We start from the raw sequence: 72089 nt of genomic DNA on the forward strand, positions 1-72089 counted from the left end.
CTCAGCTCCTGCCTTCTTGTCCCTTAGTCTCTGGTACAGATGCCATTTTGATCACCCTCAGCTCAAAAAGGGAAAGATAGTGCTCTATTTTGGCAAACACATTGCAAGGCAATGCAGGTTTCTCAGGGCTGCCAGGATAGGTGGTTTTCCCTTCCACTCCTGGGAAATAATAGTACTGCATATCTTTCTGGTTTGCCCATTCCTTTTGAATGAGACCTTCCTTTGCTTCTTTGGGACACATGGCAGGGTAATATCCTCCAACATAAAGACAGTCTGCACATGCAGTTACTAACCTGCACACTACCACCCCCCGCCCCCCACTTAGCACTAGTACAGGGGCCCTACAGAAAGGAATCTCTAACATACCCCAGCCTGGGAAGAGCAGATGGCAATGGCATCCCAAAACTGAGGGGGTGTGGGGGTGAAGCAGCTTTTTATAATTATTGTCCCAGTAATGGTCTCCACCTCAACAGCTACTTGTGCTGTATCTCTCCCCCGCCCCCCAATGCTATGACCCTGATAATGTCCCTGTCTATCTGAAATATCTTCAAATGAAGCAAAAGAAGACATGGAAAATGTTCACTGACCTTGTCCATGCATGTTTTATTGTGGAAAAACTTGACTGAGAAGCTTCATTGAGGTTGAGCTTCCTTCCTGGTTATCCTAGTTCTGCATTGCTATCCTTTCTCCCCCACATCAGCACTCACTGGCTGAGCCCAGAAATGGCACTCCAGGAAAATGTCCTGCAGAAGTAACTGCAATTTCATCTCTCTCCATCCCGATTGCTGTGGCTGTCTCCTGACCCATCAAAAGACCATGTTACTGCTAATACAAGTGGAGCAACCTATTCATATTGATGACTGTCAGGATCACAGTGCTCAGGGCTGTTTTCTCCATGCTGCTTGACAGTAGTTTAAAAGCTATTTAAATATTCATTATGCCAGAGAGTGACTGAGTCTATTGCCAGGTAGGGCCCTCCCCTGGAATGCAGGAGACCTAAATTCAAGTCCCTGCTCCAATGACTTAACAGGAGAGAGAACCCCACAAGAATACCCTCTAGCCCAGCAATTAGGGCACACCTGGAAGGTGAGAGACCCAAAGTCCCTACTCTTCAGCAGCCAGAGTGGGGATTTGAACCCAGGTTTCCCACATCCTGAGTGTTCTAACCACTAGGCTACTGAGCATAAAAGAGGCTCTAGCAGCTGTTTTCTGTGGGGCTCCAGCCAGTAGAAGGGTGCTTAGGTGGCCTCTGAATACATCTGCAGGCCCAGTATGGAATACCTAGTCTGTGAATCCCACTGGGGCACAGGCATGAATTAGGCACTGAGGTGCTTGGTGTAGTGTCAGGAATGAGGTTGCTGTGTGCATGTCCACCTACAGAAGTTTAGGCTTCTTGGGGAACTTTTCCTGAGGAAGGTTAAGCAGTAGCTGAGCAGGAGTGTTGGAGGTCTAAATTTTGGGTTTAAGTACTTAAAGTGGCAGGTAAGTGCCTAAGTCTGCCTTGTGAATCCCATTCAAGGATCTTCTGTCATAGGAACAGTTCCTCAGCTGATGTAAATCAGTGTCATTTCATTGGAGTCAATGGAGCTATGCCAGCTGTCATCAGCTGAGGATTTGCCCACAGAAAGTGGAGGTGTTTGGGCACTGCAGAGGTGTCACAGCCTCCAAAACACCATATATGTCAGGTGGGTGGGGGGGGGTGAAGGAAGCAATAAGAGGCTGCCTCTTTCCAGCTTATGGCAGCAAGTCTCACTCTAGAATCATCCTGTTGATATTTCTACTGGTGTCAATCTCTCCCCTTCAAAAGGAGTGCAACTGGGGAGTGGGAATTAATGTTGCTTGGAGCATCATTAACTTCTATGCCGTTAAGAGAGGAGCCCCCCATCAAGTCAAGAAAGAAAAGGAGTGTGTGGAACTGCTCACCCAGTGATGCCCCTATCCAACACACCTGCTTCATACATACTCATGGGTTTGGCACCCTTCAGCTAATGTTAATTGAAGGGAGCACACAAGCCTATGAATTTAGCGTTCTTACATGGTTCATCCCTGGAACCCTTAAACAATAGCACCAATTAAAGCATGAAAAATATTGCTGTAAAATTAAAACATTTCCTTTACAAAACCAAACTGTCTGTGCTCTAGAGCGCAAAGAAAGTGTTTTTTCCTATTCCCATTTGTGTTTGAGCCACTTGACATCAACATTACCCCAGTATCACTGCAGAGCAATAGCAGAACATTTTATTCTTACAGAAGCAGAAGATTCTCAGCATCAAGAGTTGACCACAACTTTAAAAAAAAAAAATTGGTTCAGAATATGAGCCATAAAAACTTGATAGAGGAGAATCAAACCTATTTCTTTCTATTACAATTTTTATATTAAATAATCCATAATAAATTCTAATTATACTAGGTAACAGGTTTAATTTAGTAATTGAATTAAATGTAATTACTTGCTACATTACTACTAAGTTTTTGTTATTAAAATTACTACAAAATATTTGGCAAGTTGGCAATTTTTTTTTCTTTATACTATTAAGAGTTTCAGTGTAATTTACCAGGTGCAAAGATTAGTCAAACAAAATCAGACAATAGAATAAAGCTTAATCCTATGAAACACTTCAGCCTTAAACACTTAAAAGCCAACTGAAACCAAAGCATGGATAGATGATTGGTACCTGTATCCGAGTTTCCCTTATAGCAGCCTCTCTTTACATTTAAGATCACAGAACCTAATTTTCAGTCCTTAAAGTGAAGAGAATGTAAAGCCTTTCTATAGCCCCCAAATATTAACTTAACCTTTTATAACCAAAAAATTGGTTTTACAATGGTCTATAACTAAGCCTAAGGTAGTTCCCAACATTACTTCCTCAGTGAAGTTTACATGTCAATTTTTTTTTTCCAATTTTTAGTACCAGCAGTGATACCTATGGATAAGGTAACATGTTACCTGCAATTTCTGACTGAGGAGGAGAACCAGAACCAGAGGAAATACTGGTGTTATAAACCAGTGCTAGATTTTAGAGAAGGCAGTAGCCATCTGCTAAGCATCCATCTATGGTTCTACACATGCAAGGCCTCTTCTATCATAATTTTTAAGGCAAACATTGATTCCATTACTAGATAATAGTACGGCTTTCCTATAGTAAAAATCTATCACTATTGTAAAGAGACCACATACTGGCACAGACCCAATTAGCCACCAAAAAACCCCACAACAAAAAAAAAAACCATCTGCACATTTTAAAAATGGAAAAGCAAATTCATGTGTTCCTGTACACTGATAGCTAGCAGTTCCAGGAGTAACCTCCCTTCCCCTCCACCCCAACCTTCACTGCCAGTAAGACTATTCCTGCCAAAAAGCTCCAACAAACTTCCAGTCTGTGCCCCTTTTTCTGCGTATAGCTTTTCTGGTCAGTGCAACCAGAGCAAGACCCATACCACTTGTTTATCATTTAAAATAATCAGGGGGGGGGGGGAAATCTACTACTACTACTTACAGGCTAGAGCATCTTGTTCATGGAGAAGCTCAAAATGGGGGGACAGGAATTCCATGACAAAGTTTATTGAATTGCCAGAAAAGCATGCACTCAAATCAGATAAACCCTGCTAACCATGGAATGGGCAGGGAGTGTGGCTTTCCAATCTTGTTGGGGATCTGCAGAGAAGACCAGATGGGCAGAGACAGGAGACAACCTCATGGAGAGATGTCCCCCTCTCTACAAGCTTGCTATAACTTCCTTCCCCAGCATCATAAGTCCAGCAGCAACCATGTTGTCTTTGGCTGTATTCCCTCATGGCTACGCAGTAGCCTCTGTGGAGAGGAAGCCACATAAGTTAATGGTGCTTCCTTCTCCCCACAAAAAGCAAAAGAACATAGCTGGACTGTTGGCAACATGGACTAGGAACACCAGTCCAGGGAGAAGCTCTACTGTATTAGTGCTAGCAGCACTCCCAATTTTGCAAATACTGGGAAAAGAAAACATTTTGTAGGGGAATAGAGAAATGACTAATACTGGTGAATTTACCTTGTACATACTCCTATATGAAAGCTGCTAGAAGTTGCTTTCATGCATTGATCCCAAGATCCTCAAACACACAGCTCCATTGAACTAAATGTGAGTTTTGCCTGAGAAGAGACTGAGAAATCAGACCTATCACCAGCACCTTAGATGCTGAGGCTGTTCTGCATCAGGGTGATGAGGAGGACTTTGCTGTAGGAAGATCACCAGATTGGCTAATCTAGTCTGAATGATATTTAACACCAGGAGATCCTTATTTAGCTAGTAAGTTCTCTGGGGCAGGAACTGTTTCTTATGTTTTTACCTAGTGCCTAGCACAATAGAACCCCAACTGCCATAGGGGCCCATAGGTGCTACTGTAATACAACAATAATAAATAATAATAGTAATATATAGGAGAAAATCCTTTAAGAATGAGGGTTCATGGGAAAGCAGGTATGGTTTGTTAAAGCCCAACTCACCCAACCTTGAGCATTTGGACACCTGGGGTGAAATCCTGGCCCCACTGATTATATTAATGACAAAACTCCCATTGACTTCATTGGGGCCAGTATTTCACTCCTGGGTTTGAGGTATGTTGAGTAGTATAGAACTGCAGTGGGGACCTATAATTGAGCACTAGCTGAAGGCACCTGAGTCTGGGTTGTATTGCAGTAACTTTGTGCAGACTATTTTCTTGTGAGTGGACTCTCACATTCAGCACATCCTCATCCCATCGCAGTACCATATGCAAGGATTCAGCTGAAAGCCCTAAAAACATTTCTACATGCTCATGTCCAGCCTCTTTGAAATTAAAAAATTGTTATTAATTAGAAATTATATTGCTTAATTAAATGCCTGATTTCTAATCATCCATCCTAAGGATCTCAATAAAACAATATAAGAAAACTAAACCCATAATTTAGTCACATAAACCATTATTAGACAGCATACCCATGTGCATACCATAATTTAGGCTCTAGTCTGCAGATGGACGATGGGTTTCCATATAGACCAATTTGCAGGACCAAAGCTTTAATAAATCTCTTGGGCCAGCTCTGCACTAGAAACTTTTATCATAGTCATGCCATTTAGGAGCAGGGGTATTTTTGTGACATTTCTATATTGACAAAAGGCTTAGTGTCCAATGGAATAGAAGTGTTTTTGCTGGAATAACTTATTTCACTCACTGAACCAGTATAAGCTATACCAGCTAAAGAACTTTTTTGCTAATATACACTCCATCTACCCTAGCGAGGTTTGCTAGTATAGTTATACTGATATAACTATACTAACAAACCTTTTCTAACACAGACCTGGCCTTAATTGTTCTTTTCTTCAGCATGTCTGGAAGCCCTGCATCTTGGCAGGGGATTAGATGAGGTGACCCATGCAGCCCCTTCTAAACCTATAGTTCTATGAGTCTATGTCCTCCTTGGAATTGGGACTCCGAAGTACAGTACTCCAGCTAGCAGTACTGAAAGTAGCTGTACCTTCTCTCTGCTGATGTTTACTCTATCAAGATGTATGCTTTGACTGAGAAGCCTAGAAACTGACATTAGAAGCCTGAGCATTGTATATTGCAAGAGGCCAAGAAAAATCCATATCCCACCCACAGCACAGAACATTTCACAGATAATTGAAGAGGATTCTCTCCCTTGTCATGCAGCAGACCATTCTAGCCTATCTGAAAGCAGGGTTCAGTAGAGCACTCGCTATCTTTCCAAGTTCAGTCAGAGTACCAGCCTTCAGAATAACATGGGAAAAATTACTGCTCTTCACAGCAATATAATTTTTCAATTATTAAAGAGCTTCATGTTAAAAGATCACCAAAAGAATCCATCTCCCTAGTACAATGGGTGCTAACAGTATCACTCTTTAAACTACTAGAGTCCACATCATTTTTAGATACGTAACATCCCTATTTTAGACATTGAATGGGGGAATATAATAAACCAGTTGATATTTTATTTTCTCATTCCAGAATGTATGTATGATCTGCCTCTTTGCTGCAAATTCCCCTGACTAGGGAGTGATTCATCTCTAGGAGGCTAATTTCTTATAGCTGAGTGCAGGATTTAAATAAATAAACCAAAAAGTGAAGTACCCTTTTGAACAGCCCTCACATCAGCAGGAAGTATCAGTGATTTAGGAAACTTGAACCATTCGCTGTTTTCCCCAATCTATTGTTTTGAGCTGTACTGGAGTTTTAAAAAATAAATAATAAGTGATCTCTTTGTTTAATTTTAATTAAGAAATTACACTTCCACAGAGAAACATTAACCCTAAAAATGCCAAGCTAAATTATCTGAAAGAAAAGCTAAGTGGTCTGAACACTGAACGTGAGCATGTTTATGTGAATAAAAAGTCCAGAAATTTGTTTGCATCTGTGAGAATAAATTAAAAGCTTTCAACCCAATAGAACCAAATTACATTGGGCCAGATTATCCTCTCCCAAATGAAAACCCAGAGAGGAGGCTTTTGAAGAGAAAATCTCCACAAAGATCCTCTCACATCCTCCAACATTTCCCCAACAAGGGTATAGAGTGTATCATATGTGGAAAACCAGCTGTGTAGATTTAATTGACGTAGCAGTAGGGACATTGTTTGCACTAATGTTCCCACTGGTGCTACAGCGGGTGTGGCAAATCTGCATCTATAATTGGTGGGCAGGTAGTAGCACTACAAGTGTGGAAAATACTATGGGCAAATGCCAGATGTGCTGTCCTCAAGGAAGCATGTTCTAGCACAGGAGTCAAATTGCCTCACTTTCCTTGCAGTATCTAGTGTCCTGGAGAGAGACTACGGTACTAAGGTGGCTAGGTTGAAAAGTCCCTGCTGCAAGAGCAGTCCTACATGCTCCCATGTAATTCTGCCACTGCTGCCTACTATTTCTCCTATGGATAACAGGTGAAGAAGTGGCTCCTAAAGGAGCAAAGGGACTTGGATGTCCAACAACTTTGGCAAAGCCTCAGCTACCATTATCTACAGCAACAGCAGTATGGCCTCTCTGGGCTGGACCAGAGACTACACTGACTGATCAGCCCAAGCGCAGGGTGAGCCCTCATATCAGATGAAAACTGCAGCCTTGGCCATGAGCAGCAGGTTGGTCTCTTGCAGTGCAAAGCATTTTTGCAGAAGCAGGTTGCTGGTGGAGATCGGGAATGGCCGTATCCTGCCTCCACAACAGCCAATTTACCCCTAGCTAAAAAAGGGAAAAGTCCAAACCAACCGGAGGGATGCAAACCTGCCCTCCATGTAGATGTATTATCCTGCCTTGCTTTACTAGGTATGATATTTGAATTTTACTTCTCCTTACCGCCAGAGCCTACTTGATTTGCACTGTCGGAGAGAAGGGAGCATGCATTGTATTAAATAATCTGACAAGGAAAGAGAAAAATCACATTTAAACAATCACCTCTGTAGATCTTCAAATGGAACTATGCCTTGCCATGAACAAAACACTTACAGCAACAATGAAAAGAATAGGTATTGTTTAAAGCCTATTATTTAGAAATCATCTAATTTTTAAAGGTTAATTAGTGTAATTTACCCATCTTCAGTTATTAAAAAGGGTCATATATGAACAAAAAATGTAAGAGTTCAATCCATTTCATTTCTGCAGTTGATTCATCCACATCTGTTTAGCTTTTTATGACCATCTAATTGATTTGTAGAATTCTGTCCAGTGCAGATGGGCTACTGTTCATGACTACTTTCATACCATTTATATTACTGTTGTACTGATTTTTATTCAAGGCCAAATAGAGGGGAATATAAGAGGTGTGATGTACAACTTAACATAACAATGACATGAAAATTCTATTTGGCTGTGAGACTAAAATAGATTTGTGGAGAGAGTCCACAATAAATACAAGTAAGCTGTTTATACATATATAGATATATTTAATTATTCTACTGATTTATAGCCTATTTGATAAGTTTTGCAATATATTCTGTTATTATAGTGTTTTTGTAACAGCAGCCAGGCTAGAGTCGTTGTTACAAACTAATTCCGCTGAAAACTACTATTATGTCCCTCTGTGCATTTGTGAAATAAGGAGAATAAAAACTGTATCTCTATTAGTCCTGTTCTATATATAACATATGATATCATGTATACATGTAATTGTGATGCTGGTAAACCAAGTGCCAGTTCTGGCCAAGGCTGTTGGCTTTAGCTAAGAACTGACAAACTCATAGCTGTAAACCAAACTAGCTTACCTGTATGTTAGTTTTGTTCAAAGTAGATATTAGTCTTACAAGAATTTATTTAGTGTTTAGACTCTATGAAATGCTTGTAAGTTGGCGCATGCATTAATCTCACTTGTAATGTCCGTATTCCATGTAAGTTTTGCTTTATAACCTTGAAAATGTTTGCTCTGAATTTGTGAATCCAGGCACGGGAATCTTCCCCTGTCCTGTCCCACTTCTCCCCCCTCCCCAGCCCCCACACACACATCCAGGAGGACTATCAAAAATTAAGTTGGCCAGTGTAAGGCAAAAGCTTTGTTAATTGCCCCATCCATCCATAGAGAAGTATGTCCAGAAGGTCTTGACCCATCGGTTCGAATACTGGAAGAGGGAAATAAAAATAGTTTACATGAAGATTTTTCATCTCTTTGCTGTTTGAACTCTCCAAGGGCCAGAGACATTAAACGAAGGCAGAGATGCCCAGGGGTTGCCCCGGGTCTGCCCTGAAAGACATTTTGAATTGATAGATTGCCACATCTCCGTCATCTTTAGGAATCATAGGTGGTAACTCAGTTGTGTGTATATGTTTGCTTGCTTTAACCTGTAAATAACTCATTTCTTTTTTCTAGTTAATAATTCTTTAGATAGTTTATTATAGGAGTGACTACGACGTTGTCTTTGATATAAGAACTAGGGTACCAATTGACTGGTCTCTTAGGACTGGAAGCAACCTGAACATTCTGTGATTTTGGTATAAGTGACCATTTATCACTAAGTCCAGCTTGCCTAGATAGCAAGGTAGAGTGGAAAGTCTAAGAGGACTTTCTATGATTCCATGGTAAGACTGTCATAGTGATCCAGGAGTTCACATTTGTTACTGGTTTGGTGAAATCTAATTATAAGAACATATCACCAGTTTGGGGTGTGTGCCCTGTTTTTGATGGTCTGCGCTGAAATAGGCATGCATGGTCATGAATCACTTCACACAGCATGACAGTAATCGTATATATAAATACACTGTGGTGTGCACACACATGACCCTTCATATAGTGGGCCAGATTATCTCCCCTACTCCAGTTGGGTGGTGCAAAAAGAGTGGAAACTTGCCCGATCTCTTCTGTTCTGGCTGCCTTTAGTATGAGGGAGTCCCCAGTGAGCATAGAGCCAGCAGCTCTGCCCTCATCCCACTGCAGCCTCTGGTGTAGGAGGTGTGGCCATAATATGCTGAACTTTGGCTAACCCCCCTGGTGGAAGAACTAGAGTTTAGAGCAGTCCCCAGGGCTTGGTGCAGCACAGAATTATCCAGAAAATCAGGGACTTGCAACTAGCTATCTGATATCCCCCACCTCTGTTGTGCCAAGTAGAGCTCTGGTGCTGCAGATAAGGTGGCCTACATATATATGTATGTATACAGATTGGAGGTCCCCAAACTGTGGGGGCACACAGGAATGTTCAGGGAGGTGCGGTGGGACCCAGGCCAGCTGCCACAGCTCCAAATCTGGCCATGGGCCCAGCTGCCAGCCCCCATCACAGCCTGGCTGTGGCTCCACTCCTGCCCCCAGCTCCATTCCCGGTTCCCTTACTTACCCCTGTCCACCCTCCCCGCCATCCCAGGAGATGTGGCCCTGCTCCCAGCCAGGGGGAGTGGGGTGCAGAAAGTGGTACGGGGATGCAACCCTGAAAAGTTTGGGGACCACTGCATATAGATAGCATATACCAGTGGTTTTTAACCTGTGGTCCGCAGACCCCTGGGTGTCTGCAGACTAAGATTTCCAAAGGGGTCCGTACCTCCATTTGAAATTTTTTGGGGTCCACAAATGAAAAAAGACTGAAAACCACTGGTATATACTATCATTATGGTTTTTAGTAGTAAAAAAATCTAACATTTTGTTTAGGTAATTTCATACACTATGGTACACTCCAAATACTAATACTAAGTTACAGGGCACAGCTGTTTTACTGCGACATCTCACAGGGAATTCATTCTATGACCAATTGCAATTACTGCTACATAATTTGGACAGTATTAGCAAGAGTTCTGCTTAAAAGGGATACATTAAGAGGGATAGATGTTGTTGTAGGGGAGACATGGAAATTTACAATAGGATCATAGGAGCAACAAGAAGGAAATCAGTAGGGGAATCTGCTCAACATCTTAGATGTCTATACACCAATACAAGGAGTATGGGGAATAAACAAAAAATCCTGAAAGTATTAGTCCATATGCTATATTATGACACTTGGTGTAATAGAGACTTGGTGAGATAACTTTCATGACTAGAATATTAGTAGAGAGGGTATAACTTGTTCAAGAAGGATAAGAAGGGATATACACTCGTTCTGAGGTCCAGAAGTAGATGCGAAGCAGACCAGTTGAAAGTGTCTGGGTAAAAATAAAAGGGTAAAAATAGAGGCGATGTCATAGTAGGGCATCTACAATAGACCACCAAATCAGGAAGACGAGGTGGCTGAAGCATTTTTAGAATAAATAACAGAAATATCCAAAACTCAAGACCTTGTGGTAATGAGGGACTTTAATTACCCAGATATCTTTTGGAAAAGTAATTGGCAAAACACAAAATGTCCATTAAGTTCTTGGAATGTATTGGGGACAATTTTTGTTTCAGAAGATGGAGGAAGTAAGCAGAGAGACAGCCATTTTAGACTTATTTCTGACCAACAGGGAGAAATTTGTTGATCTGAAGGTGGAAGGCACTTTGGGTGAAATTGATCATGAAATGAAAAACACTTAGGAAAGGAAGGAGTGAGAGCAACAGAATAAGAACCAGGCCTTAAATTCTCAGATATTATTTCCCAGAGTCCTCCACCCCCATTCTGGGCTTCAGCTGTAGGGCGCATGGGTTCGGGCTTTAGCCCCACAGTGTGCGGGAGGGAGAGGGAAGAAGCGGGGAATGTTGCTCACTAGGCTCTGATGGGTTTGAAAATATTTACCAGAGCTCTGTCCCAGACAGCTCCAGCTGAATTTAAGACACGATAAGGGCAATGGACTATAATGGAATATAAAGGGCAATATACAAAAACCTGTAGGAGAACACTTCAACCTCCCTGGCCACACAATAGCAGATCTTAAGGTGGCCATCCTACAGCAAAAAAACTTTAGGACCAGACTTCAAAGAGAAACTGCTGAGCTCCAGTTCATCTGCAAATTTGACACCATCAGCTCAGGACTAAACAAAGACTGTGAATGGCTTGCCAATTACAGAACCAGTTTCTCCTCCCTTGGTTTTCACACCTCAACTGCTAGAACAAGGCCTCATCCACCCTGATTGATCTAACCTCGTTATCTCTAGCTTGCTTCTTGCTTGCTTATATATACCTGCCCCAGGAAATTTCCACCACTTGCATCCGAAGAAGTGGGTATTCACCCACGAAAGCTCATGCTGCAAAACGTCTGTTAGTCTATAAGGTGCCACAGGATTCTTTGCTGCTTCTACAGAACCAGACTAACACGGCTACCCCTCTGATACTTCTAACCATTTTTGTTGCTCTCCGCTGGACTCTTTCCAATTTTTCCACATCCTTCTTCTAGTGTGGGGCCCAAAACTGGACACAGTACTCCAAATGAGGCCTCACCAGTGCTGAGTAGAGGGGAATGATCACATCCCTTGATCTGCTGGAAATGCCCCTACTTATACAACCCAAAATGCCATTAGCCTTCTTGGCAAAAAGAGCACACTGTTGACTCATATTCAGCTTTTCGTCCACCGTAACGCCTAGGTCCTTTTCTGCAGAACTGCTGCCCAGCCATTCGGTGGACTCTGCACTTGTCCTTGTTGAACCTCATCAGATTTATTTTGGCCCAATCCTCTAATTTGTCTAGGTCCCTTTGTATCCTATCCCTACCCTCCAGCGTATCTACCACTCCTCCCGGTTTAGTGTCATCTAGAAACTTGCTCTGTCACTAGGTTACCTCCCCCAATCAGTAAGGGCCCGTGCTTTCCCTGACCTTCTTGTTGCTAACATACCCGTAGAAACCCTTCTTGCTACTCTTAATGTCCCTTGCTAGCTGCAACTCCCAAGTATGATTTGGCCTTCCTGATTTCACTCCTGCGTGCCTGAGCAATATTTTTATACTCCTCCCTGGTCATTTGTCCATTCTTCCACTTCTTGTAAGCTTCTTTTTTGTGTTTAAGAATACCAAGGATTTCACTGTCAAGCCAAGCTGGTCGCCTGCCATATTTACTATTCTTTCTACACATCGGGATGGTTTGTTCCTGCAACCTCAATAAGGATTCTTTAAAATACAGCCAGCTCTCCTGGACTCCTTTCCCGCTCATGTTATTCTCCCAGGGAATCCTGCCCATCAGTTCCCTGAGGGCGTCAAAGTCTGCTTTTCTGAAGTCCAGGATCCGTGTTCTGCTGCTCTCCTTTCTTCCTTGTGTCACGATCCTGAACTCGATCACGTCATGGTCACTGCCTCCCAGGTTCCCATCCACTTTTGCTTCCCCTACTAATTCTTCCCTGTTTGTGAGCAGCAGGTCAAGAAGTGCTCTGCCCCTAGCTGGTTCCTCCAGCACTTGCACCAGGAAACTGTCCCCTACACTTTCCAAAAATAAGATGTGGTTTTTTAAATACATTATGAGCAAGAGAAAGACAACGGAAAGTATAGGACCTTACTTAGAGAGGAAAAAGTGCTAAAAGCTGATGACATTAAGTTGCTTAATGCCTATTTTGCTTCGTTCTTTAGCAAAAAGGTTAATGGTGACCAGATACTTAACACAATTCATATTAACAAGGGGAAAGTAACACAAGCCAAAATAGGGGAAGAAAAGGTTAAAGAATATTTAGGTAAGTTGGATATATATAAATTGGCAGGGCCTCATGAAATTCATTTTAGGGTACTTAAGGAACTAGCTGAAGCAATCTTGGAACCGTTAGCAGTTATTTTTGAGAATTCGTGGAGGATGGGTGAGGTCCCAGAGGACTGGAGAAGGGCAAACATAGTACTTATCTTTAAAAATGGGAACAAGGCGGACCCAGTGTATTATTGAGCAGTCAGCCTGACTTTGATACCGGCAAAGATCCTAGAACAAATCATTAAACAACCAATTTGTAACTACTTGGAGGATAGTAGGATTATAAAGAATAGCCAGTGTGGATGTGTGAACAATAAATCATGCCAAACCAACCTAATTTCCTTCTCTGACAGAGCTATTGGCCCAGTGGATAGTGGGGAATCAATAGATATGATATACTTCATTTTAATAAGGCTTTTTAGAGACACACATTACATTCTCATAAGCAAATTAGGGAAATGCTGTCTAGATGAAATCCCTGTAAGGTGGGTGCACAACTGGTTGAAAGACCATGCTCAAAGAGTAGTTATCAATGTTTCACTATCAAACTGAGAGGGCATATCTAGTGAGGTTCCACAAGGATCAGTCCTGGGTCGAATACTATTCAATATTTTCATCAGTGACTTGGATATTGGAGTGGGATGGGTTGCAAACACTCTGGAAGACAGTGTTCGAATTCAAAACTACCTTGACAAATTGGAGAATTGGTCTGAAATCAGCAAGATGAAATACAGTAAAAGTCAAGTGCAAAGTACTTCACTTAGGAAGGGAAAAAAATCAAACGCACAGCTACAAACTGGGGAATGAGTGGCTAGATGCTTCTGAAAAGAAGATGGGGTTCTTGTGGATCACTAATTGAATACAAGTAAAAATGTTATATGGATGCAAAAAGGCTAACAACATTCTGGAGCATATTAACAGTAGTGTCATATGCAAGACACTCTATTCAGCACTGGTGAGTCCTCAGCTGGAATACTGTGTGCAATTCTAGGTGCCACATTTTAGGAAAGATGTGAACAAAATTTGAGAGAGTCCAAAGGAGCGCATCAAAAAAATGATAAAAGATTAAAAAAACCCTGACCTATGAGGAAAAGCTAAAAAAACTTGGCATGCTTAATCTTGAGAAAAGATGACTGAGGAGAGAACTGATAAGAGTCTTCAAATACATTAAGGGCTGTTATAAAGAGGACTGTGATCAATTGTTCTCCATGTCCACTTAAGTTAGGACAAGAAGTAAGGGGCTTAATCTGCAGCAAGGGAGATTTAGGTTACATACTAGGAGAAACTTTCTGACTATTAGGGTAGTCAAGCACTGGAAAAGGCTTCCAAGGGAGGTGGTGGAATCCCCATCACTGGAGATTTTAAAGGACAGGTTGGACAAACACCTGTCAGGGATGGTCTAGGTTTACTTGGTCCTGTGTTAGCACAGGGTGCTGGACTCAATGACTTCTGAAGGTCCCTTCCAGCCCTACATTTTCATGATTCTATGATTTATCCAGTTCCAAGGGGCAAATTTTTTTTAGTCTTGTTTGTTTGTTTGTTTGTTTGTTTGAAGGCCTGTTTGTTTTACTGCAACTGTGGTTTAACCTATAGAATAGACAGCTACTGTGATGTCACAATTAAGAGGATTCTACTGTGTGTAATATATTTCAGTTACAAGTGCAGCAGGAAAATCTCATGCTCAACTGAATATTTGCAGTAAAGCAACCTCATCAGTAGAGTCAGAGAAGGAGAAGAATATGAAAAAAAGGAATGAGAAATTGTAGGACTCAGAAAGAAGGCATCTGTTGGAGTGTTTAAGGGCACCGGCACAATTTATCAGTGCTGCATGATCCAGACAGCAAAGAGGGAAAAGACCACAGATGATCATAAGGTATCATTCTCTGAAATATTAAAAAAGCAATGCACCAAAACTCTCCCACTTACTTCCTTAATTTTGTTATCCCCACTCCACCACCCTTACTTTCTATTGCTATGAATGTTTGCTGCATGACCCCTTCTGAAAGCCAGATGAACTCTAAGGAAAGTCACTCCCTACCCCATCTGCTCCCAGCAGAGATGGGTTGGAGGGTGATAGACTGACCCTAATATCTGCAGCGAGGCACCTTGATTTTTTTAGCATTCATACTGGATCTTGTGACAAACTGAAATTTAGCAGAAGCTTGAAATGGATGGAAGAAAACATTTAAAAACAAAGGGTTTAATTAAATATCAAATGAATAAAACAATCGATATTGTTATGTATTGGGGAGAAAGGATGCTATGGCACTGAACTGGCACTTGGGATGCTGAGTCAGTGCCTAGGACTCCCACAGACCTCCTGTATGACTTCAGGCAAGTTACCTAATCTCTCTGTATCTCTGTTCACTCTCAGTAAAATGGGATAATACCACCTCACTCGCACAGGGTTGTTGTGAGGATAAATTCATCAACATTTGTGAGGCATTCAAGTACTATGGCGGTGATAGCCGTGTATGTAGATATGAATAAAAGCCATTTTCTGACAGTTTCTCTGTGTCTCATGCTGCCACAGGAAATCCAGTTTGACATAGAAATCAGTGTGTCTCCTCACAGAATGTCGTTCTTAGGTGTGCTTCAGAATAAAAAGGGCCCTAATTACAATGTATGTGCTGGTCCACTGCAAGTTATCACATAAGGGGCTGATCCTGCAGCTGATCCTCACAATTACTGAAATCAACAGGGCTCTGTATGGGAATTAGGTTCAGTCTTTGTGGATTTGACTGCAGGATCAAGGCCTAAGACTTGGATGCTCTTCAGAGCTGGAGCCATGTCTTCTTATATGATTGCACATCACCTAGCCCAATGGTACCCTGATCCTGAATGGGACCTTTGGGTGCTATTGCAGAACAAAAGATAACAACTTTGTCTACTTTTTCCTCAAGGACCAGTATGAATAAAAATATTTTCTAAACAGTTTAATTTCTTAAACCTATAAAAAAAATCATCTTTTACTAGCTAAGGTAAAGGAAATGCCATTTTTACCAGTGGTATTACTGCAGCAAATATACCTGATCAGAACACATAAGTCACGTCACTGTCAACTTAATATGACTGTGTAGAAATGGGAGAAATAGCAGGTGATATATATATATATATACACATAACTTGTATATCTATATTTATTTAACTGAAATGACTTTTTAAAATTACAAGCATTAAAAGAAGCAAGAAAGGACACTGCAGTACCAAAGGCTTGTGAATCATTTTTACCTTCAGTTTAAAGTGAAGTAGGTGTCATTTGTCCAGGAAATAAGCTGAAGCCACGGCAGCTTGGGAAGATCCAGATGATTGCAAAGAGGCCAATCCTAACAGACAGCCTTCACTTTATTTTTCTCTAACCAGAGCTGAGGTTTAATTCTTGAAAACTGGAGCCTGATTAGAAAAAAAAGTATCGTTTGTAAGAAAACTTTTCTGTTAAAAAAAGCCTAATTTTACTCAGTGTTTTGACATCTTCAGAGCACTGGCAGAGTGACAGCTCTATTCTCAAAGGTTTATTAAAGTACATTGTCCTAAAGACAATAGCATATTGTGCCGATTTAAAACAGAATAAGAATAGAAATAGTATCAAATACTTTCCCCTATCATTAAGGTCTATCTTTCTGTCAAAACTAAATTTTCTTGCTGCAAGCATATATATTTTGAGGTTAAAATATTATATTTTTATTTGTATTTAACAACATATACTTTTAATAAGGCATTTCAGGGCAGTCAATGTTTTCTACAAAAAATCGATTACTACAGGTATCAGATATTAAAGATTTTAACATTATTATGTTCTGCCTTTGGATCTAATTGCAAATCATCGCACCAAGCTCAGTGATTCCTTCAGCTCATGGAGTCTCATCTAAATCCCACTGAAGTCAGTGGGAGGATTTCCATGACTTCACTGGGTTTTGGTTGAGGCCCTTAGCCCTATTTACTGAAAATGAAGTGCACACGGAGTAAGTACTGTTCTCAGTCGTAGGTGGATCAGACCCTTTGACAGGAGAAAGTCCAGTAAACCGAGGAATCATCTGCTATATGTAGGAATACATTTTTAGAGTAAGGCACACTCATTTTACCTACTGCATCAGATCTTCAGTTGCAGCCTTAGAGTGCTAGGTACAGCTGTGGAGGACAGGTCAAGGGCAAGCTACCTCTGTGTCCCCTGATTACGGGGCTGCTCTACTTAGGGCCAGAGTTCTGTGAGAACAGCATGAACGCCTTACTAACTTGTGCCAATTACCAACAGCACCAAGGGGCTGTTTTGGCAACCAGAGTTCAACCAGACACAGGGATACCCAGCAGGTCACACCCTGTTTCCCTAGTTGCAGGAAAAGGGAGTGTATGAACCACTGGCATTTCCCCTTGCACACAGGACATCCTCTGTAGGACCAGCTAGAATGGTTTCAGGCCTGCTTTACACCTGCCAAGTGGCACAAAAGAAGAAGAGGATCTGACTCAGTACATTGAAACTTAAGAAGTTCACATTAAAATAACAGACTTATAACAATAATTTAGGCTTTGTTTTACATCTGCCTTAATGCAGACCTTGTAGCGTATGTATTTAGTCATAGACAGTTGTAAAACATGGACCCAATCCTGTGATCCCTTAGTGATGTACCTATTCCTTACTTGCGTGAGCAGTCCCATTGAACAGCGTTACATTGCTTCTACAAGTAGAGACTATATGCATCATTAAGAATTCAGAGGACTGGATCCATCTATTGTCATATATGTTGAGTCTGAGATCACTTGAACAGCTTTTGCCACTTTTAAAACACTGAGTAACAAATATTTTATCCTATTTCTCCCCCTAAAGTTCATAATTACTGGTTAAATAATAGCTACTTCCAAAGAAGGCTTGGTGAATGTTAATCCACAATGCAAAAGTATATTTTCAGACATTCAATAGCTCATCAATGTGACACACAATCTTCCAGGCAAATTCATTAGGCCAGAATTAAATACTTACTTTTGGGGAAAATATAGGAAGAGAAACTTCATCCTTTGTCAACGATACTTTTGTTAACCAAGACTTTGCCAGATTTGCAGCATGTCAAAACCAGTACTTTCCTCAGCCATTTAAGTACCAAGAATGCACACTCATTGTTAATAATGAGCTTCCGCTTGCATGTGACAAAACAGCTAGCTGGCTAGTCAGCCTCAGTCAGTGTCTATTTATGGCACAATGTCAAAAAAGAATGTCCTTCATTTGTGACTCAACAATAATGAACATGGCTAAATCTAAAAATTAACAAAAGAAAGTGAACAGCTTTTTAAATTCTGAAGAACATTAGATTCTGGTGTCCTTTTTGTTCTGATTGTTGTGGCTTAACACTATGAAAAGACCACCTGTTGGGCTGCCATTTTGTGATTCTATTAAATGCAGTGATTGCATAAAAGAACACTTTCCAAAATAACCTAGTATTATTATTCACTTATTTTATAGTAAATCTGCATTCAAGACCTGCAGAAAAGTATCAGGCTTTTTCCTAAGTGAAGTTTAAAGCTGTAAGTCCTCTATAAATGCACACTTACTGCAGATGCATGATTTTATAGTCACAATCATGATACTTTACAATGAGTTCAAGTAAACCTTTAATGTGGCAATTAGGGTTCATATAGTATAAAACTAACATATTATAAATGATATAAAACTGATATAGCTTGTGATAATTAGACTAATGAAGATTATACTGAAACTATACAGCAATATAAATTCATATTTTAATTACATGAACCTAATATTTGTAGGGACATACAAGCTATTTTTATAACATTTGTAATTTAATTTGTTTATGCTAATAAGAATGCATGGTGTATGTGCTAGAATCTCATATGGGCATTTTTTTGTGATAACAGTTTAATATGAGGAAAGTTTATAATAAAGAAAATTATTTCAGCTATCTAAAATCTACAGTAAAGTGAAAGAAGAAAAAAGCTTTCTTTAATGTTCATAAAGTGCTTTGGTGAAAGGGTCTATATAAATTCAAAGTATTATTATTAGAGGAAGAAAACTCAACACGAATGCTACCAAACGACAAAAATATAGGATATTAATAGCAATGTCTTGATTTTGAATAATTACATTTAACAGAATATTTTGTAAACATTGATTCAACCAAGTTATTAGTTCTTAAGTATCAAATATGTGAGTGATGAGAGTCCATTTACTCAGTTTAACATTTCTTAGCATACTACATAAAACTATCATCTTGTTTAGTATACATGTATATAATGTGAATTAATGAAGCAAAACTTTTCATCGGTGTTAAATTTTCCCTGTTGAGAACAATTGTCAGTAATAATGTCCAAACAACAGACAGTATAAGAAAACTTTAAAAATATGGTTTCCTCTTACTTACCTCCATGATGAATTATTTTCATATCCCTTTTTATACGCACCTAAAATTTTCTTAATGTATAGATTTAAATGTGGAATTTTAATTTTTTGCATCACAAAGAATTAATGACTGAATTCTGCAAATGCTTACTAATAGTGTATTTCATATTGCAATGAATAATGAGCCTACTCACTGTATTTTTTAAAAATATATCTATTTATTGCCTGGCAATCCCAATCAGGATCAGGGCCCCTTTGTGCTAGGTGCTGTACAAACATATAGGCCTTGTCTACACTGGCCATGGCATGTAGGGTATGTGTAGCTACACGCCACAGTGTAAAGCAGACTGTGACCACACTTTGGAGTGTAGCTATGTATGGCAGTGAAAGACTGTGGCAGGAAGAGGCAGTGGGGAAAGGCTAGATCAGTGGGGAGCTGCCTGCCTGAGCCTTTCCCAGCTTCCTCTCCCCTGCCAGAGCCCTTTCCTGCTGCCAAAGCCTTTCACTGCAGTGGGAGGAGTCTCTTGGCAGCTGGGAGGCAGAAAGACACTACACTGCTAAAAAGAGCAGTATAGACATGAGATGCACTGCTGGGGTGTGGAGAGAACAGTATAGGGTATATACCCTAGGGTTCTGGTGTGTCTTTACAGTGCCTTAATATCTACACTGCTGTTTATACCCATGCTTGCTGAGCATGCAGTATCTATACTCTATACGCCCCAGTAACTGTAGACATAGAGATAGTGTTAGCTCCTCAGCTGGTATAAATGGTATAAAAGTTCCATTGACATCCATGGGGATATACCAGTTTACACTAACAGAAGAAATGGCTCATAGTAAAAGACTGTCCCTGCCCAAACCACTTACAGTCTAGTAGTGATAATAATAAATAATACACCAGACTGACTGTGTTTGCAGGATCAGGCTATATGTCTGTAAGGTGGCAAATTTCAGTGGATTTCCTTAATTTTGGGTTTGTTCCCAAGAACATTTTAAAGTGAAACTAGTGTGTTAGAGTTGTCTTTAAGATTTTAATTTTGTTTTCCTTCTTAGCTTTCACCATCGATAGCAACCTGACGTGGCCTGCTTCAAAGGTTTTACTTTTTCACTTTGTATATTTTATCACAATAGATCCTTAAAGCCAGCACGGCAGGTTTTTGGTTTTTTTTAAATTTTTTCTTAAAATTGTCACTCTCTATTTTGTAAACAAGCTACAATGCCACAGATAATTATGACTTGTAAACATTAACAAGTGAAAGAAGGCAAGGAGCTGGATGAATTAACAAAAAGCTCCTATTCACAAAGAACTTGATCCTTCAGTCCTTAGGCAAAACTCCAAGGAAACAGTGTGAGTTTCACCTGAATAAGGACTGCAGGATTGGGCCCAGACATATAATCAGTTTTCAATGGTTAGTGAAGTGAGAAATATACAAAAGTAATTTGACATATTTCCACATCTGTTGATACACAAAGATTATACTAAAAAATTTGGATAAATGCTGCCCTTTCTTACATCTTATGCATCATCAGAGAAGTCAGTGTGGTTGCACATCTGTAAATGAGAACAGAAATGTACTGCTGTCATACACAGGATAAAATTTACTTCACCTCCTAAAAAACAGTGCTTGTTTTGTTCGTAGAAATCCAGTTTAACGTAACATTTATTATCTTGGAATTTTAAAATGAAAATGTGCTTTGTTTTCATCTTTAACGGTATGGTTTTTATATGTCAAGCACATTTGCGTGGTAAGCAAATTTCCGACATGTGGTTGAAATATATTTTATCTGGAGAAGAATGTGTTTTCTTATGAATATCAGCCTAGCAAAGAAAAGCAGTGCAAAATAGAATAGTGTACAATGCACCAGTATAAATTAATGTCTGGGTTTATTGTTCACTGTAATGTAAAGAGTATGTACTGCGCACTTAACTATTGTATTATGGACTTATGGAAACTGAGTCTAGCAAGCAGAAATGGCTTATGACTGAATAAAAATATGTATCTTTATGAGAGATACAATATGTTTGGAACCCTGAGGGTTAATGAGAGGTAAGCTTGTGAAGGAGGAGATGAGATGAAGGAAATAAAAGACGCTGAATAGATGAAAGAAGTGATTCAATGGGAGGCTTTGTTGGTCACAGCTAGGTGTCAGAAACAAACTAGAAAAATGGGAACTGCTTTAACACTGAGAGGAAAATAAAAAAAGAACTTATATCACATACTAAAAAGAGAAAGAAAATAAGAAATAATAAAAGGCTTTCACGCTTTCTCCAGGGTATGTCTATGGAAAAAATAAAGCAAGCAAGAGCAAAAGAAAGCCCTGAAATTGAATTCCTCTCTAAAGGTATCTTGTGGAGAAGGATTCATTGTCCCATCCTTTTCACATCAAGAATTTAATTTTACATTCCCTTTGTCTGTCTTGAGATACACTTCCAGTTACTCTACATTGGTTTCTCCCCCCTCTCCCCCGCCCCTTAAGTAACCTCTATTGGTGGAGGAACAGTTAGAATGGAGGGAACACAGTCCTGAATAAAAGCAGGCCCTTTCCCATTCTGATTTTTGCCTAAACTTTAGAGCTGCACTTGATGAGGGAACGAATTTTTATTCATGACCATTTGGGGAAACTGCCGTTCTCCAATTTCCCCCCCACCCCTCCATTTTTTAATACCTGATGTGCTGAGAAATCACTTCAGGATCATCCATCTCCCGAAATAGGTTATTTCTTATAAAACTGCATTACTAATTAACCTATAATTAACTTTAATAAACTCATAAAAGTATTCTGTATTTTCCCATTAGCTATTTCTCAAATGACACTAAAAATGCAGTTAACAAAAATTTTTTATAATAAAATGAGAAAATACCAGTTATTTTTAGTGTCAGGAACATTCCAGTTACCATATCAGATTTGTTATGTTTATCACCATCCCCCATGATTTCTTAAGATAGCTTCCCTGGTATTAAGCTTCCCTCTGGTGCCCATAGCAACATACTGAAATGTTATTGAAGGGTTTCCAGGATTCCTTATAAAATAAGCTGTTGATTCTGCAGACCTTGCACACACAGCCACTTATATCGGATTCACAACCTGAGTCCTCACATCCGAAATTCACTGACACGCAAGCTGATCACTGACTTTCATAAACATCATTACAGATTAAAGACATTACATAATAATGGATTTTTCCACCATAGCAATCAAGACATTTGCTTTTAATATTAACCTAAATTGTCAGAGTAACATGCAGTTTTAAAAAATTTGGTCTAACATTTCCTTTTTTTTTTTTTTAAACGAACTGCCATACTGGGTCAGACCAAAGGTCCATCTAGCCCTGAACAGAACAGGTAATCATCAATTGATCCATCCCCTGTTGCCCATTCCCATAATGCTCATTCTCGTAATACTCTACCATCTACAAGCATATTTGATGCATGTAGGTCTGTGCTGTGCAGTCTGTGGCCAAGAGGTCACTTTTGGCTCCTGAGGGCAACTGTGTGAAATAAAAAAAAGTATCTGATTATGAACAGAAAATGAGATTTTTACAATGGAGTGTCTGAATAAGCCCCATTTTTATGGATGTTGCTTCTCAACTGCCTCCAGCCACATCACCAGGAGCAGCTCCAGTACAAGCAGGAGTGCTTGTAGCAACTGTTGCCTCTGCCCTTCCATAGTTGCTCAGCAGCTCCCCTGCTGGTCACTTGCCATATTACATGGGAGAAAGGCAAGAGTAGCAAGAAAACTTGATTGGCTTTGTCTGAGCCTAAGGGAGGATTTAATGAATGGAGGCTCCCCGTGTCCCACACAGCCATCCAGGAGAGGAGGAGATGAATCTGTAAATCAACAGCCAATTACAGCTCCCAGAATTTTAATTGATCCAATAAATCATACACCAGCTTGGGATAGCTGGAGCTTGGTCACTCCAGCCACTCTCTGTTCTGATTTGTAACACATCACCTGTGCTATAGGAGATGGCTACTACCCTATGCCAAAGGCATCATCAACAGGGCACATGTGGATTGTTTCTGCTCCTTTTGTGCCACCTGAGGGATACAAAGGGAATGCAGAGGGCAAAGAATCTGCCCCAAAGTATGCGTGATGGCCCCTTTGCACCCTTTGAAAAAAATGTGTATGATTCACAGGCTGAACAAGGTAGAGACCTCTAATATACACAGTAGAACCCTTGCTAACTTGCAGTATTTGTTGGAGAGCCATTGACTTATACCTGGTTTTTGCAATCATTTTGCAAATTAAAAAAAAATAAGGATACTGCATCACAAAAGGTTCTTTATTTTGAACAAGAAGTTTCATTTGAATTCTGTATTATACTACATAGCAAACTAATAAATGGACCCTTTTTTTTTTAAACAGCTGTGAAAGTTCAGTAAATGGAGACCTCACTATAGCACTCTGCTATTCAATTTTAGCTGGGTAGTTAAGTGAGTGCACTTTTAAAATTATATTTTAGTGACATTAATCAAGATCTTGGATTAGGACTATGATAACTCAAACAAACAGCAATAGATTCTGCGATAACATTTGAATAAAGACTTGTAATCACATATATATTTGGCAGTTATATACTGCGAATACAGAGATTCGTCAGAGTTCAATAACTCTTTCTCTCTAAAGATATCCAGAAAACAGGATGGAAATATTTGGGCCATGTTAAGAATGAAGCCAGAGTATGGCTTTGGGCAAGCATGCCATTGGGCAACTGGAGGAACACATAAGAGGGGCCAGCTGAACATAATAATTCCACCATCAAATTCCTGAGAGGGAAAATTTAACAAAGGTACTTAATGTAGAGAAGATGCAAAGAGAGGCTCTGGGTAGTCAAGGATAGCGGAGCCATGTTGGTGCCCTAAGCAATGGTGTGGGAAGGATTGAGATTCAGACATGTTGTATTCTGATGTGGCTTGTATTCTGAACAGAAAAACTGAATGTGGAAAAATAGGCAGGAACTTGGAACTAAATTAAAAGAAGCTAGACCACATAGTGCTCTGACTTACATTGACTTTAACTGAGCCATTCTAGATTTATACTAATACAAATGAGAGCAGAATCTGGCCCACTATTTCTTGGAATATATCATGGTTCCTTCTTCTTCCAACACTCAAAAGAAGTCCATACCAAAGACTAACACTGATTATTATTCTGAAATTTAATTCCAATTTATAACATTTTCCAAAAACAAATTGCTCTCTAGATGTCCTTATTCTACCCTGTTACAGTTGTATGACAATATGAATGATTTCTTATACTACTGTTAGATAAAAAAAGATGATCTGCTGCCACTCTTCTTTCCTACACAATGTCAATGGGGAATTAATTTAATTAATAATTAGTCACTCTCACTCCTTATTTAGCCTTGATCCTGCAGTTCTTATTCTGGCAAAACTCAACCTCCCAAAGTTTCTTTTAGTTATTGGACTATATGGATTTAAGACAGTTTACATTAGCTGAAGATTTTGCCCAGTGTATTTGGTTCTGAACAAGCGGCCAGGAAAAAGCATATATACAATCAGTTTACCATGAATATATGATGGCTTTTTGTGTGATCTCCTTTATTCATTATTGAATGGAAGTTTTTCTTATGTTAAAACAGATTCTTAATACTTATTCCAAAAGATAAAATAAAATTCCATCTGGATGGATTCCAAGTCGAAGCTGCAATCTGAATTACTTCCCCCTCCCAATACACACACCAAAATGCAATAGTTAAGAAAAAAAGAAGTTTCTTTAGAAAATACATTAAACCCAGAATGTTAACAAAGCAGCAGGTTCATTCAGGGCCCCATTTTTCTTGTATTTAAGATGCTTTAATATGCTGCTTACTCCCATCTCAGAAGGGTCTGACACAAAGCGCCTGATTCTCCATTGCATTACTCTAGTTTATGTCAGTATATTGACATTTATTTCAATCAATTTAAATTGGCGAAAAAACTCTTCAGGATGGAGACTGATTCTTACTAAACGGTTTGTACAGCCCCTAGCACAATGATGCCCCAACCTTCAATGGGACATCTAGGTGCTATTTTAGTATAAATAACTACTGTAATAATGGTGAATCAGGCCCAACCAGTATTTTCTTTGATTAATTATTTAAAAATTACCTAATTAGGGAACACAATCATAGAGTTAGAGATGGAAAAGTTCTATTAAATTATGAGGCCTGTACTTTACAATATACTATTTTCCAGTCCTTAGTCTAGTCTAGTTTTCAATGTTTCTCAGAACAGAGCTTCCAGCACTCCCTTCGGAAAAATATTTCACAATCTACAGCTGACTCTGGGACAAAGTTTTTGCTGATGGTCAGCCTAAATTTTCCTTTTTGTAAATTGTCTGTCATTATGCTCTGTTTACTATGCTAAAGAAGCCCATTCCCTCTTTGAGTTACATCCTAGTTTGTTACCACTTGGCTATGCTGAACAAATTTAGATTTTTTTTTTTTAAACAAAGGAAACCAGAATTGTTGGCAGTACAAGTTGTCAGATATACAAGATAAGAGAATGCAGCCTAGCTGAGGCAATATAAATGATGAGTTCCATATACTGAAATTATAAAAGTTACATGACTGAGTAGTTTTTAATTAGCACATCCTATTTATCTAAGCTACATGTTTAAATCTTGTAATCTTTCTTTATAAGCAAATCCCTCCAGCTTCTTAATAATTTTTTCTGCTCTCCTCTCAATTCCCTTCTGTTTGCCTAAATATTTCTAATATAAAGAGGAGCCCAGACTGAATACAGAATTCCAGGTGTAGTTTCATCAGCATTGCATAGGATCGATAGGAAAAAGGAGTTGGGGTGAATATGGCTAACTTACAACAGAGAACACATTTCAACCCACATTACAACAAAAACATTTAAAATTATGTCAAAATGTCCTTAGCTCTCAAAACTAAGAGCTCAAAATCTATATTGTTCAATTGTTGTAAAATAAAGACAAAGCCATTTCCAGTTGGGAAAATTTTGTCTGAATAATAATTAGGGAAAGGGAATATTTTAAGAATGGTTTCAAAATATTTCCTTTATGATAAGTAAATGAATATCCAATCTGAAAACACCATTCTGTCTCCCCCGCTTCTTCCTTTAAGACTACCTTTCTCTTTGCCAGAATAGCAAAACTGTTGTGAATTTCATTACAAGGGTGCCCTATAACACCAGGTGACAGGCATTCAGAACACTACATAAATGCCAGTAACAGATGCGAATAAAAGTAAAGCCCAACGTTTCAAAATGTGGCCCCTGTCTGTGCATCTTTGCTTACACATTTTTCTACATTATTATCTGAATGCTCAAATAATAGAAATTTATATATATGAATCCCATGTGTTCACACAAGACATGAATTGAGTGCAAATGGGTTTTGCATGTGGAAATATTATCATTTGTATATACAATTGATAACACCTCCCCCTGCCCCCCCAAAAAGTTGCATTTTATAAGCCAAAGCTCCCACTGACTTCAGTGCTGCAGGATCAGACCCTTAGAGGTCACAGGATGCTATTATAGAAAATGAATGATAGGTTGAGTCCCCTTTGAAAACTTGGCTGACTTTATAAATTAAGTATTTGTTGTATTACCTTTCTGCCTTTAAAACTAAAGCTGATAATATTTTCCTAGAATAAGCATAGTCTAGTAACATTAGTATGGGAAAAGATCCACTCCACTTTCTATGTTTTTTCTGTGAATTCAATATCAGCATAACCCATACTCATTGATTAAGCTATGTTTCTCCCACTGGCTAGCTGAACCAGAAGTGTTACTATTTATGTGTATTGTGTTAGTACCTAGTGGCCCCAATCATGGATCAAGGTACCACTATGCTAGACACCACACACAAACAGAGCAAAAAGACTCTGCCCTGACAAGCGTACAATCTATGTACAATACAAACACTTTGTATTTTAGAACACTGAAACAAAGAACAATAAGCACAAGATTCTTAAAACTTTTTTCAGAAAGTTGATAGTATGTTTAATCCAAACCAATTACAATGTAAAAACAAAATCTGTTCATATTTTCTAAAGAGCTAATCTGATTGTACAAAATGTGAGTATGCACATTATATATGTAACACACATATTATATAGTGTGTATATAAATACACACACATACACACACACACACACACACACAATACAGATTAAATGAATTAAAAAAAAGCGCCTTCCAGTCTGTATACACATTTACTATTAAGATTCAGAAAAGCTAAACAGATGTTTAACCTCAGGATCCCACTTAAGTTCACAAAGACAGACCCTAAGAATGATTCTGATGTTCCTGTTCCATTCAGTCTTCAGTTTTTAGAGAAAGACATACACGTGTGTATATTATAACAGTATATATAGAGATACACACACTCATTATGTATAATATTATGTATATATAATTTTTTATCCTTAATGGAGAACTTGAACTGCAAACAGCCATGTCAGAACTTAGATGGTTAACATTCACTTCTTGCTGTTTTATTGCATATTACTGTGCGCTCCTGAGCAGCAGGAGCAGATTCAAGCAATTACAATCAAGTCAGGGCACACGCCGTGGCTGAGCAACACGATCATGATGAGGATACTGATGAGGCACTTATCGAAAACCCCACATCATCCACACTCATCAGCCACAACATGTCACCCCAAATGAGGCATCAGCTGCCTTCAAAAGGCTCATTGCACACTGTTTACAGCTTTCTTTGGACCCACTTTTGATTTTGCGGTCAGGGCTTAGTTCAAACAGCAGCTGACTGGCAATGGCAAGTCTCAGGGTTCACTACAGCTTACTGCCTGGGATCTGTGTTTTTACACTGGGGCTGACCAAGGGAGAAAAAAGGTTCCAGTTCAAATCCTCTAAAATCCTGGTCCCTCTATCAGAATGGATTGTTAATTATACCAGAAATGTATATTGATGACTCTGAAATCAGGCTGGGAGTGGAGAAAAGCAAACAAACAAATCCCAAAAATATTGTATAGTTTTCAATTTGTTCTTTTTAAAAATAGTAATTGGCAATAGAAATTCAAATGTAAACACTCTGAGCCCAGATTCTCACTTACACTAATACCTCTTTACGCCACTTTGGCAGGATAAAGGTGCCGCAAAGTAATTTACCTTGTCCTTCAGCTACTAGTCCAGTAGAAATTTGGTCTAGCTGCATATTATTTATTTATTTCATAGCTCCATTTCACTTGTAGATCAGTGAGGAGGGAGGTATTTTTTCTATACCACTTTTCATCTGAGTATCTCAAGGTGCTTTACAAAAGTAATTGCTACAACACCCCATTGAAATAGGTACCATAATAATTTAGTATATCTATTTTACAGATGGGTAAACTGAGGAACAGAGACTTACCCAACTCACCCAACCTCACAAGGCACTAAGATAGAAATAAAACCTAAGTCCTGCTCCCAATCTACTGATTTAATTATTAAAAACACACACACCCCTCTCTTTTTCAGCTTGGATGTAGGAATTGGATGCATATTTTACTATTTTAAGGTGCAAAACAGTTTTGTTTCCCCATTGGTTCTCACGTTTCAGAATGTAATAAACTTAAAACATCCTATGATATGTTGTAACAGCATATTTTTATTATGAACATTTTAAAACAACACATAAGGGACCCCATGTATTATTTCCTACATTTGTTATTATGCATGAGTTTATTTTCTGGCTGCTTTTAGCTATCACCTGCATAATGGCAGGTTGGTAATACAGATATGTGGTGCCCCCTGTTTTTCTTCCTGCTCTGCATGTTTACTAAGCCTTAGTGTAATGATAGATAGAGAACAAGTATTTTTCAAAAGAGAGACAGGAATGGTTGCAGTAGGAAAAAAAGATGAATCTACACTATCCATTTACAAATCTCATAATTAATTTACTAGCACCATGGCTTTATTTCCCAGGAATAGCAAATATTCCACATAATTCTTTCAAGCAACAAATTTCCTCACTATAACGTCTAAACAAGGGGAGAGTGGAAGGGGCGTGGGGGTGTGTGTGGATACATATAAAGACGGAATAGAATAAAGGTCCTAAAAGTTATGTGGCCAAAACAAAATTCAGCTATTAATGAACAGCATCATAAAGACACTGAACACTGTATGAATGGTTTTATTATCATACTTCAATTTCCATCTAACACATCTTACGTATCTGGGATATGGACAGAACAGTGACTTCTGGTAGCTGTGTAGAAAAAGTGGAGGTTTACATTTGTGTATGCTTGTTTGTCTGAAGTGTATATGTGTGTTATCTGTTGTTGGGTCATCATCTAATGCTCTTTGTGATGCATATTCTAAATTAGGCAAAAGGAATGCATCTTTCAAATGCAGATCATGTTTGCACTGGAAGAGCAATGAGAACACTTGTCACTTTCAGAACATTTATGTGCTAGAAGTACTGTTAGCAGAAGAGCAGTTTAGATAAATTCAAGACTTTTTTTGCTGATCACAAACATTAAGCTTCACACCTGAAGCCCTCAACCCCCTGCTGTGCTCTAATCCTAGCACCATTCACCCTTAGAGACTCAAAGTGCTGTGCCACTGCTCTCAAACATTTGATTGCCCTTAGTTTGAATGCCACCACCTGCAAAAATGCCTTTTTATTCCCTTTGAGCCTCTTGAGAAGGAAGTAAAAATGATAATTCATGACAAACATTAATTAATTGTTTACAAGATGATCTTTTCTTTTTCCAACTTCTGTTCAGCAGACATGTTGAGCTGCAAGATTCCACTCTTGATGCCAGAGTTTGTCAAGAGGTCTGCATTGTTGTTTATCACTCAGGCATAGGATAGACTGCAGGTCATTGTTTCTTCAGTTCAAGTAGTCCTGTCTGGCTCTTGTTTGAAGAATGGAAGTGACATGCATGAGTTCCCCAATATAAAAGAACTACCGGTTCTAAGAAGGAACAGGGATTTAGCTTCTAATGTAGAGTAAATAAACATTTTTCACCACCTCTTGCTCCATGTGATTTTTTAAAAGGTCAAGAGGTGCCATCACAGCATTTTAAAAGCTTCAAATTATGTTTAAATAATGTATTACTAAACTCACAGAAATCTTATCAGAATTTAAGAACCTACTGTGATTGTTTAAGTCCTCAAATTCACCGTCACAGAAAGACATGTTTCAAAAGGAATGCAGAGGCCTGTTGTTAAGATGACTAAGATTTTCTGAAAGTTTGGACACTGTCAGGCCTTCCCTGACAAAAAACATGAAAAAACACTGCAAATGAAATACAGATTTGAGTTGAGCACTTAAACATTCTAGAAGAAAATAATGTTAACGAAGTTTTAAACAATATGACCAAAGTATTCAAACCTGCATGTCCAAAGTCATGCTCCTAAATCCATATTAAGGTATTTAAATAAAGAAACTGATTTTCAGAAAAATAGAGCACCCACAAATCTCACTGAAATCAACAGGAGCTATGAGGGCTCAATAACCTTAAAATCAGGTCACTTTATTTAGGTGCCTAACTTTGGGTGCCCAAGTTCAAACATTTTGGCCTATTCTTTTCGCTATGATTCCATTAACTTCAACCCACAGCAAAAGTGCAACAAAATTGTGAAGAGAGTGAAAGGTCTTACTTGTAGGAAGTGCACAGTAATAGAGCTTCATGAACAACTCAGGCTTCCCGATTCCAAATTAGGAGCCCTTAGATCACGACTGCAAGGCTAAAAATCAATTCTATATTTTCTGAGTTAATACTAAGGATTGCACTTAACAGACATGGAGACTAATAAGGTATGCAGGAGGAGTAAAAGCAATGCACAAAAAATTCAGGCCTTAGTCTTGGCGATGATCCAGCACAATGATGTATCAACCAGATTTTTTGGAGGGGGAGGGAGAAATCAATAACATCTGTGGTATAATGGTATTAATTAAAGAAGCTCTTCAGAAGAGCTCAAGATGAGAGCCTCGGCCTGAAATTCAGACAGCTGAAGCTTGATTATCAGGAAAGAATGCTTTTTTAGCTATGAGTGGATAGGCCAAAAGCTGCAATGTGTAGAAATGGGGGAAAAAAATGCTTTTTATTTTAACTTTCTTTAAGTAATCAATATGTGGTTTTCACTTGCATTAGGAGTCTGTTCAGTTCCAAAGCCTGTGCCTATACTTCAAGATGAATTCAAGTCATTACCTTCTAAACCTGTAGGTTTAAAAACAACAAGAAGGATATGCATTTTGGGTTCATATTCTTATTAATTCATAAAATAAAACTTCTCCATGTTTTCTTCTACCCTGTCCCTTAAACATGCAATGCCACCCCAGTTCAGTTTCCCCAAGCAATTACCATCTCCTTGTTTATGTCACTCCTCAAGATTTCTTTCTGGGGGGTGCCCACGAGAACAGAATCAAGTATTACTACCTGTAAAATAATTTATTTGAGAAAATACTTTCACAGTTTAGTATATATTAGTCCCCGATAGTGATAAATAAGTGAAAACATAACTTATCTATTTAGTCACTGTAATAATTGATCCCCTACATGAACTCTACGGGCTCAGGGGGTTTTTTGTTTGCTTTGTTTTGTTTTGTTTTTCCCCAGTTTTTGCAAATAATGAATGTTTAATTTTGTTATGTATATGCTATTTCCATCTTGAACATGAATGTATGTTTCATTTTAGGTTTATATTTTATAGAAAACAAAAAATTAAGTTTAAAAATTTCTAATTGAAGATGTCCATAGCACTTCTCCTTCCTTATCTTGTTCTGTCCATATTGTTTGTCACCCACATCTAAAATTACATATTCATGGATTTTAAGACCAGAAAGGACCATTATGATCATGTAGTTTGACCTCTTGCGTAACAGGATAGAGAGTTTCACCTAGTAATTCCTACCTCTTGCCCATATCTTGTGGATGAGCTACAGAATATCATTTAGAAAGATATTGGATGCTGATTTATAGACTTCAACTGATGGGAGAATACATCATAGCCCTTGATAAGTTGTTCCAATCATTAATTACCCTCACTGTAAAAATGTGTGCCTTGTTTCTAGTCTGAATTTATCTAGCTTCAGTTTCCAGCTATTAGATCTTGTTATGCTGATGTCTGCTAAATTAAAGAACCCTCTACTATCAGAAAACGATTCCCCATGTAGGTACTTGTAGTCTGATCAAGTCACCTCTTAACCTTTCCTTGAATAAACTGAATAGATTGAGCTTCTTTAGTTACTCACTGTAAGGCAGGTTTTCCAGACCTCCAATCATTCTTGGAGCTCTTTTGTGAATCTTTTCCAATTTCTCAACATCCTTTTTAGAGCGTGGGCACCAGAACTGGGCATGGTATTCCAGTAATGGTCACACTAATGCCTGATCTAATTAATACAGTGGTAATAGCACCTCCCTACTTCTACACAATATTCCTTGGTTTATACAGCGAAAGATTTCATTTGCACTCATAAACACCACATCACATTTGAACCATCTAAGTTGTTTATCCCCCATAACTCCAAGTCTTTTCCTGAGTCACTGCTTTCCAAAATGCAGTCCTCCAGCCTATAAATGTGACCTAAATTCTTTATTCCCAGATTCATAGGTAAGGAAAGAAAGGACCACTGTTATCATCTAGTCTGACCTGCTGTGTAACACATAACATAGAACTTCCCCAAAATTATTCCTAGAGCAGATCTTTTAGAAGAACATCTGATCTTGATTTTAAAATGATCAGTGATGGAGAATCTACCATGCCCCTTGGTAAACTGTTCCAATGGTTAATTACTCTCACTGTTAAATATTTACACCTTATTTCCAGTCTGAATTGTCCAGCTTCAACTTCCAACCATTGGATCATGTTATACCTTTCTCTGTTAGACTGATGGGCCCATTTTCAAAAACTTGTTCCCAGTGTAGGTACTTATAGACTGTTATCAAGTCACCCCTTAACCTTGTATTTGTTAAGCGAAATAAATTGAGCTCCTGAAATCTCTCTCTAAGGCACGTTTTCTAATCCTTTAATCATTCTGCTGGTTCTTCTCTGAGCTCTCTGCAACTGAGCGACATCCTTCTTAAATTGTGGACACCAAAACTGGACTCAGTATTCCAGCAACAGTGCCAAATACAGAGATAAAACAACCTCTCTGTTCCTCCTTGAGAGTCCCCTTTTTATGCATCCAAGGATTGAATTAGCACTTTTGCTCACAGCTTCACTGTGACCCGAGAACATCTTAAGGTCAACTGGGTGCAGAGGGGTTACAGGCTTCTCAGGGGTCTGGCTCAGACATTCTAATTCACCGAAGAGTATCATATGAGGACTTGAAAAAAAGTCCTGTTTGATTCTGGTCATCACAATTATTGTGAAATGCATGTAAAAATACTATGTAAGGGGTTATGCATAAGAACTGAATATATGTTCTTTAAGTCTGTTGGTATTGGTCACCAGCAAAGGTGAAAACAGGGTTTCTGTCAGAAAAGAGATATTTATTCATCTATCTGTTCACATGAAACTGAGTATTGTCTCATTCATATCTGGTTTCTTATGCCCAGTGTAAACAGAATGCAAATGAAGAGTTCTAAGAACCTCAGAGTGAGAGAGAGAGAGAGAGAAACAGCAGGGGAGGAAGACTCTTAGCTGGAGGTGCATTTCAAACATTTGTTTGACGACTTTCAGGGGGCAGAGAAGGCACCCAAGCACCCTTCACTGAGGCAGTAAAAGGACAGTGGTTTTTCTTCATGAAAAAGGGGCCTCCGCAAGGTTGATCTGAGAACCATGAAGAGAATTTTGGGTGACAAAAAACTTCTTTAGACAGGATATTTACCTGTTAGTTAAATTTAGTGTCTAAAAAGCATGTTATGATTTAGTTTTATATGTAACCACGTTTCCAACATCATCAGTCACAATTACCTGAATCTCAAATCTTTGATATTAAACATATTCTTCTTTTCACTATAACTTTATCTAAGTGCTGTGGTGTTAAGCAAGGTGGTGGTCCTGGGAGCTGACTCTGACAAGCTAGTGTGAACTGTTCCTTTGGGAACAGCAACACTAGTAATTCTGGGAGTGTTCAGTGAATAAGGGGCTGAATACTGCAGGGAACACTCTGGTGCAGGGGCGGCTCCAGACCCCAGCACCCCAAGCTTCAGAAGGAATGAACAGAACAGGGCAATTATCAGGTGATCCATCCCGTTATCCAGTTCCAGCTTCTGGCAGTCAGAGGTTTCACGACACCCACACACAGTATAGGGTTGCATCCCTGACCATCGCGGCTAATAGCCATTGATGGAACTATCCTCCATGAATTTCTTTAATTCTTTTTTAAACCCAGGTACACTTTTTGCCTTCAGAACATCCCCAGGCAATAAATTCCAGAGATTGACTGTGCACTGTGTGATAAAGTACTTCCTTATGTTAGTTTTAAACCTGCTGCCTATTAATTTCATTGGGTGACCCTTCATTCTTGTGTTATGTGAAGGAGCAAACAACACTTTCCTATTCACTTTCTCCACAGCAGTCATAATTTCAGAGACCTCTATCATATTCCCCTTTAGTCATCTAGTCTCTAAAATGAACAGTCCCAGTTTTTAAATCTCACCTCATCTGGATGTTGTTCCACACCACTTGTCTATTTTGTTGCCCTTTCAGTACCTTTTCCATTTCTAAAATATTTTTGAGATGGGGCAACCAGAATTGCATGCAGCATTCAAGGTGTGGGTGTACCATGGATTTATATAGTAGCTTTATAATATGTTCTGTCTTATTATCTATCCCTTTCCTAATGGTTCCTAATATTAGCTTTTTTTGAATGCTGCTGTACATTGAGCAGATGTTTTCAGAGAACTATCCACTATGACGCCATGAGTCTTTCTTAAGTAGTAACAGCTAACATAGACCCCACCCCCATCATTTTGTATGTTAGATGGGATTATGTTTTCCAATATGTATTACTTTGCATTTATCAACACTGAATTTCATCTGCCATTTTGTTGCCCAGTCACCCAGTTTTGTGAGAGCCCTTTTTAACTCTTTGCAGTCTGCTTTTGACTTAACTATTTTGAGTACCGGTAGTTTTGTATCATCTGCAAATTTTGCCACCTCCAATTCACCCCCTCTCCCAGATCCTTTCTGAATATGTTGAACAGCTCTGGTCCCAGTACAGAACCTTAGAATAGCACACTATTTCTCTCTGCATTTTGAAAAATGACCACTTATTCTTACCCTTTGTTTCCCATCTTTTAACCAGTTATGGATCCATGAGGAGATCTTCCTTCTTATCCCATGACTTTTTATTTTGCTTAAAAGTCTTTGAAGGATCTTGTCAAAGGTTTTCTGAAAGTCCATGTACACTAGATCCACTGGATCACCAATGTCCACACGCTTCTTGACAACCTCAAAGAATTCTAGTAGATTGGTGAGGCATGATTTCACTTTACAAGAGACAGGTTGGCTCTTCCCAAGTATAGCATGTTCATCTGTGTCTCTGATAATTCTGTTCTTTACTATAGTTTCAACCAATTTGCCTGGTACTTAAGTTAAGCTTACTTGCCTGTAATGGGCAGGATCACCTCTGGAGCCTTTTTTAAAAATTGGTTTCACAGTTATTTTCCAATAATTTAGTAGAGCAACTGATTGAAATGAGAGGTTATATACCTCAGTTAGTAGTTCTGCATTTTCATATATGAGTTCCTTCAGAACTCTTGGGTTGATACCATCTGGCCATGGTGAGTTACTATTGTTTAATTTATCAGTTTTTTCCAAAATCTCCCTTATTGATATTTCAATCTGGGACAGTTGCTCAGACTTGTCACCTAAAAAGAATGGCTCAGGTGTTGGAATCTCCTTCACTTCCTCTGCAGTAAAGATCAATGCAAAGAATTCATTTAGCTTCTCCACCCGGACTTATCTTCCTTCAGTGCTCCTTTAGCATCTTGATCGTCCAGTGGCCCCACTGATTAGAAGGAGGAAGCCTGCCAAACAAAGTACTTACACATTTTTGCTGTTAGTTTGTGTCTTTTGCTAGTTGCTCTTCAAATTGTTTTCAGCCTAACTATACTTTTACACTTGACTTGACAGAGTTTATGCTTTCTCTTCTCCCCAGTAAGATTTGACATGCAATTTTTAAAGAATGCCTTTTTGCCTCTAACCACCACTTTTACTCTGGTGCTTAACCATTGTGGGCATTTTGGGGGGTTTCTTGGTGGGGAAGGGAGGTTATTTGAGGTATACATTTAGTTTGAGCCTCTATTGTGTTTTTAAGTAGTTTCCATGCAGCTTGCAGGCATTTCACTCTTATCACTGTTCCTTTTAATTTCCATTTCACTAGTTACCTCATTTTCAGGTACGTCCCCTTTTTGAAGTTAAAGGCTACTGTGGTGGGTTTCTTTGGCATCCCCCTCCAGCTGTTACATTTAATTTCATTATGGTCACTATTACCAAGCAGCTCAGCTATATTTACCTCTTGGACTAGATCCTGTGCTCATTAAGCCTAAATCAAGGATCGTCTTGGCCGCAGTCGGTTTCAGGACTAGCTGCACCAAGATGTAGTTAACAATGGAGGAAGTAAGGACTTTACTTCTTGATATTTATACTGTACTGAAGATGTCCTGGGCAGTGGAGGGGGGAGGGAAGGGGAATAGTTTTATGCCTTTTCTTGCTTCTTTATAACATATAAAAAGAGGCCCTGAAAGAAGCATGAGTCAAAAAGAGGAAATAGTCAAAATCTGAGGATCATGAAATTCCAATGTGCTGCAGCTTTTAGTAATGGTTTTGTTCTGTAAATTTACTGCAGTTTAACATTTCTGATTTGAATTAATGACACTAAGGGATAAATTTCAAAGATGCACACTGGGAGTCAGCCCCTCAAATCTCACTGACATACTGGAATCAAATCCTTCTGCACTGCTTTACAAACATTTTGAAAGGCCTTGGATAACATCAGATAGTGGTCACTTTTCAGAGCAGAACCTCTTATTCAACAGGAGCGTCTTCCTGTATGCATTGAGAACCATATCAACTTAACTGATTAAAACAACAAAACAAAAAACATGTACTACATTTTATTTCTGTTCCCCTACTTTGAGTTCTTCTGAAATCTGGTATACTCCAAGATTTGGTACACTGTAAATTCAACTGCAAACAGCAAAATTAAAGTAGAGGCCAAATCAAGGCATAAATAGAACCTAGGTCTTAGAAAAGACAACAGTTGGGGAAGGGAACTCTTTAAATGAGCTGATCTAAAGAGGTTTAGGCTCAGTTTAGGGAGTGAGCTGTTTTAAATTTTGCCTGAACTGATTCATCTTTATTAGTGATGTCATCAACTAGCAGGAAAAAAAAAGATTCTGATCTCAGCTATACTGGTGTAAATCTGGAGTCAGTCTATTGACTGCTGTAGAGTTGCTCTGGATTTATACTGCTGTAACTGAAATAAGACTCTAGTTCATAGAACCATCCACTCAGCTACTAGCAGGCAGTTTTACTGTTCACTATTAATGTCTATAAATATCTGCTTTTGAGAGCAATCCTAATTACAATTTAAAAGAATATTTTATAATCAAATTTTTGACTCTTATTCAAATACAGGAAATGAGTCATTCGACAGAACAGAAAGACCAGCCAAAGCAATCGATGAGTTGTGTAACCCAGCACCTGGCTTTGAAGTTAAGAAAAAACAGATATTTACAGTAAACCAATAGGAATGGGATTGAGACATGCACATAAGCCCACATACACACATTGTAACAGAGGAACTAAAAACCAGATTCTTGAGAAAGGTGTTCAAATGACAATGATGGATACAGTATAGAAATCTAGAAAGATATAATTAAGGCTAATCCAATCTAAGTAGGCTTGGCAGATTTTTTTTTCTTTAGTTATTTCAACAGGTAATATAGACGTTTATTCTAAATCTTTTTTCCATTTTTTATCTACTTACATTTTCACAGTTGTGGGAACTTATAGGGGAAGGTCACAATTATTTAATGACAATAGATGTTGAGATTCAAAAAGTTAAAAACTTTATAACAGTTAGAAACCACAAACTGTCAACATCACATGTCAAAATATACAAAGTACATAACCTCAAATTAAATTCTAGAGTTCTTGAGCAGCATATTTTTTTACTTTGGCCATCTTGAAATTTCTATTGTTATCAATGAAAATATTTTTTCATCAAATTTCTGTGCCTGCAGTGAAATCAACATTTACTTCTAAAAATCTAATCCTTCCAAGCATAGTTGTAAGCCTATCCGTGGCTTCTCACTTCTTCATTGAACCTTATAACTATTTTCATACAAAATCAACACTTTACAGCCTCAAACACTTTTCTTCTGTGGAAAGGTTATGAGTATAGTATCCAACTTTAGACACACATTTTAAACACAATATTATGGCAACAAAGAGTCCTGTGGCACCTTATAGACTAACAGACGTATTGGAGCATGAGCTTTTGTGGGTGACTGACGCATGTGTCTGATGAAGTGGGTATTCACCCACGAAAGTTTATGCTCCAATACGTCTGTTAGTCTATAAGGTGCCACAGGACTCTTTGTTGCTTTTTACAGATCCAGACTAACATGGCTACCCCTCTGATACTTGACAATATTATGGCATTTAGCCATTATTCAGTTCCTAGGACACTCATCGTCGTATCTGTGCACCTTCCAGAAAAGCATTAAGCAAAGTGACTAGCATCTGTCACATGCTGTTTCAATTAGATCTGCTGAAAATTAACCTGTATTATACCCAACTATGCTAGTTTTCTAGCATACGCTGCCAAAATAAATATAGTATATATATGTAAACAATTGCTGGGCAAAAATGGCTGCTGCAGTATTGTCACCACCAGTACTTAATTCACTGTAAATCACTTTGGGATATCTGGGCAGTAAGACAGGCACCATTATGTGATAGCATGAGCTCTAGCACCTAAGATTGCTTAAACCCAACTCAACTTCCATCTTAAGCCCCAGGGGTAAAGTTTTCTAGGTCTAGTCTCTGCTTAAAGATTATGTGTTATGGTGAAGTGTAACCAAGCAGAATTTGTTTTCTCTTTTAAGGAGCATTTAAAAAAAAATCCCTTTCCATGTTTAAACAAACAAAAAAAAACACCACAAGAATTTTGTAGCAGCCCTAGCACCGAAGCAGCTGGTGTTCAAAAGTTGGAATCTGAGCAGAAAAATACTCTGTGAGCAGAAATTCCTTTGAATGCTCTGATGAAAACTCATGGTGATTTGACTGAATTAGGGGATTTTAAAATTGCACTTTGCCTGTGCGCTTGTAAAATCAATACTTTTTTAAAGCAATTTTTGGCAACCCTTCCCATGAAGATATGCTGTACGGAGCAGGAGTCCTACCTCATTTGCTGAGCATCTGGTAAGTGTGCATTGGGTTATGCATTCTTCACAAAATTATACGTCAGCCCAGTGCATGGCTGGATGGATACTCTGTAAATTGTGCATTGAAAGAGGAAGGGCTCCAGAACATACTGCAACAGTCACATATTAATGTGCCATACAGAATTTCTCTGTGAAGCTCTCTCTTTTTCAATGCATATGTTGTAAGGTGTACAGTTAATAAGGCAGGGTGCCACAAGATCCCTTGCCCTATTATCCATGCAGCGATTCTGAAATAAAAGCTATGCAGGATCTAATTTTTGCATAAAAGGGATTCTTTTCTATGGGACCCCCTAAGGCATAGGGGCTGTGGGGACACTAGGCATAAGTAGACTAAACAATTACTTAGAGCCCCAAGCAGCTCAAGGAGGACCTGATTTAGTATTGTCCACATTTAATAAGATGAATAGTATTTTGGGGATTTTTTCCACAAGTGTAGTAGCTAGTATGTGTTGTGTTGGTATATTTTTGGGTTTGTGGAAATAATGCAATTAGTATTTTTAGGGGGCAGTTGAGTTAGAGGGGCCCCCAAAGTATTCCTGCTTAGGGCAGGCCTCCACTGGGCTAGCACCACCTCTGTATAGGGGATAGTAAGTTTTTGCAGCATCTAGCCTTTTTCCTATATTTCTTTTTAAAAGTCCTGACAGCCCCCTAAACAAAATTGTTAAAGTGTTGAGATACAATGTTAAGTAATCAAAAGTCAGGAAACAGCAAAGTTGAGTTCACATGCCCAAGTTCAGTTCTGACTCCTCTGTATACAATATAGGTTTTAAATAGGTCTTCCTCCCCCCACACACCATGTGGCTTTGGTTGGGGTAGGGAGGGGAGGGGGACCTGCAGAGAGGACCAAGCCAGACACTCCAACTGTTAGGGCTAGAAGCAGCCAAAGCAGGAACCTCTGGATGTTCATAGAACTTATTGTTTTAAGTGGGTTTTTCCTACATTGCACATGTTGGCGGTTTTCTCCACCCATCTCCATCCCTTAGATTCACCTCACAGCAGCCCCCTTACTTCTTTTTTCCCCTCCCTTTCTCTTCCATTTAGCTATCCCCACCTAAATAAACCCACCAAAAATTATAATGAACTAATATGATGCTTGCTGCCATTGCGTTGTTCAGTTCGTGTTACACCCCTTCTGCCACCCTGTCTCTGTCTTGTCTATTTACACTGTAAGCTCTTCGGAGCAAAGACTCTCTTGTTCTGTATTTGTACATTGCACAATGGGACCCATTTTTATATCCATTTAATATCTTTTCTGAAAAAAGTATAATATCCATTTGAATTCTATTACTATCTATAAGGAGCCCTGCCTCATTCACTGTGCATAAAAAACATCAGTAGCCTGTCCCTGGCATAGCAATAGTAGCACACACTCCTGCAAGATGCTACACATTTGTATTTATAATATTCTTCTATAGCTTTATAGAATTACCCTGTGTTATCTGAGAAATAACAGTTTACTACATGGTCACATACTATCTAATCAGGAGCCACAAAAGTTCAGAGTTAAGGTTGCATGTGCAAACAACTTTGGCATTTCCTGACTTCTGAGAGCTTAATTGTGCAAACTTAATAATGATCCTGGATTTTCAGAGACTGAGCATAGAAATAATATGCCATTGACTTCAGATAGAGTTCTGGGGGCTCACTACCCGTAAAAATCAGATTCAATGCTCTTAACCTGTCTGATTTAAAAAAAAACAATTCTAATTTTGACCCCTATTTGTTTCTGAGTAGTGTTCTTTCCAATAGCAAAGTTAATTCTTGATAGATCTGATTCTGGAATCCAGAGAAGACTATTTGCTGTTGGATTCAGGGGCAGCCATAAGCCTCTTGCTTCCAGCCCTGATGAAGCTTAGAAGCATCACATATGATAGAATTCTGGGCAGAGGGCAGGGGAAAGGTGGTAGCTATTGACAGTACACTTCTGCCCGACTGTCTACGTGGAAGCTTTGGCATTCACCTCAGAGATAACCACTCATTTTCCCCTCTCTGCCAGAGATGAGCACTCTGTTTACAGCCACTCAGGCTACATCAACACCACAAGTGAAGGTGTGATTGTAGATCTGGCACAGGTAACAGTAGTATGAATATGGTGGCATGGACTTCAGCACTGGCTAGCTAGCTGAGTACACACCTGGGTCGGACAAGCTCATACGCTGGTTGCTAGCCTGTGTTGAAGCCCATGCTGCTACATCTACACTATCATCATCTGTGCTAGTTAGCTGGATATAACTATCCATGCTACACTGATACCTTCACTTGCAGTGCAGCCATGATCTTAGAAGGAAGGCATGTATGTTAGAAAATTAAGGAGGGAAGGGAAGTGTACAAAGAATGAAAGGGTGAGGGATCATCAGGGAACAATCTAACCAGCTTTTTGTTAGGGAGCAAGGAACAGGAAGACGACACCACACTCAAAGCGTTCATTCTGAAACTGCCACAGCAAGGAAGAAACAGACAGTGTTAGTTGACAGCTTTCTGTGTCTGTTTATTTTCAGTTGCTGCATAGGAAGTTGGATATCATGTCCTTGCTTTAAAAGAGCAGTGCACTTGTTCACTGTATTGACAAGTCTCCTTCTGAGATCTCATGTCTGGCAAGACACAAGAATGTTTTTCCAACAAGCTACTTGTACAGTAAAGCCTGTGAATCCTGAACAATGACTGATATAAAGCTTTGCGATCTTCCCATTTGAAAGAGATGACATTTCTAAAGTTCAATCCCTAGAAGAGAACATTTTAGCTAAAAATGGTTGAGTATTTTAGGAGACACTTAAGTCCCTTTATAGTGCTACATATTTTAAGACCATATCAAGAGCATCCTAATAGGAGAAATATTAGAAACCTTTCTGAAGAAACATTTGAACTCCAAACTCAGTAGATCCTTTTTAAAGATCAAAAGTTCAGCTAGAGTAGCATGTATAGAAAACCTGTCTCTATAGGTCATTTTTCTGCAGCTTCCTTAAATATTTTGCATTAAGCCAGTACAAATAAATATCAGCAAGTCAAGTGGACATAAAATGTATCAGCTTCAGCAATGTGTTGAGCATCCCCAATAGTCAAACTAAGAGGAACATTCAGAATATTAATTATTTTTAAATGGCCTCCTTTGCTTCCTAGGTCCTATTACATCTAACTATTCTTCAGTAACTGCCAGCCACTCTGCTCTGGTGCACAACATGCGGCTGGCTACCAGTGCCACATTAACCATGGAGCTCTGCTTATGCCTGGAACTGATCTATAATGAATCTGATCATTACCATCCCTTCACACCTCGTCCCCCACAGGGCTTGATTCAGCTGCAGTACTAATACTCAGATAGCATTAGGACTTCCCTTGGCTAGTACCAAAAAAGGATGGGGGCGGGGCACAGGTACAGGACTTCACCTATAGTAGGCTTGGCCAGAGAGCACATGTTGCAACTTAGTGATGACAATACTATACTCCACCGAGGCTCTGGGAGGTTTGAGATCTTCAGGAGGTCCCTGTGTAGACAAACCCTTATGTAATAAATCAATCAGGGTGCTTGTCTACATGGACATTTAGTTGGCAGCAAGCTGAGGTGTGAATCTACCTCAACTAGCATAATACACACATTGGAGATTAAAAGCAGACTAACAAACTCTTCACAGCAAGGTCCACATGGACAATTAGCGTGTGGCAGGCTAGATTCATACTCCACTTGCCACCAGCTACACGTTTGTTTACACAAGCCCAGAGTGGCTGTCATTGCTTATAACAATGCATTAGGACAAAGCTTCACTGTATATAAAAGGCATGAATTCATAGTTACCTGATTGCACGTGCATACACAAAGAACCCCACACGGTTTATCCAGTTAACTAACATCTCTAAAGGAACTTATGGGGTACTGGCTGAATATTATGCAAACCAGAGTATGTACTGTAGCTGGGTGAAGAAAAATACCTAAGTGTATCTGACTTGATCCTGCTTTGCATGTGAAATTATGATAGGAACATCTATTGAAGTCTCTTTCAGCACTTAAAAGTATAGGCCCTATATGTTTTTGTGATCTTGAATGCAGTATGCATTCATTCAAGCAGCCAGGGTGGTTTGACTTGCTGTAGCAAACATGCTGTGCTCGCTCCATAGAGGGTATTTTTTGACCCAAAAGTAAAATGTTATCCTTGTGATAAAGCCAGACAAAAAGCATACAGTGCCCCATTAGACTGACATTCCAGTCTTCAAAATTCATGCCACTTGACTTTTACCTCTGTAGTGATGTGAGCTGTGCTGAAAAGATTGCATGGTAGCCTCACTCCATTTCCTGCATTTTGTCTGTCAACTTTCATGTCATTTTTCTCCTGCTGCTCTGGATTATTAAAGTATTTGAGGTGTTTCCTCTCTCAGGCATGTTTTCATACATTTTATTCTTTCCTTTGAGTATTAATGACTTCTCTCCCAATTTTAATTAACAGTTCACTAGCAGTTAAGCTAAATATCCATTTAGAACTATGGAAATGTAATTGCTCCACCATCTGGTCAGCTGTAATATTTTATTACAACAATATGATGAAAACAATGTTATGCATCTCAGAACTTAATATGCTGCTTCCCTGGTGAAATGGTGCAGATTTTTGAGATTCTTCCTCGGAGGCCCATTTAATCTGAAGGCTAGCTTCCCATGGACAATGGTTGGTGGACGATTGGAGTATCATTGTGTGTATTTTCTATTTTTTTTCCCCAAGAGAGCGAGAGAATTAGGTATGTCGAAGAAAACTCAGTTCTCGCTTATGTTTGGGTGCAGCAAAAACAAATACTTTATTATAATACTCTAGTGAACACAAGAGGGAGAGAGTGTCAGGAACTGGGTTGCCCCTTGTCCTGGACAGATCTCTCTCAATTAGTAAACAATCATAACAATCTTTATACCTTCTTAACAGACAGTGGCTAGCAAACTTGCAGACAGTAAAAGTAAACATTTGCATTTGTTTATACATAAGCCTATTCATTATCTTATTTGTCTGCAATACCAGAACAGAAAACAAGACTGCAATTCACAAGGTCGTAACGACTTTTCATACAATTCACTCTGCACCAGATACAGGGTAACAGCTTAACCTCTGCTAATTAGCTAACATACATTAAGATCCCTTCAAACCTTTATTAATTAATTCTTGGCCTCCACATTCCCCCCTTTTGTACTTCTAGTACAACAAATACCTCAAATCTCAATTTGCATTAAACCATGGATTTCAGAGTCTACAGGAGACATCTCAACCTTAGGGGTTTTCATGGGATGTAATGACAATGCATGATTAGCATGAACATGAAAAGTAGTATTACTATCATTACGTCCTTTACAACAACAACAACAACAACATAATCCCACACCAACTAACAACACTACAAACAATAACATCCCCATAGGAATAAAATAATGGGGTTGTCGTACAGTTTTGGTAACAAAGCACAATACATCAAACTTAGTACATAAAGTAGAAACTCTATAAGCTGTATGAAAGGCATTTTGCTCAGCATGATATATATTCTGAAGCATGTGAATTTGCCCCTGCAACTCAGAGATTCTGCGAACCTCTGGCAACAATGAAAGCAAATTCTGAAACCGATCAGGTACTATCCTAGTCCAATTAAAATATACCTGAAATCTAAGAGCTACATGTAACATTCTATCTGCAGGCCAGTAAATGATATGATTGCCTGCAGCAGTGGTAAGATTAATATGTATATCTTGTAACGTGGTGGCATTAACGTACACACAGCTATCATTAGCCTGAAAAAGTGGGTGTCCTGTAAGGGTAGTTCCTTGACCACTACCCTCCCAGCAAATATTGTCATAAACAGTGACAACTTCCCCTGGCTTCAGTTTCCGTATACACTGAAGCTGTGGTGGTTCTAACGGCCAAAATGTCCATAAATTCCCTAACCCCATCCAAATATCAGCTGTAATCCCAGGAGCACTAACCAAAAATCGATTAGGAGAATCAGGTGGCCTGACTTCCCAGATATCTCGGTGAATCACCCAATCCCACATGCATCCTCCCCATGGACCCGGCAGGATTCGGTATGTGGGAGCCCACACCCCCTTAACCGGTCCATATGCTTGGAAGGAGCACTGTGAACGTCCACATTTCCATCCAGAAAGTCTCCAAGTATGCCTCCATGGCCACAGATCAGATGGTACTCCTGACGTGTCTGTAAGGGCAGTGGGCCAAGCTTGGTGCACTAGATCATTCCGAATGGCCATCAGCTGGTCATTCAGGAAATCCTGAATTTCCGAACATGCTAGATCCCACTGCAATGCCTTCCCAGCTTCAGTGATATTCAGTACCATCTCTCTCAATAAATTCTGGGTCAGAGAACTAAGGGAGGAAATGACATGTAACTCACCCACTCCGGTTTGCACTTGTGTCAGCTGTGCCCCAGAAATCAGGCCAGTGGCCTTCTCTAATTGGCCCAATTTCTCATCATGCTCCTGGGTCTTAAAAATATTCCAAACAGCAGCTGCAGAATTGGCCCCATCCCACAAGGATCCGGCTAGATCCCTCTTCTTTCTAGAGGAAATAACCCAGGCCCTCAGTTGTGCTAACCTAATGGCAGCCCCTTGGGAACAATTTGGATATGTAGAGGTGATCTGAAAACTAGATAAAGGCAATGTAAACTTCACAGTCCCTAGTGTAGTGTTAAGTACAGTCCACCGATATTCTGGCACATTTCCCCTCAGCGTAGGTCTATACCACATCTGTTGGTTGTAGACCTGCATATATTAGTAGGTCACTAAGTAGGTCACTAAGATGGGAAGGTCTGGGCCAACGAATCTCATTAGAATATACAATTTCGTTTACATCTGGATAAATTACAGAAGTGACGGCCAGGGTTGAGGGGCTAGTGGGGGTAACCTTTGTGGTAGCAAGGTGCTTTTGGTAGTCATTATCTGAAAGCCAATTAGGGAGGGCAGTACATCCCCAGGGTACTTGTCCATAAGCACAGAGCCCTGCCCCTGGAAGAAATCCAAGCCACCATTCAACCCCACACGCCCAAGCACGCTCCCCACAGTTCCCTCCTTGCCAATAAACGATGCTTCGTTTCTTCCACCAGGGCCAGTTCATAATGTCTCTTTTAGTCAGGAATCCCTGGACTCTGGAGGAGTTTGCAGAACGAATATATCTTCTCCTCTTCCCCAAAAACAATCGTGCTCTAGCATGATAAAGGGAAGAGGGTTGTAATGTGGGAATTCCTTTAGAAAAATCCAAAGGCACAGTAGGTCCGTCAGAGGACAAGGGAGAGGTCACCAGTACGTCACCTTGTCCTCTTCTTCCGCTGTCCAGCAGGAACAGCAGGGCTAGAAGAAGGAGCACGTTGATCATCAGTAGGTGTGGCCTCCCGAGGTGGAGGGGTCTTTTTGCAGTGCGATGCATGGGTCCAGGCAGGTAGTCCTTGACACTTCACAGCAGTGTTGGTAGTCAACAGGACTTGGAAAGGGCCTTTCCAGCGTGGAGCCAGGGCAGTCTTTCGTTGATGGACCTTTATGTAGACCCAGTCTCCCGGTTCCAACGAGTGGCAAGGTTGCACAGGATCCTTCGGTAAGGCTTCCTTCACCTGTGTATAAAAAGACTTAACACATTTCATTAGTGCCTGACAATACTTAAGCATTATATCATCCATCAAATGAATGTCCATCTGAGCTAAGGTCAGTGGGGGTGCAGTTGGTAGTCGCATTGGGCGCCCCGTCAAAATCTCATGAGGGCTGAGTCCAGTCTTTCGATTGGGAATGGCTCTCATACTCATCAGTGCCAATGGAAGGGCATCTGGCCACTTTAAGTTCGTTTCAGCACAAATCTTGGCCAGTTTATTTTTTAAAATCCCGTTCTGGCGTTCCACTGTCCCAGCAGATTGTGGGTGATGAGGGCAGTGAAGCAGGGTTAACCGGACTACTGGTGTCAGTCAGTAGGGAAGAAGATAATTCTTCCGAAGAAGGAGAATGAACAACTTGTGCAGTTGATAATTGCGGCGACGAGACAATCACTGCCTGCACAGCCCGAGAAGGGGGGGCCGAGGGGGAAACGGGCTGCGGCTGTGGAATGCTGCTAAAAAAATCCACTATATCTTCTGTAGTCTCCTCCTCACTTTCAGGTTTAACTAATTGAGGATAAAGAGAAGCAGAGGGCTGCACTGAAGCAGGAAGACATTTGGATGTCTGACATTTATGTTTTAAATCCTGTACTTCAGTTTTTAATTTCTCCTGGGAGTCCTTCAGACTCCGCACCCGAGACTCATGGAGTCTCTTTGTTGCTTCCTCCCACCAAGACAGAAACTGCTCGCACTGCGCAGCAGAGGTGTGTGATTTAAGGGCTTCCCGGAGGTATGTAAGTTTATCTAACTCAAAGGTACCTTCTAATGGGCATTGTTTAAATGAATTGTCACGCGTGTACAGATTCCAATCATTTAAATACCTGCAGGTTTTAGGACCATAATGTACGTACATATAATATGCTGGGGTACCCTTAGGGGGTAAAGTGGAAAGTTTAGACTGTTCCCCCCCCATTTTCCAGTCACACCAACCGAGGGGGTCCCTGTCCGCGCTAGCGGACCAGAATCTAAGAATCCCTCCCTACAGGGCACTCACGTACAGGAGAGACTCACAAGAAAGACTACGACCCTCTTACACCCCCTTTCAGCAAAGAGCGTCGGCTAATCTCTGGGAGATAAAGCCACATACTCTAATTGCTTCCAAGGAGACGATCAGATTGTCAGTAGCCCACACAGAAGGGAAAGGGAGGGAAGATGGGTTCACATACTCCTAGACCCAGGCAGCTTCCTCGCCGGACTATGCCAAGCTGAGTCAGCCCACCGTGGGTCGGATCTCCTAAAGATCCACTAGTTACTGGGCTTGCGTTAGACTACTCCTGATCATTAGCAATCGCTTCACAGGGCAATCTGGGCGTCTTCCAGCAACAAACACTCACACAGATATACACACACACACACACACACACCAAGGCCTCTTTTCCTCTATTTAACCCTTTTTTAACCTTTTTAAATTTTTCTCTCTTTTTTTTTTTATTTTTTTTATTTTTTTAACCAAGATGCATCGTTACCTGGTCCGGACCAATACCATGAGGCGGTATGACAACCCCTCTTGAGGCGGTAAAAACCCCTCAGCACCGGTGCATTCTAATGCATTACCTTATGCATTACCTGTTGGCCAACTCAGCAGTTCCCAGTACTGCTATAACTAACCTTATTGGGGCCTCTCCCCAATACCACTCTGCATTTGATCCTGCTGCACAGTCAAAAAGTTCAGATGGCGTGAGCCCAACAGAAACAGACGTCCCCCACAGACAGTCCTCCTCCGATACCCCAATAGAGATTTCAAAAGGTCTCTTACCTCTATTGTGGCGCCATGGGGTTCGAAGGGGAACGATCCGTAGCAGCCGTCTGTGTGTCCGTGGGCGTTGCCATCCCGGACGAGCCCCCAAATTGTCGAAGAAAACTCAGTTCTCGCTTATGTTTGGGTGCAGCAAAAACAAATACTTTATTATAATACTCTAGTGAACACAAGAGGGAGAGAGTGTCAGGAACTGGGTTGCCCCTTGTCCTGGACAGATCTCTCTCAATTAGTAAACAATCATAACAATCTTTATACCTTCTTAACAGACAGTGGCTAGCAAACTTGCAGACAGTAAAAGTAAACATTTGCATTTGTTTATACATAAGCCTATTCATTATCTTATTTGTCTGCAATACCAGAACAGAAAACAAGACTGCAATTCACAAGGTCGTAACGACTTTTCATACAATTCACTCTGCACCAGATACAGGGTAACAGCTTAACCTCTGCTAATTAGCTAACATACATTAAGATCCCTTCAAACCTTTATTAATTAATTCTTGGCCTCCACAGGTATATAGTAATATTTTCTGAAGATACCGGTTACAAAACAAGAATGTGGCGTTGTCACCTTAGCTTATTACTTCTGTACTATGTTTTAATTTTTCCTTACACTATGACCCTAGTTATTGTATGGGGAATAGTGGACTGAATGACCTAGATATCATTCAAAGGCTGCTGTACAATTTCATATTTACAGTGCTAATTCAAATAGACATTTTCATGAAGTTGCAATAACTAGTAATTCATTTATCACAATAGAACTGTAGTAACAGTTGCTGCTGCCCATTGGATTACAGAGATTTTAATATAAAATAATGCTTTTGCTGCTAGTGACTAGAGGCAGAGGCCATCTCTTACATACTATTCTATAGAGGGATCTAACTGCATTGCAAACATGTTTATGCTTTTCAAACTGAAGCAGATTTTCCAGATGGCGTTTTAGATGTTTACAGTTGTCAGGTATTGAATTTTAATTGTAGATTTAAAGTGTGTAGGTGCTTTTATAAAATGTAAGCATCTAGATAGATGCATGTAGCAATAATAAAACACAAATATACAGATGAGATCTTAAATGACCACAATGAGATTTTATGTCTCAGCTGAAAGACAGCACCCACTAACATCAGACTTGCTGATCTGGGATAGTATTTCAGTAACAACTCAGAAAAGTATGCCATCTACTGAAAAAGACCATGGGTGAAACTCTGGCTCTGTTCAAGTCAGTGGAAATTTTATCATTTACTTCAGTGCGGTCAGATTTTCACCCAATATGTTAGAGACACTAAAGTGGCACGAGAAGTTGAAATATGGTCACTGCGAGTAACTGTAGTGAGGAGCCAATGGTAGTTCCCATCTTTACTAAAAAAAGACGTAATTGTGTCAGGACTAGATTGGGGCAAAGTTTTGGACAAAATTTCCTGTCCCCCCACCCCCCCCCAAAAGTACAGAGTCAGATCAAACATTTTGCAAATTGTCAAATTTGCTGAGTTACTTCAGTTTAAAAAAAATCCCTAGAAAAGTCAAATGTTTCACTAACATTTTCAGAACAAAAATGTCTGCTTTGAAATGACTGTTTCCAACATCACTTTAATTTATTAAAGCTTTTTTTAAAAAAGGGAAAAAACCTCAAATTAAATTCCCTTCCCCCTTCCCCAAATGTTTTGGTTAACCCACTGAATGGAAGAAACATGGTTATTCTCACAGCTCTAATTAGAGCACAATCACGAAAAATCAAGTAACACAATGACGCCCATGACTTTGCTGTTGAGATAGATATGTCCAATCTGAACAGACTGGGAGACATTTTGAAAGACCTCATTCTTCCTAGAGGATGTGACTGTTTCAGTGTATGGGGTTTTTGGGATGGGGATTTGTGCAGAGTTTTTTGCAAGGGCCATAGAATACTTGCAATTGTTTTTTACTGCTGGATGTATGGGAACTAAGTATTTTGACACATTCTCAACACCATCATTTTTACCTACTTTTCTTGTCTGCTAATTGTTGGGTTTGAGACAGAACAGCAGAAGACCCGGTGTGGTTCTCTGCCTCTGAACATCAGCAATGAGAGAAGGAGCTAAAGAAAAAGGGCTGAACATCTGCCACAAAAACAATGTAAATCAAATATACATTGACCAGAAAGGGAATTTTGCCCTTGAAAATGATGGACACCAGATAGGCAAGCTCTGCAAATAAAGAAACAGAACACTTCCTGAATTTTGCATGGTCCTCCAATTCCTTTTGCAACAGACAACTCCCCAACCACCCCCTGTTTACTTACAGTACTTGCAGCATGACACTTCCTAAAGGCTCCCTATCCTGCCTTTTAGTACTATGCCTATTGGACATTATCCTCAAACAGGAGACTGGTGAGAGAGTGATTATTCTTGATTTTTAAAATATATATCATATCAAAAAATTCTCCATGCTAAGGGAGGTGCTTTCCATAAATGACCTCGCCTCCTGATTGAGTTACTTTATCCTCCTTATTAGGTTCATCTAGAAAAATGGCAGGATGGAAAGACTGTCCACAGAAATGCACCATGACATATTTTGAAGAGCAGCTTCTAAAATTAGAAACTATTCAAAATGCATAAAAACTAGGGCTGCTCAAAAAAATCTATTATAACTATTTTTATCAAAAATCCTACTTTGTCAAACAAAACTTTTCATGAAGAGTGTATGCTTTCCACAGAAAATTGAGTCTTCATCAAAAACTTCAGCCAAAACCCAAAAGCTTTAGATGGAAATATTCAGTTTTTTGATGAAAAGTTGAAGTTTTCCATGGAACAAAAACTCATTTTCCAACTAGCTCAAATAACCCCTCCCATGTGTATACAACACTTGTTTTTGAGCATGCAGTTCAGGTGGTTAGGGTCCTGACTGTTTGTATACAAAAATCCAAAGTTTTAGGCATAAAAGAAATTTGCATCCAAAGTTTTGTGCGTGCAAATTTACATCCATAAATTTAAAAGGCTCTGTTAAAGATTATGCCCCAATGTTTATAAAAATCTTGTTCTTGAGAACTTTTAGCATGCCAGTGTTTTACTCTTACACCACAGTTAGCAGCTTCACACAGTAAATGAGGCACCAGCTGATGTTTTGTTCTATGTTTGTATAGCACCTCAGCGCCTAGGAGCTCAGTTATGGGCCATTGCCCTATGATAATAAATACTATTGGAGAACTAAAATGAAACCAAACATCAGATAAGGTCATCAGATAAGCAGTGATTCAAGCTAGTAGAAGCACCCCCACTATGATTTTCAGCAAATCATGGTCTGTTTTCAAAAAGCAAAAACTTTCCACAAAAAATTAAACACTATCAAAATCTCCATTTTGTCATGAAAATTTCTATTTTTATCAAATTAGTTTTTTAAATGTTTGTACTTTGACTAAAATGCTGGTTTCAGTACAAAAATAGTTTTTGGTGAATTCAAACATTTTTCAAAGTTATAGAATTTTCTATACATGTCCATTAAAATATTAAAACACAATTTTAGTTTTTTTATCACAAAATTTTGCTAAAAGCTAGAATATGTATTTCACAAATGCTACAAAAACAAAACTGAAATTTCAAAAATGTTCACACACTGGCTTTTCCATTTTTCAGCTATTTTTTTGTAATATTTTAGTTACTGCCAATTTTTTTTTTTACAAGATTAGAATTGTAAATGTTCCACAAAATTAGATAATCATAGGAAATCAAACAAAAATCTCAATGTTCAGTCCATTTTCTAGTTACATATTACCTATAGATTTCTAGTTGTAAATTACATTGTTAGCCATGCGCTAAGGGAAAAAAGCGATGATTAGCCCTTTGCATTACTTGTAGTGTAGGATACATGTCAGTACCAACAGGGGAATTAAAATCTATCCAAAAGGCACAGTAGTAGGACAATAAACATTAAGTAGCCAATTCACGGAAGAGTTTCTTCAGACAGAAATAAGTCAGGAATTCTAGGAACACAGAAATCAAAGTGATTATGATTTGTCTAGAGATGGCATTGACTTTGGTAGAGTCAATAAAAAAGGCCACCATGTTTTGTTATTCTACTAATAAGATGTAAATCAAATATACAACTACCTCGATATAACACGAATTTGGATATAATGCAGTAAATGCAGTGCTCTGGGGGGGAGGGGGGGCGGGGCTGCGCACTCCAGTGGATCAAAGCAAGTTCAATATAACACAGTTTCATCTATAACACAGTAAGATTTTTTGGCTCCCAAGGACAGCGTTATATCGAGGTAGAGGTGTATACTTAGGAAGAAACAGAATCTGAAGAGGTGTACAGGTACTGCATTAGAAGTCTGGCTATTATATCATGTTAGATATTATTTAGTATGACAACAGGGGAATTGCCACCTCAAGATTTGCACATTGAGCACAGAGCTCTCTTTCCTGAACAGATGTGGAGGAATCAGCCACCTCCACAGCATTTGTTTTGGTCAAAATTAACACAAGGAACATACTTTCCCAAGGACAGTGGAACCCTATCCATTAGAGCGGGTAGGAGATTTTCTAACAACGCTTTTCTGTTGGAAAATACTGACTCATGAAATTGAAACATTGATTTTGATGAAAACCTGAAGGAAAGCAGCAGATTGCAAAACCTGCCTAGGTTCTTACCTGCTCAGCTACCTGGCTCCTGAGCAGTCTGCCTGGTGGGCTGATAAGGAGCCAGGAATTCCAAGGAACCCTCCCAGGCTCCCAGTTATTTGCCCAGGTATCCCAGGTCCAGAGCAGCCCACCAAGAGTTAGGACTCCCAGGGTCTTGGTTTCTCAGCAGCCTGGAACCTCAGGGAGCCCTTGCTCCCCAAGCTCCCCACCCGCTGGCTCCCAGTAGCTTGGGGAACCTCAAAACCATGCACAAGTCAAAACTAAATGTCATTTGACTTTTTCAAAACAGTTTCAGCAGAAGTCTAAATATGTCAATTTTCATTCAGTTTTAGAACAGTTTAAAAAAAAAAGTTTCCACATTTCCTATGGGATGGGAGTTCCTGTTTCTGGCTAGCTCTACCATACATCTGCTGTGGAAAGTGCCATCTACTGCAGAGAGCTGGAAAATTCAGGATAATAAACATAAGGTTACCAAGAAACCTACTATTATCTCTATGTTGCACACCATGAGCACTCAGAAATCCATAACAGTAGGGTTTGAACTTAGATCCACTGGCTCCTACACCTACAGCAGGGGTTCCCACATTTTTTGCGGGCATGACCCCATTTTAATCAAGTCTTTCCTTCCAGGACCCCAGACAGCTGATGGAAGATACCATTTTGTAGAGCAAAATGGCGTCCTCCATGCATCGTGATCTCACACACGAGGTCACTCTGGGTGGAGCAAAGTGATGTCCTTTTAACAGTAGGGATTGATGCAACCCTATCTGCTGATGGTGTGATCATTTGTGGGGACACAATTTGCCGTGACTCCCAGACTCTCCATTAGCTTTTAGCAGTGTAGGTTCTATGGCACAAACATGAGCAATTCTGAGTCTGTCCAGTATAGCACAACGTTTCACATACACACTAGCCAGTTCATAGCAGCTACATTCTTGCAGTTCTTTAGAGCATTCTAATGCAGATTTCCTCAATTACCTGCAGGATCCTGATAACTACAAATCCCTCACTGCAGGCTAGCAAATGGTACTTTTTAGAGGTTTCCATTGTATAAAATAGCTTTGCATTTTGAAAATTGCTTGAACATTTTTATTCCACATGTGAAACTAAAGTCACCTTTAATAGTTCTATTTTACCAGTGATATCCATTTAGATATTATTTCTTTATTCATCTTTTTTAGCTCCTCAACTTAGAAATGCATCAGTGATTATATGTCTTGTTGGGTATTGGAAAACAATTCGGAGTTTGAAATTGCTGTCTCACTGTATTATACTTCATTTAAGACTGTGTCTGCTAAGGAAAATATCTATAGTTTTTACAGTGTGCTAAAACTACACCCTTTAAAACCTGGATTTTGAACTACTGAGTGAAACTTTTACTGTTCATTTCAATTGGAGCAGAAATCAATCCTAAACACCTGTTTTTACCAAAATATTAGCTAATTGTTACTATCTGCATAAAGTATCAGAGGGGTAGCCATGTTAGTCTGGTTCTGTAGAAGCAGCAAAGAATCCTGTGGCACCTTATAGACTAACAGATGTTTTTGCAGCATGAGCTTTCGTGGGTGAATACCCACTTCTTCGGATGCAAGTAGTCATAAAGGGTTATAATAGGTGTTTTTCTTCCTTAAAAACATCCAGTTACTTTATTTGCAGTAGCACCTCCAGTCTGCAGTCAGGGATGGCTAGACAGCAGTGATAGCCTCATTGTGCTAGGCACTGTACACACACGCAATCAAAATATTGTCTCTGCCCCAAAAAATGTACAGCCCAAGTATAAGATGAGGGAAGGCAAATGGCATAAAAAATGAATGGGGGAATCGCAAGGTAACAGATAATCATGATTAACATAAGCAACAGTCAGAACATTAAGTACTTAGCCTACCAAACACTTGACAATGGCTGACGGAGGTAAGCAGTAAGGAGACTTGAAGGACTGTTGGCCAGTAGGCCAAATTTGTACCAGAAATAAGGCCTACCGGTGAATCGAACTCCAAGATGCCTTAAGAATGCCATTAAACTGTAATAGGATGTGGAAAATCCCAGCTTGCTACAACTTTTAACCTAGTGTTATTTGATTGATATAAAACATTCCTTGAAAAACTGCTAACTGCAAAACCAATGGAAATGTATATACACAATACACTAATGGTAAAGGTTACTATTAAGCAGCAGATGTGCCATCATGCACTTGGAAATCTATGAAGTGAACCAGAAAAATGTGTGGTTTTAGCCTCATGCTGGGAAAGCTGAAGTTGTAAATAAAGTAGTCTAAGCTACATGCAAACAACTAAATCAGACAATACTGGGCTGAGTCTGTCATCTTTGTCATTGGCTGAAAGCTTTGGTTCCACTGACTTGTTATGTAGTGTAGTAACAATTGATTAATCAATCTCAGGTACCAAAGCTTGACTGATGTCTCCTTAATTATTAAACAAGAGCAAACCTAAGTAGATTAATAACAAAGATTTGTTAATTATTTTTTTTTTTTAGTTTTATGGCTTTTATAAAAGGGACAGCATGGCAGAAATTATTATGTTTATGGGGGAATATTTTACTAATGGACTAAGAAGTGAGAAAAAGGCTGGCATCACTGGCACATGTCAATGGCTCAAAAACAAAGGTAGGTTAGGGCTAAACCACAGAGGGCACTGGTAGAAGATAATTAGTCTGATATGGTAGAAAGAAGGGAGTCAGAGGAGGGATGACACAATCAGAGCAAGTAATCAGAAAGATTTTTCTTGGCAACAAAATTTCAAAACAGATATAAGAATATTAATATAGTATTAGACAAGGCCAGAAAGAAGAGCTTGTAATAGTCAAGATGCACGATAAAGGGGGCCTCGGTGAGAGTATTGTGTGTGTGGATGGTGAGGAAAAGGCAGGATCTTAGAAATGTTGTGCAGAAAAAAGCAACAAGTTTTAGACTCTGCCTAGACGTGTGGGTCTAGAGAAAGAGTGGATTCAAAGAAGACACTCAGATTACAGACCTCAGAGACAACTGTAATGGTGTCCACTGTGAGAAGTGGGGAGGGGGAAGTAGTTGAGGGACAGAGGAAGATTAAGAGCTAAGTTTTGATCATACTAAGCTTCAACTGATTCTGGTATCTCCTCATGGATGCCCAGCAAATAAAGGCTGAGATTTTAGTTTGATGGAAGAAGACAAGTTCTGGAGTGGAAAGATAGAGCTATAAATAATCATTGATGATCACTAGTAGTTGAAGCTTTGTTTCTGAATGAGATCAAGCAAAGACAAAAACAAAGGGTGGTGCTAAAGTCAAGGAGAAAGCCCTTTGGAACCCCACCCTGAAAGATGAAGTGAGAATGAGAGGTATCCTCCAAACGAAACACTGAAGGAGTTATTGGAGAGGTAGGAGGAAAACAAGGACAGAACAGAATCACAAAAGCTGAGGGAGGGCAAATTTATGGTAGACAGTGTCAAAGGTAGCCAAGAGGTCTGGAGCATTAGTTCTAAGATTTGGCCAAGGAGAGGTCATTAGAGACTTCACTGGTGTGTAGAGGGCTGATGCCGGATTGGAAAAAGTCAAGAATTAAAGAAAAAAAAGAAAGGAACCAAGTATTAATTTATACTATCATACACATGGACCCATTGTGCTAGGTGCTTACAAACAGAACAAAATGATCCATATGCCCAGAGGGCTTAGAAGTTATGTATAGGACAAGAGACAGATGGATACAGACAGGGCAGTACAAAAAACAAGTGAGAATGTTGGTCAGAGTGATAGGCAATGGTATCGGCACACCAGTGGCTTGACAATGGTTAAGTTTTTTTGTAGGCATCATGGCAAAGGAGAGTTTTAAGGAGGTATTTGAAGTAAGATAATAAAATAGCTTTGCAGATGTTTATGGGGAGCTTTTCCCAAGCAGGAGGGGCAGCATGGGAGAATATATAAGGCGCTTAAAAAAGGGGGGGGGCTTTTAAAGGGAATACAAGCAGCTTATACTTGATGTGATAGCGGAGGAAGATGCAGAGAGAGGTCTGATAAAGTGACAGGCTAGGGAAATCTTTGCAGCTGCACTCTGAATAGATATGAACAGGGCATGATAGCATTTGTCAAGGCCAGAGAAGAGAAGGTTGCTGTAATTGAGATGCTAGATTATGAGAGCCTGGATGAGTGTCTTAGTTGGGTAGGAAAGGCCATCTGTATCTTAGAGTTATTATGCAGAAAGAATCTGCAATATTTAGAAATAGCCTGGATCTGATGACCTAGAGAGATGTCTGAATGGAAGAGGACACCCAGGTAACAGGCAAGATAGTGGTGATATCTGGAGGGATCAAAATAGAAGGTGGCAGTGGAGAAATTACGAGTTCTGTTTAATCAAAATACTAGTCTATTTAAATGGTATGTCAACTTGTATACCCCTGGCTTGATTTGTGAGATGTTATTGCAAGAAGCATTACAGCCATATTTTAATGGAGTGGGGCCCGAACAATAACCCTAGATTCTAACCACCCAGGGCCTATGCCTTAAAGTCTGTGTTCATTTCAGGTCCTGATCTCCACAATTCAGGGCTATCTCTAGTTTGTGTTTTATCCACTTGCTGGGAAATGAGAAATACAAGCAATACACTGGAATGTCTGCACCTTGTTAACAATATCAGCAATGCAGTGTTATTTTACTGTTTCCAAAACAGAACAATGGAGTCAAATAAAATAACAGCACACCCGTGTCCCTGGCAATGTAATGCCTGGCAAAGTGTCTACATCATGGAGAAAGAAGAATAGAGAATGAGTTGAGACTAAACATTAAGTGCCCTATCCCCAGCTGCAGCCTTGGAATCCACAATGTAACTTGGGGGTGGGAGAGGGTTTGTAAAAGATAGCTTTAAGGTACCACTGCAGTTCCCCAGTCTCAGACTGGCTGTGGTTGTATACCTAACCCATCCCCTGGCATAAGTCAGAGCAGTGTGAAGGTGCCAGGATGACAGCCAAGGATTGCCAAGGCACAGGAAGTCCCTGGCCATACCTTCTTTCCTCTGCAGAAGCCTGCAGTATATAATCTCTAATGGTTAGAAGGAGGACACTCCTTTCAGCCTTTCCAGCTTGAGGTTTATGTTCCCATCTTCTACAAGTGCTGTTCTTTCCCACCGCTGTTCATTCTGGATGTTCAGATATCTCTTTGCCATTGATACTGTTGTAATGTTTTGTAAAGCTCAGTAAGAAGTAATCACAAAACCCTTTGAAGGCCTGTTATTAATATATAGTACTGGGAAACCAGAGACCTATTACATTAATACATCTTGATATCACCAGTATCAACACTTAATGCATTCAGAACTTGGATGCTCAAAGGGGCTGGGGAAAGAAATACAACTTTTTCCTCTATTAAAATAGATTACATTGTTTTTATATTTTAATCTCACAAAGTGTAATGCTTTAAGTCATTATTAGAGAATACAGCAGTAACTTGAAGTGTGGGCAAACAATCGTAAGAGGCCCAAAAATTCAACTGAGATCTGAAGATTATTTCACTAGAGAGAGAATGTGAAAAGTGGATGACCTGAAGGACCAGAGAGAAGAGCTAATGAAATAAATATATTTTACACAGATTATTCACTTGTTCCACCTATATTTTGGGCATCCTTCCATTTCTAACGAAGCACAGACTTCTGTCTTAGTTAGAACTTTAAAAAAAAAAATTCACCTTTGGAGAGAAGCCAGGATTTTAAGTACGAGAGGAAAATGAATGACAAAGCCAAAGTACACTTTTGAACCCTACCAACTCTCAAACACATTATGAGAGGTATGCAAAACCTTGAACACCATTAGACTAACCCACTCCGTTTTCATAAGGATGAGGAGGTTATTTGGCACTGGTGTGACAGCTACTGGAATACTGAGTCCAGTTCTGCGTCTGCAATTTAAAAACAATGTAGATAAATTGGAGAATGTTCAGAGAAGAGCCATGGGAATGATTGAAGGATTGGCAATCACACCTTATAACAAAAGATTCAAGCTCAATCCGTTTATTTCCAAAAAGGAGTCTAAATCCCTGCATGGGAAACAAAATTGATAACAAGAATGCTCTTCAATCTAGCAGACAAAGGTGTAACAAGAGTCAATGGCTGGAAGTTAAAGCTAGACATTCTAGAAATATAAAGCATAAATGTTTGCTAAAAAGGTAGTTAACCATGGGAACAATTTACCAAGGGTTGTGGTGGATTCTCCGTCACCGGAAGTTTTGTAATCAAGGCTGGGTGCTTTTCTGAGATATGCTCTACTTCTAATGGGAATTAATTCAGGGGAGTCGTATGGTCCTTTGTTGTTCAGGAGGTCAGACTAGATGATCACAATGGTCCAGTCTAGCTTTATAATCTATTAATGTAAAATTTGAAAAATGTTAATTTTTCCTTTTAAAGCTATACATTTTGTACATTTTAGATTAAAAATATTCCAGCGAGTCATAGCTTCCTTTCATACCTCTAACTTCACTATTATGTCAGTTACTAAGAGGTTTCACTCATCCCATGGACTGAATCTGAGTGTGCAACAGCCAGGGAAAGGGCTAGACAGGTTCAGTATCTACTCCAAAACATCAGGAGACTAGAAATGTTTCTAAAGATCTCTGCAATGCAAGTACCTCAGATTATTAGGGACAATAATGACTTGCAATGAAGCATCCAATAGCTTGAACCAAAATTATAAAGAATATTTTCATTCCTATTTTTATTGTATTTTATAGACACTATGGGCTTAATGTTCTGGTGCCCTCCAGCTGATTTTCACTGCTCTGAATCCTGAAGTACAGGATATGTTCAGGTAAATGGAGCCTGGTGAGGGGCATCTCTGCATCTAAGTGATTCCAAGCTGTCAAGATGGCCCCAGAAGCCATCCCTGCTGGTCTCCCCATAAGGAGGATTGGTGATACACAAAGCTGGGTTAAAGCTCATCACGCAACACTTCAAACTCACACTGAGCAGTGTTCTTCTGGGAGAAGGAGAAAGAATCTGGGTCATTTAGTATGTAATTTGTTTTAAAAAACATTTACCAGTACCTAAGAAGGATACTGCCTGGACACATTTTTAATCTAATGTAATAGTAACTGTAATAAAGACCATCAATAGGAAGGGGATTAATGAGAGAGTGGGAATTAGTTCAGTTAGATTCTCTAGTATTAGTGCCTAATTATTCTTTAATGCAAGTTGCCCACACTTGCAACACTGAGGGACACAAACTTGCTAAACTGACAGCCAACTGAAATTTGCATATCCATTACATGCTGTATCAGAAAGTTGTACAAAGCCATAATATTTGCTTATACTTTTATCCTTATTGAAAGATAAGTGGAAACTGCTTGCTGTTTGAGTTCACCAGAAGTCAATGCCAACAGTCCCATTGACTTCAGTGGGGCCAGTATTTCACCCAAAGCATTTACATTGCGACACTCTGCTAACATGATCCCTGGGTGAAAGAAAATAAACAGTTTTCAAGCAGTGGACAAAAAGTATACAGGTAAGATAGTATATTGAAAGTGGCAAAGCCTGAAAGTTATTTAACAACTTCTTGCCTCAAGAAAAGCAAGATTATTTCCATATCTTCAGTATTCTAGTACAGTAATATTTTGGGGGGGAAATATTGTCAGAAGCACAAAGGGGAGTTAGGAGCCCAATAGAGATGAAAGTCTCCTCCTTTACTCACTTATAACAGGATCAGCCATAACCCAATCACCCTCTACTGGTCAGAGGTCACTCTGTGGCAACCCACCTTTGTTTCTGCTGTTAGCTGCTCAGTAACTCCACATCACAATCCAAAAAGTAATTAAAACTATTCCCCTGCTGGGATCCAGTTTATTTAGTCTTTGCACACTTTAGCCCTCCAGGCAACATTCTCACCTCAGTCTTTATCTGCCCCCACCCCTCCCATTTTAGTAGGGGCTCCCAAGCCTTCCTTCCCAGAACAGACTCTCAGTTCACCACCTCTCAGGCTTCAACTGGCTGGAGCTCTGGGCCTTTGGGCTCTGACTTCCAAATCCTCCTGCTGTCAAGGCCTTTCTCCTGACTTAGCAGGCTACTCCTATTCCTACAAGCTGGAGCAGCTCCCCTAGTCTCAGGGCCTTCCCTAGAGAAGCCTTTTCATAGTCTCTTCCACTGCTTCCTGAGCTTTCCTGTTTCACTGCAGTCTCCTGCTGCCCTTTATAGGACAATCAGCTGTCCTTCTTCAGGCCCCATGCAGACTGCTAACTCAGCACAGGTGAGCTGAAGCAGTTCTTTCAGTAATCAGGGTTGACTATCCTCAGGCCTCTAGGTCTTAAGGGACAAGCCAAACTGCTACCTTATAAAAATAGATAAGGTCTTTAAAAAGCGTTGGATGTTTTCTGCTAAATTCACTTTGATGCATGATGTAATCATAGTATAAAACTAGTAAGTGTAAAGATGTATCTGAATAGTTATCTTCACCTCTGTTTTCTATAAAATGCACTTTCCACACCCCAAATTCACTGCAATCAAAGAGCCACCGGAGTTCTGCTCAGTGCAGCTGGGAAGGGAGACTACGCTAGCTTTAAGCTCCCCTTTTCCCTAGGGGCATCTCATGCTCTTATTCATGAGAACTGCTTTAAATTAATACTGGCATGTAACACTGGCTAAATAGCTGATGTGCTGTGACCACTGCTTTTCATGCTGGCCAGTTATAGACTTAGCCCAGGTCTACCCCAAGAACTTAGATTGATTTAACTATGTCACTCAGGGGTGTGAAAAATTCACACCCCTGAGTGACCCAGTTCTACTGACCAAACCCTTGCTGTAGACAGTGCTATGCTGACAGGAGGGCTTCTCCTGTTGACAGCTACTTCCTCTTACAGAAGTGGATTAACTATGCCAATGGGAGAAGCTCTCCGTCCTGTCAGCGTAGTAGCATCTTCACTGAAGCACTTCAGCAGCGCAGCTGCACCGCTGCAGTGTTTTAAGTAATGACCGGCCCATAGACTTTAAGGTCAGAAGGGACCATCATGGTCATCTAGTCTGACCTCCTGCACATTGCAGGCCACAGAACCTCATCCACCCACTCCTGTAATAGACCCATAACCTCTAGCTGAGTTACTGAAGTCCTCAAATCATGATTTAAAACAGTGGTTCTCAACAGGGGGTCTGCAGCCCCCTGGGGATCTGCAAACCCGTTCAGGGGGGCTGCAGGCCCTGCAGCTAAAACCCAGAGCCTGATCCCTAGTGCCCCCACAGGGCTGAAGCCAGGAGCAGCGGGGCTGAATTCTGGAGCCATGGTGCTCCCCATAGGGCAGAAGCCCTGACCCCTGAGCCCATGGACAGAGTTGGGGGGATATGGGGACATTTGCTCCCCCCAAAACTACAGTGCAAGAGCAGGATAGTCTATTTACCCACACACACACATCTCCTTCTCACCCTGCGCCCTGGCCAGGTTAGAGGCAGGAAGCCAGAGCCCAGCAGTGCAAGACAGCTGCTGCTCTGGCTGGTGCTATGGAGCAGACAGCTATGGCAGTCCCTCCTCATCTCCTGCTGCTGCAGGGGGTTGAAGCTGCTCCTCAAATCCCAAGCCCCTTTGCTCACGCATCCGGTAAGAGCTACCTGGGCAGGGGACCCGGCTCCAGGGCTGACAGAGCCCTCGGAGAACAGGGACCACAGGGGATCCCTCCAGGCACACAGCCCCTCGCTAACCCGCTTCCTGCACCTTAAGCTACCCCTCTGCCCGCACACAGCCCCTAGCTACCCCCACTCCCTGCACCCTGAGCTACCCCTCTGCCCGCACACAGCCCCTAGCTACCCCCCTTCCTGCACCCTGAGCTACCCCTCTGCCCGCACACACCCCCTAGCTACCCCCACTCCCTGCACCCTGAGCTACCCCTCTGCCCGCACACAGCCCCTAGCTACCCGCCTTCCTGCACCCTGAGCTACCCCTCTGCCTGCACACAGCCCCTAGCTACCCCACTCCCTGCACCCTGAGCTATCCCCCTGCCTGCACACAGCCCCTAGCTACCCCCACTCCCTGCACCCTGAGCTACCCCCCTGCCCGCACACAGCCCCTAGCTACCCCCACTCCCTGCACCCTATGCTACTCCTCTGCCTGCACACAGCCCCTAGCTACCCCCCTTCCTGCACCCTGAGCTATCCCCCTGCCTGCACACAGCCCCTAGCTACCCCGCTTCCTGCACCCTTAGCTACCCCCCTGCCCGCACACAGCCCCTAGCTACCCCCACTCCCTGCACCCTGAGCTACCCCTCTGCCCGCACACAGCCCCTCGCTACCCCCCTTCCTGCACCCTGAGCTACCCCTCTGCCTGCACACAGCCCCTCGCTACCCCCCTTCCTGCACCCTGAGCTACCCCTCTGCCCGCACACAGCCCCTCGCTACCCCCCTTCCTGCACCCTGAGCTACCCCTCTGCCCGCACACAGCCCCTCGCTATCCCCCTTCCTGCACCCTGAGCTACCCCTCTGCCTGCACACAGCCCCTAGCTACCCCCACTCCCTGCACCCTGAGCTACCCCTCTGCCTGTACACAGCCCCTAGCTACCCCCCTTCCTGCACCCTGAGCTACCCCTCTGCCTGCACACAGCCCCTAGCTACCCCCACTCCCTGCACCCTAAGCTACCCCTCTGCCCGCACACAGCCCCTAGCTACCCCCACTCCCTGCACCCTGAGCTACCCCTCTGCCTGCACACAGCCCCTAGCTACCCCCCTTCCTGCACCCTGAGCTAACCCCCTGCCCGCACACAGCCCCTAGCTACCCCCACTCCCTGCACCCTGAGCTACCCCCCTGCCCGCACACAGCCCCTAGCTACCCCCACTCCCTGCACCCTGAGCTACCCCCCTGCCTGCACACAGCCCCTAGCTAGCCCTCTTCCTGCACCCTGAGCTATCCCCCTGCCTGCACACAGCCCCTAGCTACCCCCACTCCCTGCACCCTGAGCTACCCCTCTGCCCGCACACAGCCCCTAGCTACCCCCCTTCCTGCACCCTAAGCTACCCCCCTGCCCGCACACAGCCCCTAGCTACCCCCACTCCCTGCACCCTAAGCTACCCCCCTGCCCGCACACAGCCCCTAGCTACACCCCTTCCTGCACCCTGAGCTACCCCTCTGCCTGCACACAGCCCCTAGCTACCCCCCTTCCTGCACCCTAAGCTACCCCCCTGCCCGCACACAGCCCCTAGCTACCCCACTCCCTGCACCCTGAGCTACCCCTCTGCCCGAACACAGCCCCTAGCTACACCCCTTCCTGCACCCTGAGCTACCCCTCTGCCTGCACACAGCCCCTAGCTACCCCCCTTCCTGCACCCTGAGCTATCCCCCTGCCTGCACACAGCCCCTAGCTACCGCCACTCCCTGCACCCTAAGCTACCCCTCTGCCCGCACACAGCCCCTAGCTACCCCCCTTCCTGCACCCTGAGCTACCCCCCTGCCCGCACACAGCCCCTAGCTACCCCCACTCCCTGCACCCTAAGCTACCCCTCTGCCCGCACACAGCCCCTAGCTACACCCCTTCCTGCACCCTGAGCTTCCCCTCTTCCTGCACACAGCCCCTAGCTACCCCCACTCCCTGCACCCTGAGCTATCCCCCTGCCTGCCCACAGCCCCTAGCTACCCCCACTCCCTGCACCCTGAGCTACCCCTCTGCCTGCACACAGCCCCTAGCTACCCCCCTTCCTGCACCCTGAGCTACCCCTCTGCCTGCACACAGCCCCTCCCTACCCCCCTTCCTGCACCCTGAGCTACCCCTCTGCCTGCACACAGGCCCTAGCTACCCCCACTCCCTGCACCCTGAGCTACCCCTCTGCCCGCACACAGCCCCTAGCTACCCCCCTCCCTGCACCCTGAGCTATCCCTCTGCCTGCACACAGCCCCTAGCTACCCCCACTCCCTGCACCCTGAGCTATCCCCCTGCCTGCACACAGCCCCTAGCTACTCCCACTCCCTGCACCCTGAGCTACCCCTCTGCCCGCATACAGCCCCTAGCTACCCCCACTCCGTGCACCCTGAGCTATCCCCCTGCCCGCACAGAGCCCTTAGCTCCCCACTGCCATGCTGTGTAAACCTCTACATTTATTTGACAAATAAAGCTTGCAGACTTTTGCAGAATTTTAAAATGTCATGTGCAGATTTTTTAATTTTTTGGCACAGAATCCCCTCAGGAGTAAATTTTGCTCGTTGATAGAAGAGTGAGACATCTTCTGGTCATATGATAATTGCCAGCAGCAAGAGATGATCTGCTCACCTGACCTGGGGAAAAGGTGGGAGCAGACTTAGGAAAAGCAGTATTTGAGGACAGTATGCTACTATTCAAATTTATGGGAAGCTGATGCCCTGCTTGGTGCAAGAAGCAAGTTAGTGATTGGCAAACTGAAGCCCTACTTTGAGATATGGCATTCCAGACACTGAATTCAGCAATAATGTACCACAATTTGTCTTGGAAAAATTCAAGGAATTTTCATGGAGTTTAATCACCATGAAGGTTGTTTCTTCAGGTTCAGATCCTGCATAAGCATTTTTCACACACTGGAATACCTCATCACAGGGTCCCAAAACAGTCCAGCGCAGGCACTGCTAGGATGCACAACCAAAACCCTGTTGCCAGTGAGGGGAAACCTGTCAAAGCCAGAAGGATGAGATACTGCTGAGAGGAGATGGCCAACAACTGGAGAAAGCAGGCATTAGATTATGACAGGTCAGCCAAGAACCTACTGGGCCCAGAGAAAGGCATCGCTGTGAGGACTGAGCCATTAGAGAAACACAAGAAGGCGTGGACAAAGGAATCATGAGGGGTGCAATGTCACTCAGGTCATACAAGCAGACTATGCAACAGGGACAAGTCATCCAGAGGAACAGGAGGCACTTATAAGCCTGCAGACAATAGCCAGAGAGTCTACAGAGATCATTACTGACTAGAGAGAAAACCATCCGGAGGCCAACCCTATAGGAAGGGAGGAGACTCCACAGAGAAATAGTTTGGTCTCCTCAACAGGCAACGACACTAGGAATGACTTATCCCTGTCTGAGTCTAGCAAACTCTCTCGAAGACTATGCAACCAGCGGAGTGTGGTAAAAATAAGACTCCAACTTGGCTATGTGCTATCAATCTCTGGCTAAAGAGACACAGGGTGGAGGTCAGGATATCTAGTATTGGCCTTGCACAAAGAAATTGCTAGTCATTTGTGCCCACTAACATTGAAAATAGTTAATACAGCTGCTGGCTCTTCATAACTGCCTAAGCATTTTAAAAAACTATTAAAAAACTCATTTTCTACAAAGTTGCATGTTAGTTTATTCAGCTCGTCTCCTCCCCACCATATAAAATATGTAAATATAATTCTCAACCATAAAAAGGACATGCATTTTTTCAGTAACGGCAATTAAAGGCTTTTTCTTTAAAGAAAAAACAGTACTTTTGACAATTTTGAGATCAAAGGAAATATTTAGTGGGCTGGCTAAATTGTTGGATACTTTGGAGAAGAAATGTATAAGCACAATACAATTCTTGTGCTCTGACATTCTTGATGTGTTGCACTTGTGCAATTGCAGTTTGAGTCATGCTTGAGCAGAAAACGATTTGTACAAAAAACAAAACAAAAAACAGATTCAATATGCACCAGAGACTAGCTTGAAAACAAATAACTTTTAATCAATGCTGGATGCATATCCAGATTTCTGAAATTACAGAAAAAGGCTGGCCATATTTTATTCCTGTCTGTGTATTTGAAAATGTATGTTTATTTTTTTAAAGCTAAATAAAGTTGCCTTGTGACACTCATATTGTATCTATTACATATTTCACTTCAAAACCTATCTTTCCTAAACCCTCTTCAGAGTGCTTGAAGTAGCACAGCAAAAGGAAAGGAATTTTCTATTTAACTAGAGCACTGACATTCTGTTACACAATTCCATCTTGTCTATTTACCTGCTCTCAAAAAAAAGAAGACACTAAACAAAAAATGCTGAATGCATCTGGTCTGCAGTGCCATAGGTGTCTGAATGCATCTGTAGCTTCCCTCTCACTCATCAGTGTAATTGTTGTCATGTTATTCCATTTTTTTCATTAGTCTAGTCCGCCAAGCTCAAAGCTTTTTTCTGGCCAAACGTTCTTCTGCTAGTTGTCATGGTGACTGAATTGTTAGAGAGGAGAAAGGCTCTGTTGTCTGTCATTGTTCTGTTGTGGTTTAGGTAATGCAGGAGGCATCACAAGTGAAGTGGATGGACCTTTTTTGCTCTACATCATTTCAGAGTATTGAAAATCTCACATAAAAAAGGAGCAAATAGGCCCTGACCAAAGAAATAACCAAGTTCTTTTTGAAAGTGCACATTATTATAAAGAGGTAAAATAGCACTAATGACTGAGTAATCTAAGAAAAATGCTACAGAATATATTTATTATTAGAATAATTGCTACAATTTGAATGTTACTATACAATACTGCCCATTTTGCAATTTAGATTGAAGATAGCAAAACAGAAACTGCATAGTTAAAAACTGTTATTTAACCTCTGATTCTATTTAACCTAAACAACCACATAGTAAGGAGTGAGTTTAACATATTCTTTAAAATCTCATGTAGGAATATGTTTGGTTGGTTTTTTTAATTAGATGTAAATAGTTAATTATATCACTGTTAGGGTATATAATTTATAGTTTTCCAGAGAAGACTTTTTATTGTAACCATAACTATTAGTTCAGAAATCTTTAAAATCTCACGTGTTCGAGTTTTTACTTTGAAGTTCATCAACTATGCTTATTGTAGGGGCAAACAGGAAAATGAGTGGAAAATCCTGAAAAAGTGGTCTTAATAGGTTTACCATATTGAAACAGCTTGACAGACAAGACACTTGCTTTTAGACCATGATTAAAAACCATTTTCAATACTATACTAATTTACACTTTTTAAATGGTCAACAAACCTAATGTAAATCCAAAACTGCAGTGAAACAAGAAACTGCACTTGTTTGCAAATGCACTTTTGAATTAGTCTGTTCCAATTCATGGACTAATAATTAAAGAAACCATCAGACTATGAATATTATTCTCATTGCTACCTCAGGGAGAGATACCTTTAAGAAGAACCTGTCACTGAGTGTCACCAAAGTTCCATTAAACTACAGGTAGAAGAGCATTTATTTAGCAATAAAATTGTAGTCTTAAAACAGGTAAAAATTTGACCATTTCAAGTAGCTCAGCTTACCTCGTAGAGCCAGATCCTTAGCTGATGTAAACAGGCAGGGATTCATTGTCTTTAATGAAGCTATATCCGTTTGCACCACCTGCATATAGCCAGAACTTTTGACTTGTTAAATACTTTTCAAATATGAAGGAAGAATAATCATATGGTTAAGTCACTAGACTTGAACTTAGAAGATCTAGGCTCAGTTCCCAGTGCTATCACAGACTTCCTCTGATACCTTTAAGCAAGTCGTATATAGCCTGATCCAATGCCCACTGAAGTCTGACTCCAGTGGACACTGGATCCAGTGTTACTCTTTGTGCACCAGCTCCACAGCCGTAAAATGTGGATTATAAATCCTTTCTTCCAACCTTTTGTTTGAACTGCCTATTTTCAGGGCTGAGATTGTTTCCTACCACGTGTGTACGGTGCCTCCATGCTACTTAATGCAAATAGTAGTAATATCAGAATACTGACATTGATGTTTTCAATGCTCAGCACCTCTGAATATTAGATGTTCCTGGTTGAACCCAAAAACATAAGCAGCCAAACTTAATAGACACAAGCTCCACAACTGAGTTGATTCTTTATGAAACATACTATACATTCTTGATAATTTTCTTATGAATTTAGTATAAATATTCAGCTATGTATATACATTAACATGTTAAATATATTCCATTAATATTATACTTTAACATTTCTGAGTAAGGAAGAATATTTGCCCTTCCATGTAACTCAAGAGAGTCCAACACTGGAACTTTTAAGAAGAAAGTTGCACACCATATGTTTCATGGAAATACGCTTATAAGTGTGAATATGATACAACTGGAATATGCTTTATGCAAAAGGTCTTTTGTAAGGTATCATAACAAAGGTGATAACCTACTGAATATATTCCTCCTATTTGTAGGTATGTATCATTCTTGTATCTGAAGCTAGAAATATGAAGTATAACCTGAGGTCCTATTGTAATTATGCAAAGTGTGGGGCATTAATGGTGGCTTAGAATCTTGATGGCTCCCATTGACTAGGACAATTTGTTGTGAATGGCTTTATTTACCTGCAAGCCTTTCTGTGTACGTGTGGGCCAGCCCATGGGTAATAAAGAATGAGGCCTCACAGGACATGTGACCATGTCACATGATACTGGAATCCATCTTAAATCTGGTACTTTTCCATTTAGGAGGAGGGGTGGGGACCCAGAGAGACAAAAGATTCCTGCCTTGTGCCAAAGCTATAAAAGGGGGTGGAACAGAACAAAGGGGGCCAGTCATGACAAAGCCCCTGCTTAACACCTAAGATGTCTGCTGGAACTAACAAGGCCTGTACCAGGGGAAAGGATTGAGCCCACACTAGGAAGGAGTCTAGTCTGTGAAAAAAGCTTATTGGAACATCCGAGGGTGAGCTATTACCTGTAATCAGTTTCTTACTGTATTAGGCTTAGCCTTGTGTGTTTATTTTGCTTGGTAATTTACTTTGTTCTGTCTATTACTTGACACCACTTACATCCTACTTTTTATATTTAATAAAATCACTTTTGTTTATTAGTAAACCCAGAGTAAGTGATTAATACCTGGTGGGGCAAACAGCTGTGCATATCTCTCTATCAGTGTTATAGAGGGTGGACAATTTATGAGTTTACCCTGCATAAGCTTTGTAAAGTGTAAAACCAATTTATTTGGGGTTTGGATCCCATTGGGAGCCGGGTGTGCGGGTGCTGGAGACAGCTCAGCAGGTTTACTTGTTTTCAGTTTAATCTGCAGCTTTGGGGGCATGGCCTGGACCCTGGGTCTGTGTTGCAGCAGGCTAGCATGTCTGGCTTAACAAGGCAGGGTTCTGGAAGTCAAACTGGCAGGGAAAACGGGCTCCGAGGTAATTTCAGCATGTCAAGTGACAGTCCCAAGCAGGGCCGCCCAGCGGATTCAGGGGACCTGGGGTCTTCGGCAGCGGGGGGCTCCCTCTGCCGAATTGCCGCCGAAGACCCGGCACTTCGGCGGCGGGTCCCAGGGCGGAAGGACCCCTCCGCTGTGGGTCTTTGGGGCACTTCAGCGGCGGGTCCCGGAGTGGAAGGACCCCCTGCTGCCAAATTGCCGCAGAAGATGCTCCGGGGCCCCCAGAGCGAGTGAAGGATCCCACTCCAGGGGCCCTGAAAAACTCTCGTGGGGGCCCCTGCAGGGCCTGGGGCAAATCGCCCAACTTGCCCCCCCTCTGGGCGGCCCTGGTCCCAAGGGGGTCTCAGGCTCTATTCCCAGAGATAAGCTTTCAAGCTGACAGAGTTCTTGACCTGAAGAAGAGCTCTGAGTAAGCTCAAGGGCGTGTCTCTTTCACTGACAGAAGAGAGTCTAATAAAAGATATTACCTCACCCACCCTGTCTCTCTAATAGCCTGGGTCCAACGTGGCTACAGCAACTCTATAAAACCCTATGAAATTACTATACAACCTGGTTGGTTTCACCCCATTAAGTTCTATGGACTTTTCCATGAGGGATAGCAGCAGACATTAAAATATTCCAATCTCTGTTTTCTGAAGTGCTCAGTTGCAAGTTTAATGCCTTACCATTTGTAAAGGATGATTACTGGCATTTGAAAAGGGTACTTACTGCCTAGAACACAGTAAACATGTATTCTGTTTTTCTTTTACACTGTTAAATAGTATAATATATAGCAAAGAGATATACCGAAATAGCAATCAAAACAGACACTTTAAGGAAGAGTACCAGCCCATCCTAATTTGTACTTCATTCCCCTCATCAGAAATGCTGCTAGGATTCATCATAGTGCTGAATATTCATTCATGTTTCTTGTTATTGGTTCAGTGCAACCGCACACTAATAGAGTCACACAGGTATTTAAGGGGGAGGGGTGAAGGGGATCCCTTTCTGCTAAAGCAGAAAGCAGCTCCCCCATTTTTCCCTGGTCCAGAAAAGCAGTGGTCCCTCTTCTTCTTGGCTGGTGCAGTGAGAGTTTGCCCTCCTTTTTCAGTCTACTTTAACCGCTGTGTTCAGATTAGTATTAGCTCATTTTAATTCCCCAGCTCCAAAAAAAGCTTGCCTGCTGCTTTTTAAACATCCAGACAAAGCTGCTTTCCTTCCATCCTTTCCTTCACATTAAATTGGCAACAGAAAGAAAATAAATAATTTGTTCTACATTCCCCAACAATAAAAAGCATGAGGGAGAGAGAGAGAGATTGAATGGTTGCTACTAAGGCTACATCTTCACTGCAACTGGAGATGTGATTTGCAGCTTGTGTAGAATGTACTCATGCTAGCT

General features: G+C 40.7%; 1 long non-coding RNA gene across 1 annotated transcript; it reads left to right on the top strand.

Moving 5' to 3' along the window:
• The first annotated feature begins 14657 nt into the window (after window positions 1-14657).
• Window positions 14658-34032, top strand: LOC123370258. Its single transcript, XR_006579335.1, has 3 exons — window positions 14658-14882; window positions 20409-20449; window positions 33844-34032. It is a non-coding gene; the product is annotated as an uncharacterized LOC123370258 (long non-coding RNA).
• Window positions 34033-72089: the final 38057 nt, after the last annotated feature.

Source organism: Mauremys mutica, chromosome 4 (genome assembly GCF_020497125.1).
Source record: "Mauremys mutica isolate MM-2020 ecotype Southern chromosome 4, ASM2049712v1, whole genome shotgun sequence".
NCBI lineage: Eukaryota > Metazoa > Chordata > Testudines > Geoemydidae > Mauremys > Mauremys mutica.